The 72,089-nt window shown below is 39.0% G+C and overlaps 1 pseudogene across 1 annotated transcript; it reads right to left on the bottom strand.

Moving 5' to 3' along the window:
- Nucleotides 1-25,265: 25,265 nt before the first annotated feature.
- Nucleotides 25,266-55,267, bottom strand: LOC308515463 (large ribosomal subunit protein uL16-like; annotated as a pseudogene). Its single transcript has 5 exons — nucleotides 55,237-55,267; nucleotides 50,020-50,606; nucleotides 46,956-47,032; nucleotides 45,758-45,871; nucleotides 25,266-25,327 (listed from the first exon to the last, which is right to left on the bottom strand). The product of its transcript is annotated as a large ribosomal subunit protein uL16-like (transcript).
- Between the last annotated feature and the right edge of the window lie 16,822 nt (nucleotides 55,268-72,089).

The raw sequence follows: 72,089 nt of genomic DNA, 5'->3' as shown, positions 1-72,089 counted from the left end.
ATATGTCTGATCTTGTGTGAGTACCAGTCTATCTTGAGTACAATGGCTTTGTAGTATAACTAGATATCTGGTATTTTGATTCCTCTAACATTGTTCTTCTTTCTCAAGATTGCTGCTACTATTTGGGGGTCTTTTAAGATTCCATATAAATTTATGTGTGTTTATTCTACATCTGTGAAATATGCCATTGGTATATTAATAGGAATGGCATTGAATCTATAGATTGCTTTAAGTAGTATGGACATTTTAATGATGTTGATTCTACCAATCCATGAACACAGTATATTCTTCCACTTGTTTATATCTTCCTCTGTCTCTTTTATCAATGTACTGTGGTTTTCCGAATAAAGGTCTGTTACCTCCTTGGTTAAGTTTATTTCTTGGTTAAGTACCTTAATATTGTTTTGTTGCAATGGTAAATTGGATTGTTTTTTGTTTGTTTGTTTCTCTTTCTGAGAGTTCATTATTTGTGTATTAAAAACCATCGATTTCTGGGTTTTAATTTTGTACCATGCTATGTTGCTGAATTCCATTATTTAATCTAGTAGTTTGTTGTTGTTGTTTTTTGGTAGTATTTTTGTTTATTTGTTTTTACAGAGTCTTTTGGGTTTTCTATGCATAATATCATGTCATCAGTAAATAATGACAGTTTTACTTCCTTCTTACGATTTGGATGCCTTTTATTTTTTCTTTTTGTCTGATCATTATAGGTAGGACTTCCAGTATTATATTGAATAACACTGGTGAAAGGGGACATCCCTGCCTTGCTCTATGCCGGTCTGGGGTCTCTTCTCCAAGTCCCGCAAGAGAGAGAGACGTGAACCGGTTAGTTTAAGTAGGAGGCGCTTTTGGGATTAAAGAAAAAATGAAAAGACAGACACAAAATAGAATAACAGCTTGGGCTGGGTGTGGCGTCTGCCCTCTGACTTGAGGGACAGATGCAGAGAGCCTCAGCACCACAAGCAGATTTATTTATACTTGAATAATAGGAAGTTACATCACATCTGGGAGGGACTTGAGTTCCTGGTGACATCATGAGATCCATCCCCTTAACACTGGGCAGGAAAGTCAAACTGAGTGCCAGCCGTGGGCAAACTACTGCCCACGGGCCAGATCCGGCCCATTCGGCTGTTCGATCCGGCCTGCGGAGCCCAAAGAGAGGAGGGTTCTCTTGCTCTCCCCTCCGCTCCTTCACCAGCAGCAGTGTTAACATGGCAACCTCGGGAAACACGGCCGCAGCTCCTCCTTCTGAGTCCAGTTTAAGAACCCACTGTGGCCCTGACTCAAAAAGTTTGCCCACCCCTGGGAGTCCCAGTCTGTTGACCAGGTCGCCCTCAGGGCGTGGCTCTGCCTTCGCTCTGAGTTTCAGCCAACATAAGTAAACCAAGTGTTTTTTTCCAGCGGCCCTTAAGATTGCTCATGTTCTTAGGGAAAATGGTTTTAATTTTTGCCCATTGAGAATGGTGTTTGCTGTAACTATGTCAATAATCACCTATATTATGTTGATATACGATCCCTCTATTCCAATTTTATTGAGAGTTTTAATAAAAAATGGGTGTTGGATTTTGTTGAATGCTTTTTCTGCATCAATTGCTATGATCATATAACTTTTGACTTCCCAATCTATTTATGTGTTACAGCACATTTATTGATTTGCAAATATTATACCAGCCTTGATCCTGGAATAAATCCCACTTGTCATGGTGTGTGCTCTTTTTAATATATTGTTGGATCTGATTTGCTAATATTTTGATGAGGATTTTAGCACCTATGTTCATTAGGAATATTGGCCTGTAATTCTCTTTCTTTGGAATGTCTTTATCTAGTTTTGGAATTCGGGTAATGCTGGCCTCATACAGAGAGATTGGAAGTGTTGCTTCCTCTTGGATTTTTTGAAATAGTTTGAAAAGAATACGTATTAGTTCTTCTTTGAATGTTCGGTAAAACTCCCCTGTGAATCCATCTGGACCAAGGCTTTTGTTTGCTGGGAGTTTATTATTATTATTATTATTATTATTATCATCATCATTATTATTGTCTCAATTTCATGAGTAGTTATTAGCCTATTTAAGTTTTCTGATACTTCCTGATTGAGTTTTGGAAGATTGTCTTTTTCTAGGAATATGTCCATTTTCTACAGGTTTCCACTTTGTTGAAATATAGTCATCCATAGTATGTTATTTTATGATCCTTTTTATTTTTTGTGGAGTTAGTTGTTATTTCCCCTCTTTTATTTCTGATTTTGGTTATTTGGGTCCTCTCTCTTTGTTTCTTGATGAGCCTGGCTAGAGGTTCATCAATCTTTGTTTACATTTTCAAAGAGCCACCTTTTGGTTTTATTGATCTTTTTATTGTTGGTTTGGTTGTTTTTTTGTTTGTTTGTTTTTGTTTGTTTGTTTGTTTAGTCTCTATAAGATCATTTATTTTCACTTTGATCTTTATGATTTCCTTCAATCTACTTACTCTGGGCTTTTCTTGTTATGCTCTTTCTAATTATTTAAATTGTAGAGTTATATAGTTTATTAATTGTTTTCTTGTCTTTTGAGGTAGGCCTATAATGCTATGAACTTCCTTCTCAGGACTGCTTTCACTGTGTTCAATAGATTTGGGGTTTTTGTGAGTTTATTTTCTTTTCTTTTGGGATGTTTTTTATTTCTTTCTTGAACTCTTTGGTAACCCTTTTGGTCTTTAATAACATGCTATTTAGGCTCCATGTGCTTGAATTCTGTTGAGTGTAGTGTAATTGATTTCTAATTTCATGCTATTGTGATCTGAGATGCTTGACATGATTTCAATCATCTTAAACTTGTAGAGACTTAGCTTGTGTCTTAATATGTGGTCTATCTTTGAAAATGTCACATGTGCACTTGAGAATATAGTATCTTCTGTAGCTTTAGAGTGGAATGTTCTGAAAATGTCTATTAATTCTATCTGATCTAATGTGTCATTTAGGATGGCTGTTTCCTTGTTGATTTTTTGTCTAGAAGATCTATCCAGTTATGTCAGTGGGGTATTAACATGCCCTACTATGACTGTATAGCTGTCAAAATCTCCCTTAAAATCCTCCAAAAGTTTATATATGTTTTGGGAGCATATATTTTTGCCAGAGTTATATCCTCGTGCTATATCAATCCCATTAGTATTATGAAGTGGCCTTCATTTTTCCTTGTTATGGCCTTCACTTTGAAGTCTATTTTGTCAGATATGAGTTCTGCTACCCCAGCTTTTTTATCATTTCCACTTTCCTGGAAACATTTTTTCCATCTCTTCACTTTCATTCTGTGTGAGTCTTTTATTCTGAAGTGGGTCTCTTGTAGACAGCATATTTACTTATTCCTATGTCTATTTATTGTAGCATTTTAGCTATTTACATATAAGCTTATTATTGATAGGTGCTTGGTTATTGCCATTCTTATTCTTTATGCCTGTGTTCTTCTTTTCTCTCTACTTCTTTTAACAACAGTCCTTTTTTATCATTTCTTGGGGTGCTGATTTGGTGGTAATAAACTCTTTTAGTCTGTGAAGCTCTTTATTTCACCTTCAATTTTGAATGATGGCCTTGCTGGATAGAGTAGTTTTGGGTTCAGACCCTTTGTTTTTATTACTTTGTTTTTTCATGCCATTTCCTTCTGGCCTGAAGTATTTCTATTGAGAAATTAGTTGAGTTCCCTTGTAGGTAACTTTCTACTTCTCTCTTACAGCCTTTAAGATTTTTTTATTTGTCTTTAATGTTTGCCATTTTAATTATTATGTGCCTAGGTGTGGGTCTTTTGGAGTTCATCTTATAGGTAGTCTCTGTGTTTCCTAAATATGTGTGACTTTTTTTTTCACTGGGCTAGGGAAAGTTTCTGCTATTGTCTTTAAAAAAGTTCTCTATCCATTTATCAGATTCTGCTCCTTCTGGTACTCCTATAATGTGAATGTTGTTTTGTTTCATGTTGTCCCAGCTCACTTATTCCAACAAATATATCTGTTTCTCAAAGACAAGATTACTCTGGAAAATTCTGTCAGGGAAAAGTCCTACATTATTCCCACCTGGCTTTAATGGCCAACTCCTACTGAAAAAGTATAGGGACAGACAACTTCTGCCTCATTCATAATAATTCTCAGGGAAAAGCCTTTATTATGTCCTTTCTTCATCTTACTCTGAGCTTTTCCTGTTGCTTTCTTTCTACTTCTTTTAGTTGTAGTGTTGAGTAGTTTGTCAGAGCTTTTTCTTATTTCTTGAAGTAGGCTGTAATGGTATGAACTTCCCTCTCAGGACTGCTTTTGCTGTATCCTGTAGATTTTGGATTATTGCCTGTTCATTTTCATTTGCTTCCAGGAAGTTTTTTTTTTTGTTTGTTTCTTCCTTGATTCCATTGGTAACCCATTCATTGTTTAATAACATACTATTTAGCTTCCATGTGTTTGAATGCTTTTGAGTGTTTTTATTGTGGTTGATTTCTAGTTTCATGCCATTATGATTCAAAAAGATGCTTGATATGATTTCAACCTTCTTGAACTTGTAGACTTATTGTGTGTCTTAACATGTGGTCTATATTTGAGAATGTCCCATGTGCACTTGAGAAGAATGTATATTCCGTAGCTTTTGGGTGGAAGGCAGGTGAATTTGAAAGACTGAAGTGTGGGCCTCAGTGCTTCAGAGGCAGCTTGTGCACACTGTGCCCACTCACCCTCTTCTCAATCCAGAGTGAGAAGATCAGAAGGTGAAAGATTCCAGATGCTGCAGGCTGAATTGGGTCTCCCAGATCCACCCCCACAAAATTCATATGTAGAAGTCCTAACTTCCAATGTGATGGTATTAAGAGGTGGGGCCTTCAGGAGATATTTACATTTAGATGAGGTTATGAGCATCATGTCCCCATGATGGGGTTGGAGTTTTTATGAGGAGATACCCTAGAAAGAGAGTACATTCTCTCTCTCTCTCTCTCTCTCTCCCTCTCCCTCTCCCTCTCCCTCTCCCTCTCCCTCTCCCTCTCCCTCTCCCTCTCCCTCTCCCACTCCCTCTCCCTCTCCCTCTCCCTCTCCCTCTCCCTCTCTCCTTTCTCTGCCAAGTGAGGACACAGAAAAAAGGTCGCCATCTGCAAACCAGGAAGAGAGCACTCACAGAACAAAATCGGCTGACAACTTGATCTTGGATATTCTACCCTCCAGAACTGTAAAAAATAAATGTCTCTAGTTTAAGATGGCCATTCAATGGTATTTTGCTATGGCAGTCCAAGCTGACTAAGATACCAGATGGGGAAAAGCTGGCCATAATTCTCGACAGATGCAAATTATCAGTATATGGAAGAATTACATCAAATAGTGAATACTATTTTCTTTTTTATTCTCAGAACACATATTAAGTATATATATATATATATATATATATATATATATATATATATATATAATTGATTTCTAAAGTTGGGCCATCCATTTAGTAAAACCTCATAACTCCCAGGCAACTTGTCTGAAAAAATCTCACTAAATACAGCAACAGTACGTGGCAGCCATAGTAACACAAATTCAAAAGTAGAGCATCTTAAAACAGCACACTGCACATGGGCTTGCAATCTGGACAGTTCAACTTATAAAGGAAGAGCTCTTCCGTGCTGAAAACAGCTGTTAGCCTCTGTTGTCCCAAAGCACGTGGGAATTTGTAGTCATAGGACCTTAAGTATCCTTCTGCACTTCCAATTGCTATTGGCCCAGCAGGTTTCATGGAGAGCAGTTGTTTGCAAGTGCAGATATCCACTGATAAGAGGATCCATTACTTCTTATCCTTGTGAGTGCACAGCTGCTATGGTAGCATCTGTGCCAACCTTTACTGTAATCCTTAGCCTAAAATAAGATGGGGAAATGTCAGTGGATGACATCACCCTCCCGTGTCAATGTCACCTGGGAGGGCTACATTTATCTTTTCAATGGTACAACCTATGTAAAGCCTAATCAAGAGCTGGAGTTTTATTAACTTAAAATCCTTTTTTAAATATAAAAATAAAATATGTTGATTTTTAAAAGCTTGGAACTGGTAATAAGAAAAGACATAAAGTTATCCTGTCACCTCAATCAAGGGAGATAAGCACTATTAAAATTTACGTTTAAAAACTACTTGTTTCTAGCATTGATTTTTTTTTAAGTTCAAATTTCACTGAAGTCACACATAAATCTGCTTGTATCAAAGTCAATTCATTCAGATCAATTATATGACATTAAATCATTAGTCTATGCTCTCAAATTCCTCTTTAACACTGAAGAGATCCAGGGCCATTATTTTCTCTACTACAGGATTAGCATCTTCCTGGTCAGAATTATCAGCCCTCCTGAAAACACCTAAGGGGAGTCGGCACTGAGAATGAGCAGCAGCTCTGACCTAAATGCTCAATACCTGTGGGACAGGCATCACATTCATTCATTCTCTACATTTTCTAAGATGGCTTCAGATCTGAAGCCAGAGCCCAGTGACTATATAAGGCAAAGAGAATAAGTTCAACAAAGACAAGTAATATTTTAAACATGATGTTCACAATGTGTAAAATTGGACTGCTGATATTTCACATGGCCCCTGAAATCTAGTCTCTGGTTCAGTGTTTCCTGTCTCAGTGAATGTCAAACAGCCGAGCAGGATAAAAACCTGGAAAGCTTCTTGGAAACCTCCCTGCCACTCATTCTATCATGTCTAAACACCCACCTATATCCTGGAAATCTCCCTAACATCACTCAATCTATCCACTCTTCTATATTACCACCAGCTTAGTCCAAACCATATCATTTTTCAACCACAGTGTTCCCCTGACTGGGTGTTTTGCACCAACTCAACACACTGCCTTCCACCCATTTATTGTTTTTTATTGTTTTTGTTTTGCCCACCAATCCATTTTTAATACTACAGCCAGAATGCCCTGCATCCTGCACAAAATACACATCTGATCATGTCACATCCCAGCCTCTCCCTGTCCACACTTTTCATTCACTTCTCACAGTTAACCCAAGTCACATTTGGCACTTTCTCAGTTTCTTGTGCCTTCCTGCTCTCCCTTTCTTCACAGACTTGAAACCTGCTGTTCCTTCTGTAATGCCTTTACCTCCCATCTGGTCTTGATCAAGCAATCTGGGAAACCCACCTTCCAGTCTGCATTAATTATGCTACTTGGTAAGCTTTCAAAAAGGAAAAATAAAAAAATCTTTCCAAGTGGTTTATATAGATGTCATTATTTATCTTGTTTGTTTGACAAACTAATTAATGTCTGATGTCCCACCCCCATGATTTATATACCTTTCCAAAGATCAAGGATAATTTCTGTTTTTATTTTTTTCTACAATTCCACAATCCTAGCACAGTGCTTAGAACATAGTAACTGCTTAATAATATTGGTTGAATTATCATACGCAGACTTCGGTAAATAATGAGTTTATAAGTAATTATGATGGATTTTTTTGTACATTGCTGAAATATATCATTGATTTGGCTTAAATAATTGATCATAGGTGATATTATATTTTAGATTAACATTTTAATTCATGAAATTATCCATTGAGTAACTTGTTTGAAAAATACGTATTTGCCAAAACAAGAACAACAAAAAATCCAAAAAACCTCAGTGATGAATGCCCTCAATAAACCTGCAGTTGAATAGGGAGGAGAAGAAATGTCCTATACCTATAAGAACATCTGCAGTAAGAGGCAACTTGTGATGAGTTCCTAAAGATTTAAAGACAGGGTGCTTAAGGAGTATAGGTGAGAAAAACAGCTTCTTCTTGCTTGTTTGATCTAGGAAGACTCTGTGGAGAAAGTAGCATATGAAATGGGCCATGGAAAATGAGTAGGGATTCAACCAGTAACTGGCTGAGGAATACATCATGCTTTTTCAGAAGAAAAGGGGCGATTCAAGGCATTTTAAAATGTTCGACTTATGGTGTAAGGACTGATTTTTGAATATAGTTTTAATTCTCAAACATTGTAATTCTAAGAGATTTATTTATTTTTTAAAATTATCTTTATTTTTGAAAGTATGACAGATGCTCCCCTCCTTTTTCCCCATTGACTCCCTTCTACCCCACCCTGATCCCCCTTTCTAGTCCTTCACTGCACTATCTGTTTTATTTAATGACAATAAAGAAGCAGAAAGGTGGTGATAAGAAGAAAAGTAGAAAATCTGGGGAGGTGATAGAGTTTTTTCAGTTGTAAATATATATATTTAAAATTTATCTTTATTGCTGAAAGTATTACAGATGTCACTATTTTTTCTTATCTTGGCAGACCATAGCTCACCTGCTTATTTCTGAAGCAGGTTGATAGGCAGGGATAAGGTGTATAGCATCCTGCTCCAAAGAATCTAGTCACAACCAGAAAGAAGCCATAGCACCTGGCTTCTGTAGGACTGCAAGCCTGGTCTGCCCCAGGCAGCACAGTTGGCTGAGGCTGGTGGTGCAGGAGACCCTGTTAGCAGGGACGCAGCAGGAGGGTGTTCACCATGGCACCACTGAGTGAAGTCTGCCAGGACATGTATCACAACGCCCTTCCCTAATACAAAGCAAAATGTGTGGGAAGAAAATGTACACTCTGTAATTAAAATGATTTCCCACTTACCAAAAAAAAAATCAATGGAGGATCTTTAAAAAAACATTTATGCCTGGACCCCACACCCAGAGATTACAGTTCAGTTGACCTGAGATGGGACCTAGAAATGAGCTTTTGTAGTCAGTGACCTATGAAAAGGTCTGAGTTAGACAAAGAAGGGACTTTCACAGAACTATTGGGAGATAAACTGCATGTTTTCTCCAGGGAAGAGCTGAGCAGTCAGATAAAGACTCAGTGATGCAACAGAGAGCTGCCCACACACTCGATCATTGCCTTGTTTATGTTTCCCAATTAGAATCTTACAGTTGTAATTAAATATTTATCTCTTTGTTTATTGTCTGCCTATCCTATTGCACTATCTACATGACAGCTGGGATCTTGGTGTTTCATTAACCACTGGGCACTTAGTAACTAGCCCAGTGTCTTGAATATAAATGATACTCAACAAATGTCTGTGACAATGAATAGACAAAGACAATTAATTACCTGGCAATAGAGCAACAAGGTAACTCTGCACACCTTTAAAAGGAACACTACTCAGGGAAGTAAAAACAATTCCTTAAAATTCCAGTCTCTGAAGTGAATAGCTGCAGATTTTATTTATAATATGGACCACCTGCCCAGGGCAGGAAGGACTGGCCATGCGTTGGTGTAAGCCAGCGGTTCTCAACCTGTGGGCCAAGACCCCTTTGGGGGTCGAACGACCCTTTCACAGGGGTCGTCTAAGACCATCGAAAAACACATATATAATTACATGTTGTTTTTGTGATTAATCACTATGCTCTAATTATGTTAAATTTGTAACAACGAAATTACATCCTGCATATCAGATATTTACATTACGATTCATAACAGTAGCAAAATTACAGTTATGAAGTAGCAACGAAAATAATTTTATGGTTGGGGGTCACCACAACATGAGGAACTGTATTAAAGAGTCGCAGCAATATGAAGGTTGAGAACCACTGGTCTAAGCTAAACAGTCCCAAAATTGATTCAGGTGCACAATCCCTGGATACCATATTGCTTTTTAGTGTGAAAAGCAATTTATTCCTTTTTATGTTCTAGGAAGATAGTTTTCTAACAAAAATATATAGCTCCCTGAAATGGGGAGAGAGAAAGGAGAGAAAGAGAGAGAGAGAGAGAGAGAGAGAGAGAGAGAGAGAGAGAGAGAGAGACTCATCAAGAATCAAACCCACAACCTTTTGGTGTACAGGATGACTCTCAAAACAACCGGGCCACCTGGCCAGGGTGATACATCACATATTTTTAAGAAATAAAATTTAAAGGAAAGAGAAATTTCCATTTAATTTTGTGTGTGTGTGTGTGTGTGTGTGTGTGTGTGTGTGTGTGTGTGTGTTGTTTTAGTAGCTACTGCTGGAAAGCAGATCCAGAGAGTTTTTAAAGTCATGAGAAAATAAAAGCTTAAAATTGAAAAATGTTGATCTAATTTTTCATTTCCTTACAAAAAAAATTAGTCTTGGATTTAACAGCCTAACTCACTCCTGGGTGCACAGCTTGTTGGAAAAGGGTGTTGCTCAGGACTACAGAAGGGGAACTGCCCACGTTGATGCTGACCATATCCTGCAGCTATTATGTCACCCTACAAGTGGAGTCCATTTTGACATTCTTGTTTTGAGCTTATGCCAGGTAACAGGCCTACCTAGATCAAGAGAAAAAAAAAGAGAAAAAGAAACAAACAAACCCTAAGGCTTGGTTAAATCAACACTGATGTTAGAATTACATTTCCCAAAGTTGGGATTTTAACTGGAATGCTCTTTATTCTTTCTGCTCCTTAAACTTCCAGAACTTAAATTTGTAACTGGTTTCATGTAAATGAATTATAAATTATAGGTGCTTCCAAAACATATTATCAATAAATTTTGATTTGGTTGTTTTCATTAAAAAATAACCCGTGGATAAGTTATAAAAACTACTAACATGACTAAAATTTGATGCATTTTCTCATCTAAAGGCATTTGGAAGTCACTAAACACCTTTATTTTTGGAAAACCAATTAAAAGTAATTTGTGTATGTTAGAAAAATGCTTCCCAAGCTATATGTGCCAAAATAATATTTTTAATTTCCACTTTTAAAATATATATAAATAAAATTACCTAATTTTTTAAAAAAAATAGGTAATAAAAACTTCAATTTAAAATTAGATTCAACAGATATAAAATTACTCAAATGACTATAAAAATTTCAAAGGCTTTATTTTTTTTTTCTTGCCTCAGAGTAGCAACAACTGTTTGCAGACCAGCTTCAGTCCATGGGCCACACTGTAAGCAGTGCTGTGTGAAAACTGTTAGAATCAAATGAACACACTCTTGTGGAGAAATGATTTACGCTTTTTTTAAAAAAAAATATGTTCATGGCATTGGTTATCTCTCAAAAAAAGCTGTTTACATATTTAACCTCTTTCTTGGTTGAGTTTAAATCTTGTATCCAGATTTAGCTCTACAGAATGCTCAGTGGCTCATCATGAACAAAGAGCTGGAGAGTTTTATGTGGCCAATAGATGTAACACTCATGGCAGAAAATGTTCTAAATTTTCTAATAGCTTTTAGGGCATTCCTTTTTCATTTTTTTCTATGCTTTGAGAGTTGAGCAGAACATCAAATATTCTTAGAGTAATAAAGGGTAAGGACATTTTGATGCAAATTTACTTTACATTACTTAAAAAATTGGTTACAATCATCTTTCAAGTTTGCTGGTTCTGGCTTGGGTAATTCCTTTCCAATTAAGATTGATTTCACTTTTTAAACTTTGTGGCTCTATATAGCTAATGGAAAAAGGAAGATTTTGAAATAGGCAGCTAAATTTCAGACAATCTAAATTAGCAAGCCAAATCCTTTCAACAAATTCTTTTTAAAAATGAATAAAACTTATTAACTCTTGGAATTAAAAAAAAATGCTCAAATTTTAATTTCCACATTTTTTAGATGTTTAGACCTATCCAAACAAGAAGTCAGGGACCATATTTGTATTGGTGACAGATTCCTGGTGAACACATGAAAGAAGGTTATAGTGAACACTGCCACATCAGATAATAAGGTGACAATGAACTTTCCACTTTCTCCTGGCATTTCTGCCAAGTCTATGTAAGTGACAGATGCAGGTATATCTCATACTCTTTATGGTGGTTACTAAATTTTTAGTAAACACCAGTCTCTATAGCAGCACATAGAGTTTGCTATTGCTACTCATGGGTAAGTAGAAGGTTTAACATAGAAAATAAATGTGTACATATATACACACACACAAATTCTTAAAAGCACAGAAAATAATTATTGCCAGACATTAAGCTCTCCAGATGTTTTACTTTCTCACTCTCAGCTTTCACTGAGAGGCATCTAAGAAAGTTGAATGTTAAGATGAGGGTTTAAAACTTAGCATCTTTGTATAATGCTAAAGATAATCTTTGTTTCACCTTACAACATTCTCATGTTTGATAATGATTATTGAGAGCAATCTTTGACCTACAAGAATTTACCAAATATGACTTACAACATGTAGATTATGACCACAACATCTCACTTTTCTTGAACCCTGAAGACTGGATTTCTAAAAATTCATTTTCTTAACATTCTTCCTCCTGACCCATAAAATACTTTTGTAAAAATAAAAGTTACATATATTTCTTTTATGGTAATAACTATCATATAAAACCAAACTAGAGGCATACATCATCCATACTGGTATCATTCTAGACTTTTGCATTTCTCTAACTTCAACCATTCCTAGATCTCAGCACTCTTGCATTATTGGATTTCTCTTTACCCTGCTCCTTTCCACATTTTGGGTTCATTTGATTAACAGTGAAGACTGATAGTCTATTTTCATGTATTGGAAATCTCACCTGAAGTTTCCTGATGCAGAGATAGGTTTCTCCATATTTATCAAACTGGTGACGAAGAAGTGCACACTCACTACCCATTACCTTATTGTGCTACTTTTCATCCAGGTCCTTTTTACCAGACACTCTAATTTTTCTTATACACAGATCCCCTCCCTCCTCAAAGGTTGCTCAGTAGCCATCCTGGTCTGTCAGCTCAGCATGTGAAGGCCATTAATGCATAATGCATAACACGTTGACAGCCATAGTTGACAGACAGTTTCTGCTATTGCTGTTTAAGCAGCCTTCAGCCATAATTAGATCCCTAAAATCCTTTTTACCCTAAAAATCTGAAGGTGAATCATGATCCCAAGACCCACACATCTAAAATAACTTTCTTATATGTATGTATAAACATTTTGCTAATATATTGTATGAACATATAAGTTATTGTCCAAACCAGGACACTTCAATAGTAAAAGGGCCACTATTAATAATACACCGGGTCAGCAGGTGCAAGCCAGAATCCTTCTGCATGAAGTAGGGCAGATGCTCAGCTTGTGAATCTATGGCATAAAATAAACTGCAACACTGTTCCCATAAAATGTAATTATCTACATCATTTGCACATTGGGAAGTTTTATTGCTTGCAAATCTCATTTCTTATAGTATTTAAATAGCCAGATTAAGACTGCATTGCACACATTAACAGCCCTGGAAGATTTCCCTGAACTGTTGTTAGACTTACTCAAAACAGCTTTTCCTATGTACACACATAATTTGCAGTTTGCTAGTTTTATTCTGAGTTTGGCATTTTATCATTTACCTGTGTTGAACACTTGCCCTTCATAATTACCATCTTATGTTTTCAAACATTTTGGCATCCATTTAACCTAGGTTAGCCCTTTGCAGAAATCTCTTCAAAAGAATAAGGAATATTGGAAGGAAGGAAGGAAGGAAGGAAGGAAGGAAGGAAGGAAGGAAGGAAGGAAGGAAGGGGAAAGATATTGTGTTTTACATAAAAATCATCTGTGAAGAGCTCTCAGTGAAATGTAGAACATAGTGAAATAAAGATACATCATAAATAAAAGCCTCCCTTTTTCATAAAGAGAGTACCTCTTTAGAAAACATTTGAGAAGTTGTATTTAGTATCTTTTTTTTTAACAGACACCATCAATCTTTGACAATTTTTTCTCAAATTTGGAAGGTAGTTTTTAGATTTAATAAAAGGTAAGGTATTTTTAGTTATTTCTTTATATTTTTAAAGAAAAGTGTATATAGTTTTGGTGTACACATAATACTTTAATATACAAATGGTAAAATAATGAGTCAAACTAATTAATATCTCCTAACATGGTTACCATTATTTTGTGTGTGATGTACACCTGAAATCTACCCTCTTAGCATAGGTCCAGTGTTCAGTACAGTATTATTAAATGTAGTCATTATGCTTGTACATTAGATTTCCATAACTTCAACTTTATTCCCTTTGACTGACATCTCTTCATTTCCCCCACTCTTCCGGCTCCTGGTAACCAGAACTCTCCCACTCTTCCAGTCCTGGCTCTATCAACAAATACCTGCTTCTGATTTCTACTCTTTTTTTATGTGATATCATATACCATTTGCCTCTTTCTGTATTATTTAATGTAGCATGATGTCCTCTAGGTTCACACACATTGTCACAAAAGGCAGGATTTTCATCTTTCTTGTGGCTGAATGATATTCCATTATATATACCTATACCTTTCCTTTCTTCCTTGTATAACACTTCTTATCCATTTATCTGTTGATGTATACTTGGGTTGTTTCCACGTTACAATGGAAATTTTCCCCGTACCAGTGAATAGAAAGACAGAGATAACAAGACAGGGTCCACAAGACACACAGGAAGACTGATGGCAGCACAGTGGAAGAAGGCACTGGGATCTCTAAGAAATGCAAGGACCCGACCACAGGTAAGGGATACAGGTGAGCATGAACAGGGAACCTCTTCCAATCACCTGGTTTTGGCTTGAAATATGCAATAAAATATCAATTTGTCTTTATTTCCTATCTTCAGAACAACTGAAACAAAGCAATTGAGATAGGATCTTGCAAACTAGACAAGTTCCTTGTGTGTAAGTAAGTTATATAATAAACTTTATGGGAGCAGTGTTTGGTTTATCTCATGCCATATGTTGGTAGCTTGAATTGCCATTGGGTGAAAGCATTATGGTTTGGGATAAGCTAAGAAACTGGATGTTCTGACAAAGTGGTCAAAAGAAAGGAATCACAAAACCCACTGACTCATTGAGAAGGAAGGTATAGAAGAAGTTGTTTTACTTTATTGAAAAATGTTCCCAAAACATAAATAATTCTAGGTGGCTTGATTTTACTTGAGATACTGCAGTTGGTGTAGGATGTTCTTATATCTATATAATAAAAGTCCAGTGACTAACCGTTACGGTGGAATGACCAGAACGACTGGTCGCTATGACGCGCTGGCCACAGGGGCTGCCACCAGTGCTGCTACTGAGCCCAAGGGCCCCGGGGCCAGTTGCACAGCCACTGCTAAGGCACCGGTAAAGAACACGAAGGTGACCAGTCTGAGTTTGCAGCTTGAGATGAAGGCTCTGTGGGACGAATTCAATCAGCTGGGCATCAAAATGATTATCACCAAGGCTGGAAGGACAGGGCACCCCTCTCCCTGCTGCAACCCTCCCCAATCTCAGGCAGTGGGCTTTGGCCCAATCCACACGAGCAAGACTGAGAAGCAGGGTGGGGGTATGGCCTGGCCATCTGCGGGTCCCTCTCGGCACGGGCCAGCTCCTTCACTCTCCGAGTCCCAGCTCTGTCGACAGCCACCTGGCATGCTGGGCCAGAGAGGACTGCTCAGGAGGCCAGGAAGGTGGTGGAGAGAAACCCTGTGGACCTGCTGCCCAACCAGCAGCCAAAGACCCAGCACCACCAGAAACGGACTGTCTCAGAGCACACCGAGCTTGGAGGGAAGGCAGCTGCCTGTGAGGTGCCTTGCCACCAGCCAGCTCCCAGTGGATCCCACCTGAAAGGAAACTCAGTCTTTGGTTCCTTAGTTCAGTATCAAAGAGGAGCAGCTGGGCACATTTTAGGGGAGAATTAAGACTCTAAAACAGTGTCTTCTGTTCTGTGGAGATTGCTACCCAGTTGTCTTAGTCCTAAACTATGGGTGATTGTGGGGCCTGGCTCTGCCACTGGGGCCCGCGTCTTCAAATTGGCTTGTATTTGTTGTAATGCCCCAAAGAGAAGAAGGGGAACACGTTTTTTCGATGCAATGGATTTGACCAATAGACAAAGGCAAGTTCCCGGCTGTGTCTAATGTACTCACAGAGACACCAGCTCTGTGTTTACCTGGCCAAAGGGAGCTCAGGGCCGGTTTGCAGAGCCTTTTGGTGGTTTCTGTTTCCTTGCTGAGGCCGTCCTCCCTGGGAAGCCTGGGGCCCATGCTCAGCTCCAACTCAGTGGGTCTTCTCCAGGCCCCTCCCTGATGCTGGCCCTACCCCTGATTACCCCCCACAATCCCGATCAGGGGTGGGGCAGCCAGCCAACCTCCTATGCCCCCCACCCACCAGCCCACCATGATAGGCCCAATCAGGGCAGGCTGGCTAGACCCCACCCCTGCGCGAATGTGTGCACTGGGCCTCTAGTTTGATAAATGTGAGTGTGAAAGTAGTAAAGTGAGTCAGAAAAACTAAAAAAGTAATGTGAGAAAATATTTTTAAGTTTTTGTTGGATTTTTTTTTTTTTTTTTTACAAGTAATGCAGTACTCTGCAATTTAATCCTTCACTATACTATTGCAGCCAAAAGTGATTAAGATAGAGTAGCAAGATAATTGGATGATTGGATTTATTTACTGGGATACAGGTCCTGAGTCAAATAAGCTCCTTTTCATATTATTATTTTTGGGATGTTCAAAATAGATAGTAATTGATATGCTTCTCCCAAGGCAAGCACAAGAGTGATAAATTGTCACCCTAATCAGTTTGGCTCAGTGGATAGAGCATCGGCCTGTGGACTGAAGGGTCCCAGGTTCCATTCTGGTCAAGAGCATGTACCTTGGTTGCGGGCACATCCCCAGTAGGGGGTGTGCAAGAGGCAGCTGATCAATGTTTCTCTCTCATCGATGTTTCTAACTCTCTATCCCTCCCCCTTCCTCTCTGTAAAAAATCAATAAAATATATTTAAAAAAGAGTGATGAATTGCAAATAATGGACACTAGGATGTTTCTCAATCTTTAGTGAGCGTAACAAATCACACTGAAAATGTTTTATTTTATATTAAAGAAATATGGATTCACAAGTCACTTATATAGGGATTCTGATTATTCAAGCCTTAGATGTGGTCATGGCAACTATGTCATGAACATTTTCATCTTAGGTGAATCTTTTTGAATCTGTGTCAAGCTGACATTCCCAGGTTACAACCTTTTAGCCCATCTGAACCAGCGATAGCTCCATACAGGTTGTTAGCACCCTCCTCCAACTCAAAGCCCTGGTGCCCTTCCACACAGCCTGGTGGTACAGGGAGCCCTCAACCAATGCAGAAGAGACTCAGTGGTAAAGTTCCCAGACTCCAGTTCTTTAAGGTAGAATCCTGATGCACATTCTACACAGCCCCTCAGCAGCTCCAGTAGGACAAAGCCCCAGGTGCTCACCATAGTAATCAGCTTCTTCATGCTGCTCTGGGCTGCTGTTTCAACAGTTCATTAATTCTCTCTTCAGCTATGTGTAATCTGGTTAAACTACTCAGTGATTTTGTTTGACTTTTATTTTTTGAAAGTTCTTTTGCAAATCTGTGTGGTTATTTTTAAGTCTTTTCCTGCTTTCTAACTGATGTGAACCCATCCTTTCCATGTATCTCAGACACAGTCATGTTAAGTTATATTTCTTATTATACCAATTATCCGAAACTTGAGGCCCAGTGCACGAAAATTCATGCAAGAGTAGACTTTCCTTCCTTCCACTGCCAGCACCAGCTTCCCTCCAGCCACTGGCAGGCATCCTAGACCCAGGCTGCTTCTCTCCAGCCACTGGCAGGCACCAGGCCTTTGCTCCGGCCCCAGCCTCATCTGGAAGGACGTCTGGAATTACGCTAGGAAGGATGTCCAGTATAATTAGCATATTACCCTTTTACTATTATAGACTAGAGGCCCGGTGCACAAAAATTTGTGCACTCGGGGGGAAGGGGGGTCCCTCAGCCCGGCCTGTGCCCTCTCACAGTCTGGGACCCCTCAGGAGGTAACGACCTGCTGGCTTAGGCTTGCTCCCGGGTGGCAGAGGGCAGGCCCAATCCCTAGGTGCAGCCCCTGGTCGGGCTCAGAGCAGGGCCAATTGGGGAGTTGGGGCGCCGCCCTCTGTCATGCACAGAGCAGGGCGGATCAGGAGGTTGTGATGCCACCCTCAGTCACGCTCAGGGTAGGGCCAATTGGGGGGTTGGGGCACCATCCCCTGTCACACTCAAGGCAGGGTCGATGGAGAGGTTGCGGCGCCACCCCGTGTCACACACAGAGCAGGGCCCATCAGGGGGTTGGGGCACTGCCCCCTCTAACTCAAAGAGCAGGGCCCATCAGGGGGTTGGGGTGCTGCCCCCTGTCATGCACAGAGCAGGGCCCATCAGGGGGTTGGGGCGCCGCCACTCTCACACTCAGGGTAGGGCCGATGGGGAGGATATGGCTCTACCCTGTCACACACAGAGCAGGGCCTGTGTGTGTGTGTGTGTGTGTGGGGGGGGGGGGGGTTGGGGCATCACACCCTGTCACACACAGAGCAGGGCCAATCAGGAGGTTGGGGTGCCGCACCCTGTCACACACAGAGCTGCAGGGCAATCAGGAGGTTGGGGAGCTCCCCCCTATCAGGCACAGAGCAGGGCTGATCAGGGGGTTGGGGCGCCTTCCCCTGTCACGAACAGAGCAGGGTGAATAGGGAGGTTGTGGCCCCGCCCCCTGTCACACAAAGAGCCGCAGGGCGATCAGGGGGTTTGGGCGCTGCCCCCTGTCACACTGATCCCGGTGCCGGGAGGCCTCGCGACTCCGCTGATCCCAGTGCTGGGAGGCATATTACCCTTTTACTATATAGGGTAGAGGCCTGGTGCACGGGTGGGTGCCGGCTGGTTTGCCCTGAAGGGTGTCCTGGATCAGGGTGGGGGTCCCCACTGGGGTGCCTGGCCACCCTGGGTGATGGGATGATGGCTGTTTGCAGCTGGTCACACACCCTTCAGGGTGGGGGTTCCCACTGGGGTGCCTGGCCAATCTGGGTGAGGGACTGAGGGCTATTTTCAGGCTGGCGGGTGACTGAAGCTCCCAACCGATCCTTTTTTTCTTTTTTCTTTTTTTATTCTGGGCCAGCTTTAGCTTTGAGGCTTGGCTCCAGCTCTTTGGCCTCCGCTGCTGAAAGTAGGTTTCTGGCCTTTGCTTACAATGTTGCAATCCTGCTGGCTGAAGCCTGGCGGACTAAAGCAGGTTTCTGGGGTTTTGTTTAGCTTGTATATTTGTTACATAGTTGCTTAGAGTTGCAGCTCACAGAGTAGGGCCGATAGGGGAGTTGGGGCACCGCCACCTGTCACACACAGAGCAGGGCTGACCAGGGGTTTGGGGCGCCGCACCCCATCACACACAGAGCAGGGCCCGTGGGGGGTGGGGTTGGGGCACCACACCCTGTCACACACAGAGCCGCAGGGCAATCAGGGGGTTCGGGAGCTCCCCCCTATCAGGCACAGAGCAGGGCTGATCAGGGGGTTGGGGCGCCTTCCCCTGTCACGAACAGAGCAGGGTGGATAGGGAGGTTGTGGCCCCGCCCCCTGTCACACACAGAGCCACAGGGCGATCAGGGGATTTGGGCTCTGCCCCCTGTCACGCTGATCCTGGTGCTGGGAGGCATATTACCCTTTTACTATATAAAGGCCTGGTGCACAGGTGGTTGCCAGCTGGTTTGCCCTGAAGGGTGTCCTGGATTAGGGTGGGGGTCCCCACTGGGGTGCCTGGCCAGCCTGAGTGAGGGTATGATGGCTGTTTGCAGCTGGTCACACACCCTTCAGGGTGGGGGTCCCCACTGGGGTGCCTGGCCAGTCTGGGTGAGGGGCTGAGGGCTGTTTTCAGGCTGGCGGGTGACTGAAGCTCCCAACCGCTCCTTTTTTTCTTTTTTGTTTTTAATTCTGGGCCAGCTTTAGCTCTGAGACTCCAGCTCTTAGGCCTCCGCTGCTGAAAGCAGGTTTCTGGCCTTTGTTTACCTTCTGTATTTGAAACAATGTTGCGATCCTGCTGGCTGAAGCCGGAAGGACTATAGCAGGTTTCTGGGGTTTTGTTTAGCTTCTATATTTGTAACATAGTTGCTCAGAGTTGCAGCTCAGATGCCAGCAGAGGCAGGCAGGGAACATTGGAGTCCTCCGTCACTGAAGCAATCAAGCCTCATGTTAGTTTCCAGCTTCCTGGCTGCCGGCCACCATCTTGGCTGGCAGTTAGTTTGCATATCGCCCTGATTAGCCAATGGAAGGGTAGCGGTCTTACACTAATTACCATGTTTCTCTTTTATTAGATAGGATATTAAAATCAATAATGGACAAAACAACAGGATAGTTGTGATTGTAATTGTCCTCTGAAACAGCACAAGACTAAAGTAATATCAAATAATAACATTCAAATATATAAACTAAATGAATACCTATGAAATATAAGTTTGAAATGAGGTCAGTATTAAAAATTCAGGCCAGATTTCTTGTATAAAATTGTATAGTTGTAAAATCTCTAATTAACTGAATAAAATAATTCTGGTTAAATGTATAGCTCTAGAGAAATTATGTAAATTAATAGGGGGGTTTGGGAAAAATATTGCACGTAAGGATTATTTAATTGCCAGTCGGAATACAACCCATCTTTGGGCTCTGTAATCACCATCCACTTCAACTCTTTTTTGTGCTATCTGCAGAAGACAGCTGCAAGCTACAGTTCCCTGAATTCCACAAAGTTTGGTCCACTAAGTAGAAGCATCCATTCATTCAAGAGTTGGAAGATTTTTGGTACTTGTGGTTAGCAGGAGTAGTTTTGGAGACACTAAGATCTTATGGGCATTGTCCCCTTAAGTATTTGGCAGATTTCAGGATTGAAAAAAATCTGTTCCTTTTTCCCTTTCTGTATGTCAAAGAGCAGTTACTTCCTGTTCCTTGCTTCCCAATGATGACAAAGTGCTCTTTTAATCAGGGGTCACAGTGGTTGCTTCTCACTGCTCTCCTTTTTGTTACAGTTGTCAGTGCATGGTGTCAACCAATGTTGAGGTACAGTTCTGTGCACCATTCCTGGAGCAGCCTAGAGCAAATGTCTCCAGCCCATTTTATTAATTTTCATGCTTTATATTAGACCATTCTCCTTACCCCAGAGATTTGTGTTTCTTGCAAATGAACCCTAACTGATACACAAAAATAACACAATACCAAATATAAAACAAGTTTTTAAGAGAAACACACAATCACATACTACACAAAGATGTTCAATGAATCACATGATAGAAAACAAAGGAAGAAAAACATAGACAATATATCAAATTGTATGATTAATATAAATATTTTATTAATAAAAGTAAAGGAGATAAAATTATTTCTTTAAGAAAAAGATACATGTTTGGACAAAACTATACAAAAATAATATAGAATTGACTCAAAGGTAAAAGAAAAAAGGTATAAAAATATGCTAAATGATAATAAATAAAGGTAACAAAAGGTAATAAATGAAGTATTATAAAGAAAGAGCTTGATATCAGGGGAGAAATAACTCAAGTGAACAAAAAGAATCACTAATTAACGATAAAGGGTATAGACAGTGGATAAAAGAGAGATACATTTTTATGAATAAAAATTATAGGTTATAAGTATCTAGTGAATGCTATTTATTCAATTAAATTTTTTTCACATTCTAAGTAACTGAAAAACTTTATGATAGTTGGGTTTTGAATTTTATGACTGTCTTTACTGTACCAGTTAGATTAATGATATGAGTTTTTTCTTAATTACATAGTGTGATGAATTATATTGATTGATTTCTAAATGTTGAGCCAATTTTGCTTTCCTAATGTAAGCAACCTTTGGTCATAATGAATTATCCATCTATTTATGTTTGAATTTAATGTGCTAATATTTTATTGAGATATTTGTATTACATATGGACCAGCTTCATAACGTGCATTGGTAAATATTCTTTTCTTCTCAAGTCACAGTTAGAGTTGTAAAGGGTGTCCCAAAATTCACACAAGAAGTTATTTTGATAGTAAACACAGGTTTATAGTTAAAAATTGTAAATTTTTTATTGATTCATTAAGTACACAGTATAAGGTTATGTATGGAATAGCATATCAGGTAAATGGCCTCCACGACTTTGCTGACACATATGCACTCTTTTGTTGAAATTTTCCATGACCATTTTGCATAAATGTGGCTGAATTTCGATGAGGCTCATTTTCATCTTGATGGCTTGGTTAATCGACAAAATTGTCGCATTTGGGGTTCATAAAATCCATGAGTGATTGTTGAGAAACAAATTCATCCACAATGTGTCACTGTTTGGTGCGGATTTTGGGCTGGAGGCATCATCGGACCATTCTGCTTTGAAAATGTGGCTGCTCAGGCAATAACAAAAGAGTGCATATGTGCCACCAAAGCTGTGGAGGTCATTTACCTGATATCTATTTCATACATAACCCTATATTATATACTTAATGAATCAATAAAAAAATTTACAATTTTTAACTATAAACCTGTGTTTTGTATCAAAATTACTTCTTGCGTGAATTTTGGGACACATTTTATAAGACTAGTATTATATCCCCTTAAATATTTGGTAGATTTCAGCATTGAAAAATATCTGCTCCTGGAATTGTGTTTCTCAGTGGTTGGAGCACCTGCCTATTCACTAAAGGCTCAGGGCACGTACAGGTGACAGCCAGTGGGTGTGTCTCTCTCAGCTCTCTCTCTCTCCCTCTCCTTCTCTCTCTTTTCCACTATTTCTAAAAAATCAATGGGAAAAAATATCCTCAGGTGAGGATTAACCAAAAAACAAACTAAATTTCTCTTACAGATAAAGGGACATTCAGATATTTTTTGTCGATTTTATAAAATTACTTTTTATAGTTTTTCTTAGTTTGGCAAAGTTATTAACAATATTTCTTTATTGTCATTTTATTATCTATAGTGATGTCACTTCTTTTTTCATCTTTAGCTGAAGACATGCTTAGAGAGAGTAAGGGGGAGAGAGAGAGAGAGAAACATTGATATGAGAGAGAAACATTGATATATTGGTTGCCTTGATCAGGATTCGAACTGGCAACCTTTCCATGCACAGGATGGTGCTCAAGCAAGATACTCAGTCTGGGCATAATGTCACCTTTTAAATTTCTGATATTTATTTTATTTTTTTAATCCAACTTTGTTAGAGATTATTTTAATTAATCTTTTCAAAGAAAATCCTTAGTTTTGTTTCCTACTGGTTTCAGTTTTAGTGTATATTATGTCCTGTATTCTACTTATTTTGTATTTAATTTGCTCTTCTTTTTATAGCTTTTATGAGGAAAAACTCAGAATCTTTAATTTTAATCCTTCATTTATTACTAATGTGGGCATTTAAATAATATTTTCCCTACCATATTTAACACTTTGCTAATGTCCCACAGTTTTTTTAAAATATGTTTTTATTGATTTCAGAAAGAGGAAAGGAGAGGGAGAGAGAGATAGAAGCATCAAGGATGAGAGAGAATTCATTGATCGACTGCCTCCTGCATGCCCTCCCACTGGTGTTTCAAAAATGTTTATATGTTGCATTTTTGCCCTGACTGGTTTGGCTCAGTGGATAAAGCGTCCGCCTGCAGACTGAAGGGTCCCAGGTTCGATTCTGGTCAAGGGCATGTACCTTGGTTGCAGGCACATCCCCAGTGCGGGGTGTGCAGGAGGCAGTTGATCGATGTTTCTCTCTCATTGATGTTTCTAGCTCTCTATCCCTCTCCCTTCCTCTCTGTAAAAAATAAATTAAAAATATATTTTAAAAAAATTGTATATGTTGCATTTTTATTATCGTTTTGGGGTGATTTTCTTATTTGACCAATAGGTTAGCTAGAAAATTCTGATTTTTCAAATTTTTGGATGCTTGCTAGATATATAATTGTTTTTCTTTTTTCTGTGTTGGCAATATATTTTGTAAAATTTTGGTAAATCAAATATTTTATATCAATTTTATACCCAGTATATTTTCTGTCATGATGAATCATCCATGTATATTTGAAATAAATGTCATTGTTGGTTTCAGTGTTCTGCAGAGGTTGATTAGATCAAGGTTTATTGTAAAAATTGTTCAGATCTTCTGCTTCCTTATAGATTTATTTTTGGGGGTGCGTCTAGTTGCTCTACATGTAACAGAAAAATATCCAACTATTTTTGTGGATTCATCTGTGTGTGTTTTTTTTTTCCCTTTAGCTGTTTTTACTTTGTATATTTTGAGAATCTGTTATTAGGTACACACAAAGTTAATATTGTTATGTGATCCTGTTGAACTAATATTTTAATCATTGTTAAATAGCACAATTTATCTTTGGTAATACTGGTCTAATTGATGACATCAGTAATGTCAATATCAGTATTGTCTGATATAAATACAGCCATACTAGCATGTTTTTACCACCATATTAATGATTTGTTGTCTTCCAGACTTTACTTTTATTCTATCTGTATCTTCACATTTATTATACTTCTCTTATAGATAGTGAAATATTTCTTTTTTTATTCAGTGAGATAAATCTATATTTAATTGGAATATTTAGTCCATTTATATTTCATGTAATGGTTGATATGGTTTAGTCTATTAATGTGCTGTTTGTTTTCTATTTGTCTTAGGTTTTCTTTTCTCTCTTTTTTATTTGTTTGTTTTTTCTGTTCCTCTTTTCTGGCTTTCCTTATAGGTAATTAATTTTTGTCTTCTCTTGGGTTTTTAGCTATATTCTTATTCATTAATTATTAGAGATTTTTCTATGAAATAATTCATTTTAAATATCACTATTTACTTAAAAGTAATACTGTTCACATCCAAGTTGACAAATAATAATTAATTATATTTTCCTATAGTTTATGATTATGTTGTTATATTGCAATTCTGCGTAAACTATAGATTTCATCTTACTATAATAATTGTATTTTAATTTCTGTTTGTGATTTTTCAGAAAATTAACTTTAATTTTTAACTAAATATTGATGATTCCTAAGGAAACTTGGTTTATGTTCTAAATATTCCTGGAAAAAGTGGCATATGGAATTGTATCCACATTGAGTCATAAAAACAGGGCAGATTCTGCCTTGAAAGAAATCTTTATAAAGGAGGTTCCTAGAAACAGGTGGGAGGAGTGACCATCCACCGGGAGAGAGAATGAAGACTGTGCAACTCCCACTTTCTTCATAGTGTTTCCAGGACAAAGCCTACACTTGTGTTTGCTCCCTGTATTTTATGCACACGTCTTTACTATTTAATGCAGGATTCTGGGACCCACAAGAGCAATATAAGCACATGCCTTTTGTGAGAACATATATAAGGTTAGTCATTCTTTTTTTTTATTAAGAATCTCTGAAACATTTATTTTTCTTCTCATGCAAAGAGTTAATGCTAATGAATAATACTGCAATTTCCTGAAGTGGAAATAAATTTAGTGAAAAATAAACACTTAACTTTGTTCCACCTGGGTTCCCTTTGACTCACCCAACAATGATAAAAAAACAACTTCATTCCTTGAGAAACTTACCTGTCGAAAAGCTTTAAAATTCAGCACTAATTATTATACATTGTGCTATATTCAAATACAGACATTAACTCAAATTATGATTACTTGGCATCAACAGGGCCTCTGGGTGTGCAGACATCAGCACTTTTATCTAAAGCGCTATCTGGAATAAGAATATCAGATCATTTTACTACTAAACTAAGCTGAGTAGGCATATGTGGAATTGCAGGCATCCCTGAATATCAAGATGGAATCTCTTTATTTCTTTTTACAAACATCTTAGTGAGACAATGTTTTGCAAAGTAAAGAAAAGGAAATACTGCATTCAGAATCTTTAATGTGTGGATACAGGAAAAGTAGAAGCTTTCACAAGGTTTCATAACCAGGGATTTTCAAATTTTTGTGTGACCAGTATCTTCCAGGAAATGTATTTAAAATGCATAAACTAGACCTTGTGCCAAAGCTCCTGTTTTGGTAAATCTATCCCAGATGAGAGCCAGGAATCCACACGTCTAAGAAACATCTAAGGGTTTGCATTGTGTGTTGTTCTACTGTCACATTTTTTGGAAACACATCCAAGGAGATTTCTGAGTAAAGATGACAGGATAAAGCCAGCTCACAACCTTCTCTCCAGCACTTACCGAGAACACATTAATGTTTTAAAACATGTGCCCGCAGCATGCAAACAAGGAACACAGCCTCCTGCTGCAAACTTGTGAAAGTGGCAGCTAAGAAAACCCACAAAAGAATGACTGATCTCTAATCTAATAAAGTATAAAGAATTTAGAGAGCACCCTCTTAAAAAAAAAAAGATTCTTAATATGGGAAATGAAAATGCTGCCAATGAGAAATAGGTAAAAGAAAGCAAGTAATCAAAGGGTATTACTCTCTCTTACAGAAGCAAACTGTTTGGACTTATTGGATTTGAAGAATGACTCAAAGATAATAGGTATATCTATTCAAAAATTAAATACACATGTCACTTGATAAGGCAAACCTGGCACACCATCTCAGAAGTAATTATAGATTCCACTCTTCTAATCGTGTCATAATCTGATCTGGGCTCCCCACAGCCACACTCAGCTCAGGTGCCCAGCTTAGGTCTCAAAAAATGTGGATGAAATAGAAAATAGTCTGTCTGTACTCATACCTGTTAGGAGAACAATAAATTAACATGCATTAAATTAGAGAAGCATGCTTTAGTGCCTAATCAAGATGAAAAGAAAGGTCCTGGCAAATTTGTTCACATTCTAGACAGGGAAGAAGAGAAGGGAAGGGAAGGAAGAAGCGGAGGAAAACAATATACAGAGCAAAACTCTGATTTGAAAAACAGATGAGGAAAAAAACACATCTTTGAGTTGTTCATGTTCAAGAAGAATTTAATGAGGTCACATTATCATGAAACAAGCTCACAGAAGATTTGATTCAACAAGAGTTTTAAAGGTTTATACTAATATATTTATAATTCTATATAATAAAAGGGTAATATGTAAATTGACCATAACAGCAGAACGATTGGGAATGACCGGTCACTATGACACACACTGACTACCAGGGGGCAGATGCTCAATGCAGGAGCTGCCCCCTGGTGGTCAGTGCTCTCCCACATGGGGGAGCTCTGCTCAGTCACAAGCCAGGCTCATGGCTGCCAGCACAGCGGTGGTGGCGGGAGCCTCTCCCACCTCCTCAGCAGCACCAAGGATGTCCAACTGAAACTTAGGCCTGCTCCCTGCTGGCAAGTGGACATCCCTGAGGGCTCCTGGTGTGCCAGAAGGATGTCTGACTGCCAGCTTAGGCCCAATCCCCTGGAGAGGGGAACTAAGCCAGCAGGTGGACATCCCCCGAGGGATCCCAAACTGTGAGAGGGCACAGGCTGGGCTGAGGGACCCCCCAAGTGCCCAAATTTTTGGGCACTGAACCTCTAGTACTAATTATAATTTAGAGACATCAGAATTCTAATCTAATAAAAGAAAAGAAAGATAATTCTGATTTCAAAAGAAAAAAAAAGCAGGTCAAAGAAAATGAAAAAAGTAAAGAGAAATGACAGGATATAAAAGGATAATTTGTGTTGAGAAAACAACATATGAAACAGAAAATTTCAAATGTATAACAGAATAAACATGTATTAAAATATAGGAAAAATCTGAATTTGATTTAAAAAAACTCTCCATTTTATGGGGAAAATTGAAAAAATTACTTAATATTTATTCTTATTAAGATTTGAATTTTAAAAATAAAGAAAATCTTTTTAGCCACATAGGAAATAAAATTAAAGTACATGAGGAAGACAAGGCTGTTGTCAGATTTCTTCATACCATTATATGAGTGAAGAGCAATGCTAATGCTGACTCCTAGGTTTAGGTACTTTAATACCCAAATATGCTGTGTATTCCCCAGAACCGTTAGATTGAGGCCAAATGACAAGTTCTGGCTCAATTACAAGAGACAAAGAAACATGTGTGACCCTAGAGTCCAGGCAATTGAGTGATTGTCAAGTCTCTAATTTCTCTGATCCCCTGCCCTGGCGAACTTAGTGACCATGTATTAAGATGAAACAGGCACTAAATGTGGGCACTCCACAGACTTGAGCATCTCAATGACTAAACGGAGCAGAAAGAATCCTTTGCTACACTAAGGTTTTCAGGTTAGTTTGTTTCTGCAATAGAGCTTATCCCCTAATAACATGACCCACTTTCTTTGTAAGTAATCAAGGTGTCTAAGATTAAAGGCAAACATCAGAGAGTCTCCAATGTGAAAACCTCAGTCAGTAGAGTCCCAGAGTACATTTTTTTCAACAACTGCTACAGGATATTTGGGAGATGAATCAAAATAGAGAACTCAAAAATGGAAAAGGTATAATAAAATAACTAGATGGAGATATCTGAACCAACTTGAATATTGATCTAAAATTAAACAATGGCAGGTATATATTTAGAACAGATAAAAATGTTATAAACCTTGACACACTAAAATATATATATTATATCTAATAAAAAACAAACAAGAAAAACAAAAAGCAAAGGGGAGTAAGAAAAAAGTATGAGAGTGTTAATTTTCTCATCATTACAAGTGATAAACTCTTTCTAAAATGACTCTAACATTTATTTATTATTTTTAACATTACCTCTAATTTTAAAAATAACTTATAAAATTAACTTTTCAACTGATCAAGAAATATTTTGTCAGTTTCGTATCAGTTTATTTTTTCCTCCACTACAAGTAAAAAAATAAATGTGACTTTTAAAATTTAATATACTACATGAATAAAAATATTCTGTTTTAATTAAAATATTTTATCTGGAAAGTGATTCTTTTTGTCTCTTTTGGTTTACATTTTCTGCATTAATTAATTATTTTATATTGAATGTATGCTAATTTTAATGCAAAAATTATAAGGTCATTGAAGAGGAGAGGGAGACATAGATAAAGTAAAAGACAATAAGTTAATTCATAAATTTATACAAAAATACCAGGAAAAAATACTATAAGATTTTTTTTATTCTGAAGTTAAATCCATTTATCTTATTACAGTTCATTTGGAAGAGCAAACAAGCAAGGGTAACAAAAACAAAAAACAAAAACCAAACAAACAAACAAACATTGAATGGGAAGGCTAGTACTATTAGACATAAAAATAATATGAAAATACCAATTAAAAGTGTTAATATCAAATGAATAAACAGAGAGAACAATGGAACAAAATAAAAAATCCTATTGCACATGGAAGTTTTATGATATGATATGAAAAGGCTGCATCTTAAATCAGTGAAAAAAAGATGGACTTCTGAACATAAAAATTTTTGGATAGGAAAATCTATGTGAGGGAAGAAGTAAACTGGATTCGTTCCTCACACACAAGAGAATAATTGACCACATACCTCCAAGAATTAAATAAAAAACTAATGAACAAAGAAATTATAACGTAAAAGTATTAAAAGAAACATGGATGAACCTCTTAAAAACCTGGGAATGGGAAATCTTTCTTATCTATATTAACAAGTCAGAAATTAAAAGAGAGAAAAAGATAAAATTTTCTATTAATATAAACAAACAAATACTCAAACACCTTTAACTGGGGAAAAAAGCAAAATAAACAATGTAACTAAATAAAACATGTAAAATATTTTTTAATGTATTTTATTGATTTTTTTACAGAGAGGAAGGGAGAGGGATAGAGAGTTAGAAATATTGATGAGAGAGAAACATCGATCAGCTGCCTCCTGCACACTCCCTACTGGGGATGTGCCCGCAACCAAGGTACATGCCCTTGACCAGAATTGAACCTGGGACCCTTGAGTCCACAGGCTGATGCTCCATCCACTGAGCCAAACTGGTTAGGGCTGGAAAAATATTTTTGTAAGCCATATCACAAGAGTATTTATAGTCCTAAGAAAGTTTCCAAAAGTACACCATAAAACTACAAATGTAGAAGAAAAATGTATTAAAAAGAAACAGTCAAGAGATAAAAACAGACAATTCACACAAAAAGATATGTAAATGATCTTTAAAAATTGATAGTTGTTCAATCTATCTCATTATAAAAGAAATTAATTTAAGAAATGAATTAAGAGAAATTTAAAATACACTGACCTCTTGCCATGAAGGAGCCTTCCCTACTCACAATCATTTCCTTGGCAGAATCCTGCTACTAAAATGTCCTGTTAACAAGACACCTCTAGACAAGGGCCTAACCCATGGGCCTTTGGCATAGTAATGTTTGAAATGATTAAAATACAATATTTACATTTACAAAGAAAAGCATTTTTTTAAAAAAAATATGATTTTTATTGATTTTTAGAGAGAGAGAGGAAGAGAGAGAGAGAATCCTAACTGGGGATTGAACCACAACTTAGGCATGTGCCCTGTCTAGGAATTAAACCAACCAGCAATCTGTCTGTGCGTGGACAAGACAAAACATTAAAATAAAAAAAAAGAAAACTAAACTGAAATATAATTTTTTTTCTAGTCAGGTTAAAAGCTAAAAGTGAATCATGTCTTACGCTGAGGAAAATCTTTGGGAATACAGTATGCTCATATTTTATAATATTTTGTAATGGAGATGCAAATTAATTCAACAACCATAGAGAGGAATATAACAATATCTAGTAAAATTACCTAGAGATCTAAAGATAAATAAATTGACAATGATATGTTAAATGCAACCATTAATGGATTATCCTCTATAATAAAAGCTTAATATGCAAATTGACCAAACAGTATATTGACTGGTTGGCGGGGAGCGGAGCTGGTGAGCGGGTGGTGCCAGACCAGTCAAGGCAGGTGCCAGTAGGCAGAGGGAAGGGACAGAGATCTGGGGCAGTGGCAAAGGGATGATGGGGGTTGGGGCCAGCTGGATTGCCTCCTGCAGAGGGAGGCCACTGGCAGCAGTGGTGGGGCAATGGGGTGCAGGGCTGGCCGCTCGCTGGCTGGTCTGCTGGTCAGTCAGATAACCCCTGAGGGCTCCCAGACTGAGAGAGGGCACAGGTTGGGCTGAGGGACCCTGCCGCCCCACCCCGCTGCCCAGCTGAGTATACAAATTTTTGTGCACCAAGCCTCTAGTTAAGAATAAAATTGCCGAAACCGGTTTGGCTCAGTGGATAGAGCATCAGCCTGCGGACTGAAAGGTCCCAGGTTCGATTCCGGTCAAGGGCATGTACCTGGGTTGCGGGCACATCCCCAGTAGGAGATGTGCAGGAGGCAGCTGATCGATGTTTCTCTCTCATCGATGTTTCTAACTCTCTATCTCTCTCCCTTCCTCTCTGTAAAAAATCAATAAAATATATATTAAAAAAAAGAATAAAATTATATTGCTGTTTTAAAGTATTATACATAATAGGATAAAACAAATAAATAATTATGTAAATGATATTTGGAGCCAACATTCTCAGTATAAAATAAAAAATGATATGTAAAAATACTATAATGTTACATTTGAATTGGAAATATCATTATGAACTCATTATATAATTTCTTTTAAAAATATGGATTTTATACCTCTCTCTAATAGAAAGGCCCAGCAGCAATGATTAACTCAGTTACAAGGAGAATGCTTAGTTTATAGGTTGTTGTCTCTTAATAGTGATTCCCATTAAAAGAACCAAGGCTCATTGGGACAAATTTTCCTGTCTAGGGCAGAAAATGTACAAGTTATTTTTAAATTATCTTGTAACTAAAAGTACACATCAATAAAGAATTCTGGAGTTACAAGCACACATGAGCCGACTTGAACGGGCTTTAACTAGCCTCAAGCTAGAACAATTAGAATATTCAGAATAGTGACTATGATGAATTGAAGCACATCAAGTATCTTAAAATTCATGAGATACTAATCAAAGTAAATAAACTCAAACTCTGGTTAACTCTGGAGGTCATGAGGCCATTACTTTATTCTGAAAATTGGTAAATTAAGAGAAAGAATAAAGGTTATCTTATGCCTAAAGAAGAAATTTTATTTCTAAAGAAGAAATGTCTTTATCAGATATTTTGTTACTCTGCTGTACAGTTTATAAGAAAAGCGTAAGATAACCTTTATTCTTTCTCTTTATTTACCAACATCACAGGGATGCAAATAGCAAAACCTCCTGGTGAAAAATTTCATAAGGCAAATGACAAGTGACCTGGTTTCTTCAATGAAGCAAAGGAGGAGAACCCAAAGGGCACGGAATCTTCGCTTACTGCCATGAGCTCCCTGTAGAACGCCCAGTCCTTTCCTTCTTCAGAGTCATTATGACAGCGCCTGGGTCATTATCAGAGCATTTGCATGGCGATGATGTGATCATCTTACCCAACAGTCTGTATTAAATAACAAGTATTAGCCGAGCTGTCATAGATCCAACTATATTTGGTACCTTTATGGAGGCCTCTTCACTTGAAGGTATGATCAAAATTTTGTAACTTGATTGAAGTTCTTTTGATTGCTTTAAGTTGGGGGCATATTTAAATTCACTAAAAGACATTTTAATTATTTATGCTAGTCTGTTATTATTTTTCTTATTATTAATGTTGGCAACATAGAACTGTGTTCTTGGTGAGAAAAGTGGAAGACAATGTTCATATTTTTATATATTGTAGGAAAATCTCACTCTATGTGCTACCACATCACCTCATATCTAATTGTTATAGGAATACTGTTTGTCGAAAGTGAACGGATGAGATACTGTTTTCAAAAAATGCCCCCTCCCCCATTATAAACAGATATTCTTTGGCTGACTTAAAGCCTCCCATATTTGAAACAATATTTACATTAACTTAATATTTCAATAAATAGATTGAGTAGCACATATAACTAATGCATATATCTAGCAAGTTGGTAATGGTGTCCCAAAATACTTATTCATTCTAAGGTATCCCTTAACCTAAAATTATTCTGTGCTCTTAGGCGGTCCCCAATGTCCTCCGCATGTCAAAGGCTGTCTATCCCCTCACCCTCTGAAAGGCCAGCCAACCACTGTCTGTATTCACCTGGAAGCCTTTGAAATTTTGGACAGGGCTCTGCAAAGTGCTTTCAGTGAGATCAATGTCAATTGAGTGAATGCTGAGTCTTTGAAACAGGCAGGGATTAAAACATAAATATATAGAACCTTTTAAAAATGCTAAAAGAAAAAAGCAATGCTGTCAAACAAATTGCCTCTGTGAAGAGCCTGGTCAGAACCAGAAAGTGCATTCTGCACTTGGCAGGGGTTCTTTTACCCTAAGCGGACAGAAAGCCCTGCAGCGCTGGGAGACACCACCACCTACTTACTGACACACATGGAAAATAAAATAAAATCGGAGCAATTCCTCTCCATGTCTTTGTTTAAAATAGAAGGGGCTCTGAAAACAGGATGTCGGGGAGATGAAGGCACAAGATGAGGCCCTAACAAGAGAGACAGAAACACAGAAAGTAAAAACAAGAGTCTTCACTCAAACTTTTAATGCAATGCTGCTTCTGTTTATAGAGATTTTAAACATTTCATCCTTCCCAGAAATATTGACAAATAATGGTAGTTTCACTCATCACTGGATGGAGATTATGTTGGTTGTGGTCTGCCTCCCAAATAGGGACATGGCGAAGATTAATGAGGATCTGGGTGCCACGCTGATTCTATCTCCAAATAAGGTTATACTCTGGGATACTGAAAATTAGGACTGCAACCTATAAATGGGGGGAGAGGACAATTCAGTCCACAATAATCACCAAGACTCTAAGCAATACAGATTGTTGCCATAGAAATGCATAGACAAACAGACCACATAAATGTGTCCAATGCAATACTTCTCAGCATGTGGCTGACAATATGAGAAGACAAAACATCTCTTTTCATGAAGGATCCAGTGGATTAGCTATGGATATTAACCTTTATGTTGCTCCCCCACTCTCTGGTGTGTGTGTGTGTGTGTGTGTGTGTGTGTGTGTGTGTGTGACTTTTAGCAGAACCCTCATTCTGAATCTCAAAGGGCCCTGGCAGAATTGATACAGCCCAACAAGTCAATGGATTTTATTGACCTCGCACAACCTCATGGCTCAGCAAATGACTTGGATATAAAATATTCAACTCTATCAACACAGTGTCTTCATAAGCAACATGTTACTTATTCTGTTTCTATTTATTTTTTAATTTACAATATTGTATGAGGCCTTTTTCTGACCTTTTCTGCTGTTTCCTGGGAAATAAACCTAAACACCTGCTTTTTCATCACATAAGCATGTAAGTCCATTTTACATACTTCGCCAAATTTGACACCTCCACTGACTGGTTTTAAAATAATGGGAGTCAAACCAACCCAGGAAGAGTGGAGAACGTTCAAGAAGTAGAAAAGGGCCACTACCCTGTGTCACCCTATATCAGAACCCCGTGGCTTCTCTGCAATGTAGTCTATACCTATATTTTGGAAATAGGAATGAGTGTGATGACCCAGGAGTGTTCAGAAGTAGAGGAGAGACCCAGCAGCAAGGAATGTGTACCTGAGCCCTTTTCAGCAGGAGGACTAAGATAAGGGCAGCCTGGTGGAGCCTCAGGGTGGAATCACCAAGGAAAGCTGGTAGGGGCATGCATGATCTACTTGCAATAAAGAGGGGCAACTGCAGCACTTTGGTGTGCATGTGCATGTGGTGCATGTGTGTGTGGTTCATGTGTGTGTCAGGTGTGAGAATGTATAGCAGAAACAAAGTTAAAGCCATGAGCAGGGAGAGCAAGATGTGAATGGGAGGGTCTCCCCCTATTGGCCCATGTGTGAATGAGGGCTGTTGGCTGAAGACCACTAGAAGCCAGCAGGAAGGATGAGCGTTCAGAATTGAATTTTCCCTGTGCAAGCAAAGGAAGCAAGCCTGTGGATGGTCCGTCTGGAGATGCTGTGCAAATTCAAAGGGGCACCACTTTCTCAGGACATTTCATTCCCCATAAGCTGAAAATGTCTTGTAGTAAATATATGAATCTATGCAAGTGATGAGGTGCCTGTCACTCCCTAGAGTTGCACGGGGCACAACCTGCAAGACCTCATGTGACCAACCTGTAGTGGCAGCTGCTGCTGCTGTTCCAGGGATCTGGTTTCTGTGGGTGGGCACTTATGTGCCAGAACCAAAGTGTCAGGAAGGATTGGCCACCAGCCCCGTTGTTCACCATTAGTGGGGCCAGAGACAGGATTACCAAAATGGACCTAAGCATACCTGGTGGCCAGAATCTTCATTGGTCTCAATGAGTCTGAGAAGGACCTGACAGGTCCTCCAGGGATCCAGGTCCACCTGTGTGAGTATTTGGAGGTGACTGATCAGACTCAAGAATTAAAGAACATTTTTAGGAGAACATGGGGACTCTCTTGAATGCCTATCTTAGAAAAAGAATTTGAAAAGTAAAGCAATGAGCTAAACATTTGAATTGAGGATTTACTAAAAGAATAGTCAAATATCCCCAAGGTAAGGTGAGAGAAAATAAAGAAGCTGACCCAGTTAGGAAAAGTGAGGGGTTTTTTAATCAATCAAGAGCCCAACAGAAACAATTCCTCCCCACCTCTCTCTCTTTTTCTCTCTCTTCTCCTTCCCCTTGTTCCCTCCCTCCCTCCCTCTCCCTGTCTCTCTCTGTGTCTATCTCAAGCATAGATTATTTATTTCAGAAACACACACACACTCACATTTTTGAAAACTTCTATCCTTTGCTTAAGTGAAAATGTGTAATCTCTGACTTCTTCCCAAGTCATAAATGTATAAAAATAAGAATAATCTATTAAGCATATTTTGGAGACTCTTTAAACCCATATGTTCATGTTCTAGCAGACTAAGTCTTGCCATGGCTTTTGAACTGTTGTACATGGCAAGGAGGAGAACACAGTGCATGCCTAGGACAGCCAGGACAGCACACACCCAGGGCACACTTTCAGCCCTGAGTGAAGGTTGCAGCGTTTGTCATCTGGGCAGCATGCTTTAAATTTGGTGCTTATATCTCTGTAAACAGAACTATAACCATCAGGTTAGTTGAGTATTCCTCATGTTTTGTATTAGAAAGGAAGAAAATAGATTACAGGAGACAAGGGCAATTATAAGTCAATGTATATGGGTGACTGGAATTCAACACCCTATAATAACACATTGATTTCAATGTTTCCCCTCCAAAAATAACTTCTTAAATATTATTCAGGGTAAATGTAGAATAGCCCGTCAATCCAGGCAAAAGTAAAGTCTATTAACTGGAAGAAAATCACTCAAACTGAATTGGTCTCATGTAGAAATAGTTCAAGTCAAGCGAGAAAGCACATGCTAAAATAAGGATTATGGGGAAATTGCTATCATTTAATCTCGGTCCAGATGGGTGGAAGTAAGAACATGGATCCCTGATTTGCATAACTTTTTGATCCCTGAGCCACAAGAAAGGACTGCTTGAGCATCCAGTTAAGGCCTCTGAATTTAGAAAATCATCTTGTGTCCCAGAGCCAGTCCTTCAGTCTCACACAGATGTCTCCCTTCATGTATGAAAAGAGTAATCCTTTGGCTCAAGCTCAGATGTTCACTTCGGGAAGGAACACACGTTTAAAAAGCTCCTCTAATCAGAGCCATGCAAAAGGAAAGTGGCTTATACAAACTACAGCAGTTCATGCAAGGCTCTGTGTGTGGTAGGAAAAATGCTCTTCTAGAAGGCAGGCAATCTGGATTCAAGTGCTGGTCTGAGATGTTTTAGCAACAAGGCCTTGATTGCATTATAAAAACATTCCAGTCTCAATTTGCTCATCTCTAAATCAAAACACCTGTATCTAAGGAACTTGCTGTCACTACTATCCTGTACTTCATGACCACTGAACACATATACATGTATACATGATAGATAGTAGATAGATAGAGTTGATTGCCCCAACAGGGATGTGGTAAATACATAACTCAGCTCTCTCACCCATAGGACAGGCTAACTCTGAGCTGTGTCTGGAACTCTGGCTGCCCACTTGCTTGACAACATACCCTTTCTTGTTTTCCCTCACTTCCCCCCTCCCCTACATGGGCTTTCTGGGACCAAATAAAACTACTCGCCCTCTATTTCCTCTCCCAGTGTTGCCTTCTGCAAAGTGCAGGAAGGAGGGCCTCTTTGATGAAAGCCTAGAGTGAGTGAGAGAGCAAACCATGAAGATATCTCAGTGTTTACAGGCAGAGAGGAATATAGGAAAAGGCCTCCAGGTGGGTGGTGATCATGACAGCCATAACAGAACCTATGGAAATAATAAGTGGACATTGAATTTATAGAGGAGGAGGCAAACCAGAGAGGAGCCTGAGGTATTATTTACAAGTTGGAAGAGCAGTAGCAGGGAAAGAAGTGCTGAGTTGGGTGTTGCTTGTCAACACGTTCCCGTGTACTGGCACCTTCATGTGTTCAGGTTTTCATTCCAAGGTCAGGACACCTGGGTAGGAGCCCTGCTCTGCTCTTCCTGGCCTCAGCAGGATCCAGTCTCTGTCTCATGCCCTCCTCTGCACATGGAGAAGGTCACTGTAATGCAAGCACAGTGTCAACCCCCCAGGAGACACCCAAACAATGTGAGTGATCATTTGTCCTGCCCTTCCTCTTCTTTTCTTCCTCCCTCATTACTATTCCCAGAACGCCTTTTCTTCCCAGAAGACATCTCCTTCCATATTTTGGCACCATTGACCTCCTCTGCCAGTAGCTCTTCAACAAACGTGCAACCACATCGTTGGGATTACAATTGACTTCTTGGGCATGTACCTTCAACTATTTGCTTCTCTATACAACCTACTTTCTGCTAACTTCTGTAGCAAACACAAACACACACACACACACACACACACACACACACACACACACTCCCTTGCTGAATATTCTAAAACACCCATAAGCCCAGAAAAATTATTAAAGAAATGTAAGTGATCTTTTCATCTGTAAAATGTAGATAATAATAGTGTGTATCTCAGATAGCTGTTGTATTAAATGAACTCACATAGGTAAAGTATTTCAAATATGCCTGTATTATTCACTCCTTTTATACTGGAAGTAGATTTTATCCCATAAGTGACTACTAATATTTACCTCTAACATCAAAATTATTAAGTGTTTCTGTTTACTTAAAAGTTGCTACCATAATTATAGGGAACATATAGCAACAAAATATCCAAGTAGACTATTAAATTCATAAGCTCTAGACTGACAGAACAATTATCTTGTCCCTAAATGAATATTTTGTACCAGTTATGAAATCATCCCATTCATGTCCCATTGTTTCTATTCAATAGTTTTCATATTTCATCAATCATCTTTGTGTTTCATGTGTCATTGAACCATATGCCTTTGTCAGTTAAAATAGACAACTAAATAACAACCACAATGTTATTGTCATTAGTTGAGAAATCCAATTTAATAAATTTTTAGAAAGATTGCTCACTTTTAATATTTGCAGCATTTTAACATTTATGCCTTTGGTAATTAGTAATATTTTAAAGTTCACTGATGGTTCAAATTTTTTAAAGTTTTGATCTATATGCCAAAGCCTATAATTGGAAAAATAAGTTTGAAGTTTTTACATTCTTTGGAGAACCTCTTGCTATTTCTTTTTAATCCACAGCAGGAGAAGTATTGCTGTCCATCTAATTAGAAAGCATATAATTAGGAACCAAAGAAAAAAAAATGTGTGTAGAAAATCTAGGTTATCCATGGGAGTTTCTAAACCAAGACAACTTCTCACCACTGCTTAGAGCATTTCAGCCAATTCCTCCTGGAGCTAAGCTGAGCTTAACTAAGTATATTCTTGATTTACTACTCAAACTAACAACTACATTTAAGAAGTCATATCTGCTCTAAAATATAATAAACTAGAGGCCTGGTGGTCCCTCAGCCTGGCCTGTGCCCTCTGGCAGTCCGGGAGCCCTCGGGTAATGTCCAACTGCAGGGAGGCAGGAGAGGCTCCCGCCACCGCTCCTGTGCTCACCAGCGGTGAGCCCAGCTCAGGGCTTCTGGTTGAGTGGCACTCCCCCTGTGGGAGTGCACTGACCACCAGGGGGCAGCTCCTGCATTGAGCATCTGCCCCCTGGTGGTCAGTGGACGTCATAGTGACCGGTCATTCTGCCAGGCGGTTGATTTGCATATTAGCATTTTATTATATAGGATAGAATAAAAAGAGCAATCTGCTCTATTAAAAAGCTCTAGAGATATTACTTTGAGATTAGTTGTCTTGTTAGATAATTAATTTCATTGTTTTCTCTTGGCAATAAAATCATAAATATGACTAAAAGAATGAAATATCTATGAAGGATGCAGATACCCAAAAATAGGTTAATTTTTTAAAAAAAGATTTATAACAGCAAATCTGGTGAAAACTTTTTGTCCTAGTTTTGTGTGCATGTGCCTATAAAAATCATAAATGGAGTATCTACCCATTTTTAATACAAGTGATAGGAAAGTATCAAAAAAAAAAAAAAGAGAGAGAGAAGTTATCTGGTAAAAGCAATGGCTAAGTGACTGTGCTGTGTTCTTTGTCTGCCCTACTTTTAGTACCAGAACACCCCTGTTGGAATAGGGTGCATTGAAGCCAGGCTTGGGATAATCTTCCCTAGGAACTCTTGTAGCTAGGTGAGGGTATCCAACTAAAAGTGATATATACTATATCACATGTTTATGAGGAAACTACTGAGCCTATTCTCCTTCATACTTACTATGGGCTAGACCACAGATTGACAAAAATGGACAAGGAGCACACCTTAGGCAGGGGTGGGCAAACTTTTTGACTCGAGGGCCACAATGGGTTCTTAAACTGGACTGGAGGGTTGGAACAAAAGCATGGATGGAGTGTTTGTGTGAACTAATATAAATTCAAAGTAAACATCATTACATAAAAGGGTACGGTCTTTTTTTTTTTTTTTTTAGTTTTATTAATTTCAAAGGGGCCGGATCCAGCCCGCAGGCCGTAGTTTGCCCACGGCTGCCTTAGGGTGTGGTAGAGAAAAACAAAGGTCCCTGAAGGAGCTCTAAGAACACAGCCTCCTATCAGCTCTTAACCACTTGTCTGCCTCCAGAATATTATATGATAAATAAATATTCTTCTGTTTTGTTTAAACAACTATATTTTTGGCTTCTTTGTTACAGCAGTTTAGCTTAATCCCTAACTTGCACATGACCCTATATTCCACTATCCTAAAATAATGATCAGCCTTATGATTTTTGGAATATTGCAATCCAACTGATTTTATATTATATATTATTATTATTATTATTATTATTATTATTATTATTATTATTATAGATGTAACCCATTTCTCACCCCATTTCCCACATCCACCCAGCCCCTGGGTCCCCTCCCCTGGCATTCACCATACTGTTGTCCATGGGCTATGCATATATGTACTTTGGATAATCTCTTCACCCTCTTTTATCCACTCGCCCCTGCCCCGCTTCCCTCTGACATTTGTCAGTCTGTTCCACGCATCCATGCCTCTGGTTCTATTTTGTTCATCAGTTTATTTTGTTCATTAGATTCCACATATTAGTGAGATCATATGATATTTGGATTTTTAAAGACTTAAAAATAAATATGATTGAGATCTGAGTCTGTATATAAATTTGCATTTTTTCTGTTAATTCGCTATTTTGCTTAATATACTTTCTGTGTCATTAAGAAATCCTTCATCAATAATGTAGATAATAATTATAACAGCATTGTTTATTGTCATTATAAGGGCATTACTTGTTGTCATCTTAAGGATACTTCCTAATGATGTATGATAATACCAATAAAACATAAATTTGATACTATTTTATAAAATATATTCCAAGAATCAAAGAAGAAAGCATTGATATTCTTTCATAGCTCAATTTTCCCATTTGTCAGTAATTATTGGTACTCAACTCTCTTGGACAGGGTAAGTGTTCAATCAATTTTTCAAGAATGAGGTGTGAATAATATGAATCTATGTCTAGCTGGAAAAGATTTTCTTTTGCCTTTACAGATAAAAGGCCACCTCACCTAAGTATAAATTACTGTAGCATCCCTTTTTTTACCTCAAAATTCCAAGGTGTTTTCTTTTACAAAAATAAAATTTAGTTTTTAATGAAAGTGAATATATGCTTATTTTCAACATTTTTCAAATACACATATAAAAATAGTTTTTTAAAAATTGAAAATTTTGTAAGCCAGATAAAACTCTTAATATGTTGGTACATTTTCATTCAGTCTTTTATTTCCATTCTAGAGGCTCAGTGCATGAAATCTGTGTATGGGGGTCCCCTCAGCCCAGCCTGCACCCTCTCCAAACCAGGATTCCTTGGGGGATGTCCCACTGCCAGGATCAGGCCTAAACCGGCAGTGGGACATCCCTCTCACAATCCTGGACCACTGGCTCCTAATCGCTCACCTGCCTGCCTGCCTTGTCGCCCCTAACTGCCCCCTGCTACTGCCTAGGTCACCCCCAACTGCCCCCTCCCTCATAGCCTAGTCACTCCTTACTGTCCCCCTGTCAGCCTTGTCACCCCCAACTGCTCCCCCCATGCCAGCCTGGTTGCCCCATGCAGACTGCTGTTTAGTCATTTGGTCGTCCCTCACTAATGGCCCCTGTTGGCCTGGTCACCCCACGCAGCCTGCTTGTTCAGTCTTTTGGTCATCCCTCACTAAAGCCCCTGCCAGCCTGGTAGTAGGCAGCCATCCTGTGAGGGCATTAGGGTTAATTTGCATATTACCTCTTTATTATATAGGATATGTGTAAATATGTGCATGTACATTTTCTTGTTAAATTTTTTTCCAAATTTATGGAGATGTAATTGATATATAATGTGTAATTTTAAGGCATACAAAGTTAACTTTGTATAAATATAACTTTATACATATATATAGTGAAATGATGAACACAATAAGGTTAGGTAACACATCCATCATCTCACATGATCTAATTTTTTGTGGGTGTGGTAAAAACATTTAATATTTACTGTCTTTGCCACATTCTAGTATATAATACAATATTATTTATTATAGTCACCAATACTGAATATTAGAGCTCCAAAACTTATTCATCTTATAATTGGAAATTTATAGGCTTTGACCAATATCTACTCATTTTCCATTTTTCCCAGCCACTGGCAACCACCACTCTACTATTCATATGAGTTTATTTTTTTTTTTTTTTTAGATCTCACACATAAGTAATACTATACATTATTTATTTTTCTCTGTCTGACTTATTTCATGTAGCATAATGCCCTCAACCTGCATCCATGTTGTTGCAAAAGTCAGGATTTCCTTCTTTCTTTCTTTTTTTTTTTTCTTTTTGGGAGGTGGGTATTTTATGTATTTTATTTTATTTTTAATTCTTTAATGTTTAAAGTATTACATAAGTCTCCTTTTCCCCCTATTGACCTCTTCCCAGCAATTCCCACCCCTAGCACATGCCCTTACCCATTCCCCCCGTAATTGTCTGTGTCCATTTGGTTATGCTCATATGTATGCATACAAATACTTTGGTTCATCTCTTACCCTTCCTTCCTCTCCCCTGCCTTCCCTCTTAGGCTGGACAGTCTTTTTGATGATTCTATGACTCTGGCACTATTTTTGTTTAACAGTTTATGTTGTTCATTGTATTCCACAAAAAAGTGAGATCATGTGAAATTTATCTTTCTCTGACTGACTTATTTCACTTAGCATAATGCTCTCCAGGTCCATCCATGCTCTTGCAAATAGTGAGAGCTCCTTCTTTTTTACAGTAGCATAATATTTCATTGTGTAGATGTACCACTGTTTTTTAATCCACTCATCTGCTGATGGGCACTTAGGCTGTTTCCAAATCTTAGCTATTGTAAATTGTGCTGCTATGAACATAGGGGTGCATATGTCTTTATGATTGGTGTTTCTGTTTTCTTGGGATATATTCCTAGAAGTGGGATCACAGGGTCAAATGGCAGTTCCAATTTTATTTTTTTGAGGAAATTCCATGCTGTTTTTCACAGTGGCTGCACCAGTCTGCATTCTCATTAGCAGTGCATGAGGGTTCCTTTTTCTTCACATCCTTGCCAGCACGCCTCATTTGTTGATTTGTTGGTGATTGTCATTCTGGCAGGTGTGAGATGGTACCTCATTATCGTTTTGATTTGCATCTCTCGGATGATTAGTGACTTTGAGCATGTTTTCATATGTCTCTTGGCCTTTTGTATGTCCTCTTTTCAAAAGTGTCTATTTAGGTCCTTTGCCCACTTTTATTGGATTGTTCATCTTCCTTTTGTTAAGTTGTATGAGTTCCCTGTAAATTTTGGAAATTAGACTCTTAGGGGAGATAATATTGGTGAATATGTTCTCCCATATGGTGGGCTTTCTTGTTGGTTTGTTGATGGTTTCTTTTGCTGTGCAGAAGCTTTTAATTTTGATGTAGTCCTATTTGTTTATTTTCTCCTTAGTTTCTGGATTTTCTTCTTTCTTATGGTTGAATAATATTCCATTGTATATATGTATATGCATTATATCATCTTTATTTATTCATCCATTGATGGACACAAAGATTGTTTCCATGTCTTGTCTGTTGTGACTAATGCTGCAATAAACATGGCATGCAGATATTTTTTTCAAGAGGGTGAATTCATTTATTTTGAATATATATTGAGAAGTATGTTTGATTAATCATATGGTAACTCTTTTTATAATTTTTTGTGGAACTTCATGCTGTTTTTTATTGTTTGTATTAATTTATATTCCCATTCTCATAAGAAAAACAACCTTTTAATCCTTTTTGTGTGTGCCTATATGAAATGATGGATATTAACTAAACTTATTCTGATAATTATTTCATAATATATATAAGTCAAATCATTATGTTGCATATTTTATTTTATTTTTTTATATATTTTTATATTTTTTTATATTTTATTGATTTTTTACAGAGAGGAAGGGAGAGAGATAGAGAGTTAGAAACATCGATGAGAGAGAAACATTGATCAGCTGCCTCCTGCACATCTCTTACTGGGGATGTGCCCACAACCCAGGTACATGTCCTTGACCGGAATAGAACCCGGGACCTCTCAGTCCGCAGGCCGACGCTCTATCCACTGAGCCAAACCGGTTTCGTCAATGTTGCATATTTTAAACTTATACAGTACTCTGTCAATTATATATCTCAATAAAACTGGGGGGGATAAAAAATACTTAGGTATTCCATTGTTGGTTTCATATGTTTACAATTATTATATCCTGTTGATGAATAGCCCCTTTTATCTATGTAGTGAGTGACCTTATCTGTCTTTTGTGATATTTTTTCATGACTGTCTACTTATCTCATATAAGTATAGCCACTCTGCTCTCTTTAGTTTACCATTTGAATGGAACATCTTTTTCCATCCCTTCACTTTCAACTTGTGTGTCCTTAAAGATAAAGTAAGTCTCTTGTAGGAAGCAAGAGACTTATTGGATCTTGTTCTTTTATCTATTCAACCACTTTGTGACTTTTGATTAGAGAATTTTGCCCAACTGTGTAAAGTAATTATTTATACATAACAACTTATGATTGGCATTTCATTAATTGTTTTCTGACTGGTTTTTATTTCTTTTGTTTCTTTCTTCTTTTCTTCCTGTCTTCCTCTTATTTTATTAGTTTGTAGTATTATGCTTTAATTCCTTTCTTTTTTTTCATAACTACTATGGGTTATATCTTTGTAGTACTGTGAAAGTTACATAAAACATGTTATAGATATAACAGTCTATTTTAAGCTGATAACTACTTACCTTAAATAGCATTTTATATCTTTTTACATTGTGAAGTCTTTAACAAATTACTGTAGCTATGGTTACTTTTAACAATATCTTTTTTAACTTTTATTATAGAGATGAGCAATTTACCTATCACAATTAGAGCATTAAGGTATTCTGAATTTGAGTATATTTTTACCTTTAACAGTGAGCTTTGTATACTTACATATATTTGTGTACTTACATATATTTTCCTGTTGTTATTTAGAATCCTTTTATTTCAACTTGAAGAACTTTTGTTATAATTTTTGTAATGCAGGTCTAGTGGTGATGAACTCCCTTAGTTTTTGTCTGTCTGGAAATGTCTTTATCTCTCCTTCATTTAAATTTTGCTGGAAATGTCTTTATCTCTTCTTTATTTCAATTTTGCTGGGTACTGTATTCTTGGCAATGTGTTTTGTTTTTTTTTTCAGAACTTTGAATATGTTATTTCACTCCCTCCTGTTCTTCAAGCCTTCCACAAAAAAAAAAATCTGCTGATAACTGTATAAGGAGTCCTTTGTATAAAACAAATGTTTAAATAATTTTTATTTTTATTTCTTTCTGCTCTTTCTGGGGCACCTTGATGCAAATATCTTTTTGATTGATGGTGCCCCATAATTCATGTAGGCTTTTTTCATTTATTTTTCTTTTTATGCCTCCATCAGGTTTCTTTCAATTGATTTGTCTTCAAGTTTGTTGAAGACAAATTATTATCAAGTCTGTTACTGGAGGTCTCTATGTAATTTTCTAGTTCTCTGATTTTATTCCTTAGCTATAGGATTCCTGTTTTTTAAATTAAAATTCTCACTTTCTTCATACATTGTTTTTCTGATTTTGTTTAGTTGTTTATCTGTATTCTCTTGAATTTTATTCAGATTCTTTAAACCGATTCTCCATTTATTTGGGGTCAGCTATTAGAGCTTTTAAAATTTTCTTTGCTAGTGTTATATTTGCCTGATTCTTATGATCTGGGTAGCCTTGCATTGGCATCGGTGCATTTGAAGGAAAAAAAAAACATTTCTTCCAGTCTCCAATCTTTACGAACTGGTTTCAGAAGACAAATACCTTCTCCTGTCTGTTCACCTGGCTGATGGAATTACCACTGTAATCCCAGATCAGTCATTGGCAGGCTAATTACCATGGGCCAGATGGGCATGGATCCTGTCTGGTCAATGGGGAAACAGAACTGCTTCCAGTACTGGTTCAGTAGGATGACAGTGGGACAACAGCTCACTTCTAGGTCCAAGTTGGGTCCTCAGGCAGTGAGCTTATTACAAGGTGCCTAGCTGGTGTGGTTTCTGCCAAGTCCCTAGGAGGGCTGATGTCTGATTACTGGATGGGACTCCGGGTGGGCAGGAATGGCCCTGGCCACAATTGAAAGGGCATGAAACTGGGCTGTTTTAGGTTCAGCAGCCAAGACTGACCTCTATACCTGCCTCTGAAGTCACAGATAGGCATGTCTCCTGTCTGGTACCTGGATGGGTAGGACTGGTCACTGACTGTAGCTGGTAGAGCTGGAACTGAATAAGAGGCTCCTTCAGGATCTCTGAAACATAGATGAGGGTGTCTAACTGTAACTCTGGGCTGGCAGATCTGTTGGGGGAACACAGCTGTGATGGTGTTGGAGCCAAGTAGAATGCCTTCACAAAATGTTCAGGTTTGCTGATAATAGTCTCCCAGTGCGTCTCTGTGCCAGCTCATGGCCTGCAGCTGGGAGGGCGCTGATGTTTAGTATAAGATTCTTTCAGGAACTCTGAAGGCACAGATAGAGTGTCTCCTACAGGGTCTCTGTTCCAGAAAGACTGTTTGCAGGCTGCAACTGTAAGGGGTTGAAGCTTAGTGATAAGCCCTTTCAGAATCTGACTGATTTGGGCAGGTTTGCTTACCTTCATGGGCTCCTAAACTACAGGTGGAAGGGACTGGGGTTGGTTGCTGGCCACTTCAGGGTCCACAGCAGGGCCAAGGTCTGAAGGCTTGTTACCAGAAACACATGTAGACATGACTCCCCCTGAGTCCCTGAAATGTTACTGGTTACAGACCCAAAGCCAAGTGAAGCTGTAGCTGAGTTCCCAGGGGTAAAGAATTGTTTCTGTGTGTGTAGCCAGGACTACAGTCAGTCACTAAGCCAATAGTTCTGAGCCTGCTTTCTCATCAAGGCTATTCTCTGTTTTGGACTGCACCAGGATTTCAAAATCTCCTACCCAGATCATAAAAATCTCACTCTAGCACTTTTGCTCATCTAAATATGCCAAATTACTGTTGTTGAGGGGATAATAAATGCAAGAAATCTCTTATCTGGCCATTTTTCTGACATCACTCATTTTTATAGAGTTTCCTTCATTTTTTGCTGTAACTTAGTATGGCAAATAAAATGCCTGAGGTCATGCAGATTTTTTAGAAGAAATCTGTCTCTTATTCTGTGTGTGTGTGTGTGTTCTTGCTGCTAGGATACTTCCATTACTCTTTCTCTTTTGGGTTAAACTTTGGATTCTTTGAGGAGAGGTTGTGGTTGGAATATAGCCAATTCTTTAAATCAACATATTCAAATACTTTTAAAGATCAAGAAAGTTTCTACTTACATACCTGGCTATTACTTCTTTTTTCATTTTAAATTGGAATTATTCTCTTACCTCCATGTCTATCAACTTCTTCCTCAATAGTTTTTATTTCTTTCCGCCCCTCTTGACCTCTCTTCTTTATTTTTAAGCTACAAAATACAACATTTATTAACTCAAAATTTCTGTTAGACAAAAATTTTAGAGTGCCCTTGGCTGGTGTTGCTCAGTGATTACAGTGTCAGTCCATGCACCAAAGGGTCACAGGTTCAATTCCAGGTTAAGGTCATGTACCTGGGTTGCAGGTCTGTTCTTGCTATCCCCTCCTTCCCCTTCCCTTCCTCTATCTTTAAAAACCAATGGAAAAATATCTTAGGGTGAGGATTAACAAAAATAAAAAATAAAAAAATGAACTTAAGGAGAGCTTAGCTGTGTGTTTCTGACCTACCAGGTTGGTTGAAGTTGTTGTCATCTTAACCCATAACCAAAGCTTGAGGTTCCATTTTCAAAATAACTACTGTCAGAAGGTCACAGTTCCATCTTCATCAGGCTGCTTTAGTATTCTTATGATACAGGCAACCACTTTTTCCCAGAGAACGTGATTCAAGAGACAGCAAGTAGGAAGCAGCAAGTCTCAAGCCACAAACCTTCATCTCTGCTCCATTTTTTTTCATTAGAAGTGAGTCACTATACCTACACTCTAGGGAAGTGCCATTTCTTAAGGGAGAAATATCAAAGAATTTGGGGATACACTTTAAAACCAGCACAATGAATTGTCAAACTTCTTTTGTCCATCTGATAGGAGGAAACGGTATCTCCTCTGTGTGGCGGTTTTTTAATGAAACATCAGTTTATTATAAGGAAGCTATTGTGTCTATAACCACACATTTCTTGTTTTGTTTTGTTTTTTTTCACAGTGATGGGTCTAGAGCAGTGGTTCTCAACCTTCCTAATGCTGCGACACTTTAATACAGTTTCTCATGTTGTGGTGACCCCCAATTTCATTGTTACAAATTGAACATAATTAAAGCATAGTTATTAATCACAAAAACAATATGTAATTATATATGTGTTTTCCGATGCTCTTAGGCAACTCCTGTGAAAGGGTCATTCGATCCCCAAAGGGGTCGCAGCCCACAGGTTGAGAACCGCTGGTCTAGAGGCTATTATCCTAAGTGAAATAAGTCAGATAGAAAAAGACAAATACCATATCATTTCACTTATAGGTGGAATCTAAAGGTCAATATAAGTGAACAAACAAAATAGAAACAAACTCACAGATACAGAAAATGGACTGATGGTTGCCAGAGGGGAGAGGGACTGGGAAACTAAGAGATAAAGGTGAAGGGATTAAACACTACAAATTGTTAGTCACAAAATAATCATGGGATATAAAGTATAGCTTAGGGAATATTGTCAATAATATTGTAATAATTGCACAGGACCAGGTGGGTACTTGAAATATGAGGGTGAGGGGGGTAAACACTTTGAAATTATATGCTCGTCCCATAGTTTTAATATGCATTTCCTTGTTATGAGTGAGGGTGAATATCTTTTAAAAAAATAACTATTTGTATTTCTTTTCTGTAAACTTTCTGTCTATGATATTTATTGGTGCTTTGGTCTTTAAGAATATGCAGTAGATATCTTTTTAAATAAACTGTATTTTTAAAACAGTTTTAGTTAGATTAATGGAAAACATTGAGATCATATAGTTTCCATATATTCCCTCACCCATTATCCCTATTGTACATATCTAATATTAGTATTGTACATTTATTATAATTAATGATCTGATATTGATACATTATTATTAACTAAAGTTCCTTCTCTATTCACATTTTCTTACCTTTTATTTGATGTCTTTTCTCTTACAGGATTCTACCTTAGGGTACCACATTACATTTACCTGTCATCTCTCCCTTAGTCTCCTTTGGCTTGAACAGTTTCTCATAGTCCTAGTTTCTTATGGTCTTGATAGTATTGAGGAGTTCTGGCCAAGAAGTCTATAAGATACCATCTCTGTTGGAATCTGTCTTAAATTTTTCTCATGAGTAGAGTGGGACTATAGATTTTTAGGAAAAATGTCATTTTTATTATATCATATCAAAATACATGCAATCAGCATGACTTACCACTGTTTACATTGACCTCAACAACCTGTCTGAGATGGCGTTTGTCAAGATTTCCTGGCAAATTACATTGTTAAGTTACTCCTCCCGACAGTTTACTCTTTGGAAAGAAGTTTCTATTTGCAACCCACCCTTAAGGAGTGGGGATTTATGCTTTCCTTCTTTAAGAGTGAAGTATTTTCATAAATAATTTGGAGTTTTAGTATAAGGGAAAATTTTCTCTACTCCCTTATTTATTTATTTAACAATTTATGTCTGTATAGACTCGGGTATTATTTAATACTTTGGATTATATTTTAATACTACTTTATTTTGCACTCCACTTACTCTAGCTTTGACCATTTGGAGCTCCTTAAGTTGGCTCCTGTGTCTCTTTGACACAGACTATCCAATAATGGAGGATTTAGGGGGGGGAAGGTGAAGCACTCAGTTACTTTCTGACACTACAAGATGCCCGTGGCCCATCCTATTCGTTTCACACCAGTTCTAGAATCAGCCATTTAACCAAAGAGTCATGATTCTTTTTATTGGGCAATGGTATTAAAAACAAGATCTTGGCACTTAGTTGTGCTAATTGCTACTGGAATATAATGTATTTTAGGCCTTTACAGATGACACATTAAATAAATATATCTATATATATTAACCCATGTACATACACATATCCACAAATATAGTTGACCCTTAAAAAACAGGGGTTGCATTTTAAAGGTCCACTTGTAGGAAGTACTTTTTTCTAAAAATGTATTTTTTCTTTCTTACGATTTTCTTAATAACATTTTCTTTACTTTGTCTAACTTTATTATAAGAAGACAGTAGATAATATACATACCATGCAAAATATGTGTTAATTATGTATGTTATCGCTAAGGTTTCCAGTCAACAGTAAGCTATTAAGTTTTTAGGGAATCAAAAGCTATATGCAGATTTTTTTTTACAGGAAGTAGGATTTATTGGTGAGTGTAAGGTGAGAGCAGCACAGAGACTCTCATGAGTGAAGGACCCACCATTTGCCCTGGGGACCACAATTAGGGATGTATTTGATCTCACAGCCATCTGGGATGAGCCACTTTTCAGCCACCGTATCTTCAAACTCATCCACATTAAACTTAGTACAGGCCCACTTCTTGGAGTTGTGGACCTTCTGGTGGCCAGGAAACTTGAATTTAGCTCTGTGTAGGGCCTCAATAACATGCTCCTTGTTTTGCAGCTTGTTGTGGATGGACATGATGACTTGGCCAATGTGGACCCTGGTCACTGTGCCCTGGGGCTTTGAGAGGCACCTGGCATACCTATCTTGAGCCTGTCAGCACCAGCACAGGACAACATCTTGTTGATGTGGCTGATGTGGAAGGGTGTAGCCTCACTCAGGTGTGAAAGCCATCTTTGCCACAGCTTTTCACCATGTAGTTAGCACAAATATGGGCAAATCTAGGACTTTGGAGGAGAGCTGCTCATATTCATCTGACAACATATGGAAACTCATCCACTTTTGTCTTCTTCTGCCCCTGGTCAAAGATGAGAATTTTAGCATCAGGGACACCTCGGCAGAAGAGAGACTTTGGTACAGATGTTCTTACAATACCAGTCACGCCTGTGGGGCAGCACCAGGATCTTCAATGGCATGCAGAAGGGAAAGAGCTATACGCAGACTTTTAACTGGGGGGCTGGTACCCCTAACTTCTTTGTTGTTCAAGGGTTAACTGTATTTATATATGCAACCACCTGTACTGTATCTTCTTAAGCTAAACATGTTTTCATACTGTTGCCTTCAATTCTAATTTACTACCACACGGTTCATTCTGATCCCCTGTCTTTATCCATAAACTCCCAGTCCAAAAGTGCAAAACCTGTCTTCTAACACCTGATATCCATTTGCTGAACTGTCTAATTCTGGTATACACACAGAGCAGTGTCAGGATTGTTAACACATACCCAGAGGAAACAATTTTATCAAATGGAATCCAGTGCTTTGTGAAGTTCCCTTTGCCTTTACTCTTATAGGCTTCACTTAGTTCCAAAGTTACTCAGGTCCATAGCATTCCTCCCATCTCTTTCAGTGAGGGTATTCACACATTTAAAAATGCAGTTAGATTATTTAGTCACTGTCTCAATTCCTTCCTGAAAATGTGTTTTGTTTTTTACTCTGTAGGCATTAAACTTATCTTTGTTCTATAAGTATATTAGTTTATAAACATGTATAATGTCATATACCCACCATTAAAGTATCATATAGAACAGTACATTTCCCTAAAAATGCTCTGTGCTTTATTTATTCAACCTTCAGTTGCTCCCCTCAAACCCTTGGCATCCACTGGTCTTTTCTTTATCTCTATAGTTTTGTTGATGTTATTGTTTTCAGAAAATCATATAGTTGGAATTCTACAGTATAGGATGTTTTCAGACTGGTTTCTTTTACTAATATGCATTTAATATTCACTCATATCTTTATTAAAATATATATATTTATTGATTTCAGAGAGGAAGGGAGAGGGAGAGAGAAATAGAAACATCAATGATGAGAGAGAATCATTGACCGGCTGCCACCTGCATGCCCCCTACTGGAGATCGAGCCTGCAACCCAGGCATGTACCATTGACTGGAATCAAACCCGGGACCCTTCAGTCTGCAGGCGGACGCTAAATCCACTGAGCCAAACCAGCCAGGGTTTCACTCATATCTTCTTGTGGCTTGATAGCTTATTTCTTTTTATTGTTGAATAATATTCTGTTGTATGGAATAACCACAAAGGTTATCTATTGAATGATATCATGGTTGCATTCATCTCTAGTGGTTTTGAATAAAACTTCTACAAACATTTTTATGCAGGTTTTCGTGTGACCATAAAATTTCAACTGAATTTGGTAAATCCTGGGTGCACCATTGCTGGCTTCTGTGGCTAACTCTGCTTAGCTTTGTGAGAAGCTGACAATCTGTCTTCCAAAATGGATGTCCACACAGATCCTTTTTTGCACCTGTACTTTGAGAAGTTTCTTAACACTGTTCACCATATTAGTGATTAAATTTTCCATGGCATCATTTGTGCTGATTGCTGTAACCAATGTAAAATAATTTATTGTACTTTTCAGTTACACTCAATTATTCAAAAAACTCTTCTTTATATATATTTTCCTAATTTATATAATCTCTCAATAACATTTTGTTCTTATTTTAGTAAGACATTTCTCTTTTTTTCCTTTTATATTGAAGGTACTAAATTGCTAAATAACTTTCCAAAGTTGTCTTCTATATGCCATAATATGGCATTTTCAGATGCCCGATCTTCATTTGAGTCTTCAAGATAATAATTTTTCTATTTTTTTTTTCTGGTGAATGAGAAATTTGTGCTACTAATTTGCACTGCTAAGAATGCTTTGATTATTCTTAGCCTCACTCTCTAGATCTTTAGCTGGATAACAGAATATATATCTAATGTCCAAACTCTAATGTTAGGCCTGCAATTTTTAACCATGCATTAGTTGGGATTAAAGTATCTCCCTGAAGCCCTCTACTGGTTCTGTCACATCTTGTGCAGTAAGTTCTTCAAAATACAGATTACTACCAGGGTTCTTTTCTTTGTCTCCACTTCTCCATATTATGTTTCTCATATTGAAATTATACCTCTCCAAAATCAGAATCCTACCACAGCTCTAACCCAGTTGTTTTCCTGGATTGTGTCCTCTGAATACAGAAAGTATTTAGCATGGGGAGCAGCAAAGGTGGGGGCCATGAAGGTTAGTTTTCTGCAAGGAGAGCAAGAAAAACATTTTGACACCAACATCCACTCATAAAGAAGCAACTGACTTCAGTTTGTATAAAAGCTATGATTTCTTAACTGGAAGGCAGAAAAGACTTAAAAGACTTGCCATAAACTGTGTACTTAGGGAATATAGCGTATATTCTATATGCTATTTAACATGTGAAGTAAGATTTTGGTTTTTCTTATTTATCTTATTTAAATATCCAAGTATTTTCATGGGATTTGGGAAAGACTGCATCCAGGCTTCTGCTCAGATTCCATTTGAAAGTAGATGTCTATAAAATTAATTTTTGTCTTCCTTTTGTTTAAAAAAAATTACAATATCCAACTTAGAAAAGAAATTTTAAAAAAATTCTCTAAATATTTACCTGAGTTAGTTATACAATATACATTTTTAAATATGTTAAAAAGTTTCCTCTTAACTATGTGCTTGCCTAAATATTTTTCACAGCCTCTGAAAGTGTGTGTTTTGATATTACTAAGTGGAGATGCATGTGTTTATCATCTCTTTCCTTCCAGTTTGCTTCCCTGTCACTTTGGAGAGACCATGCCCATTTTCAAACTAGAAGAGGCATGTAGTAATGAGAAAGTATATATATATATAAATATATATATATAAAATATATATATATATATATATATATATATATATATATATACCAAGATGCAGAAAGGATTCAAAATCTAGAAAGTAAGAAATATTTGTGTGTCAGTGGTCAGCATGAACAGCAGTGAGATTTTTAGGCAGGCGAAGTTGAAGTTTAAGGGAAAGTAACTGACTCACAGTGGGTTAGGAATTGAAAATAATTAGCATATGATTAATAACAAAGGGACACAAGTCATCCCATAAGTGAAAGGTGAATTTGGCCCTAGCCAGGTTGGCTCAGTGGATAGAGCATCAGCCTGCAGACCAAAGGGTCGCGGGTTCAATTCCAATCAAGGGCACATGCCTGGGTTGAGAGCTTGGTCCAATGTTCAGGAGGCAGCCAATCAATGATTCTCTTTCATCATTGATGTTTCTATCTCTCTCTTCCTCTCTGAAATCAATAAAAATATTTTTTTAAAAAAAGGTAAAGGTGAATCTGCTGTTAAGGCAGGGTTTTCTCCAGCCAGAGCTCTCCTGAGTCCTTGCTTCTCTAAGTACTAACTTGGGAGGGCAGAACCTTAACCAATACAGGCCAAATAGTACAGCAGGTCAAGGAAGAAGAAGCAAGGAAACCATGGCTATACAACTTTATTTCAATTCATATATTTTCTGTGTTTACACCAGACCCCATGATAGCACAGGAAGGAATATAAATAGTAAACCCAGAGCCTACCTTGAAAAACAAACATTTAAAGAACTACCCACAATACAAACATTTGAAGAATTATCCACAATACACAAGGAAAATTACATTCATGTAAGCAGAGGTACAAAGCAGAGAAAAAGGCATTGGATTCTGCTTGAAGTGTTCAGAAAAATCTCCACAGATAAGGTGGCATTTCAATGATAGTTTAAAGGTCCCTTTTTGGGGCTGTAGAAAAGTGGGTTGTTGGCAGAAGGCATTTCAGATGGCTAAATGATAGACCTTGCAAAGGATCGGTGTAGTCAAAATCAGTGAAAGAGAGATGATTAAAAGACAGACGCTGCAGTTGGGAGACACTTCAGAAAGGAGGCAGGAAAGGGAGTGAGCATCAGATCCTACATAGGAGTTTAGATTTATTTTTAAAGTAGACAACTGTGAATTTCCTGAAGGTAGTAACACCATCTGATCCATTTAGAAAAAAACTGTAAAAACAACAAAATAGTCTTTCTTGATATAGTTGCACATAATTCAAATAAGAATAGTTTTTGGCCCGCCATATAGGTTCATCGGTTGAGAAACAACCCATGAACCAGGAGGTGGAAGCTTGATTCCCTGTCAGGGCACATGCTAGGATTGGGGGCTAGATCCCCAATGGGGGTGGTGCGAGGGAGGTCAATCAATGATTCTCTCTCATCACTAATGTTTGTATCTCTCTCCCTCTTCCTTCCTCTCTGAAATCAATAAAAAATATATTTAAAAAAAAAGAATAGTCTTTGTAGAGTTCCAGTTCAGGATGGTGCCACAGGAAGATCCTGCACTCACTCAACACTCAGTTCCTTCCAGGATACACTTAGTCCACAGGTATAGGAACATTTGCGCTGAAAAAATAAAAAACACACACACAAAAAAACTCAGGATGGCAGAGTGACAACTACACATTGGACAAACAAGAAGGAAACAACATCAAAGGTGGTAGAAAAGACTGGGCCACAATCTTGCCATAAACACTACCCCTGGTGTAGTGCCCCCAAATCGAGAAGGAACTCAAAACCTGACCTGACCCTGAGGAGCAGAGGGTTGGAACCCCACATCGGGCACACACTTGAGAGAAGAGCCCTGAGAAGCCTCTCCTGACCTGAGAAACTGCCTTTAAAGTGCCTGCAACTCAGGCTCACCTGGCCCAGGGTGCTTCTCAGAGACAGCCATAGGCCCAGACTTAAAGCGAAGGAGGCTCACCTGCTCATTAGGAAGGCAGAGCCTCCAGGATGGGCACCTAGTTTAGCATCCGCATCTGGGAGCCTGCTGGAACCACTCTGGAGATGGAGGCTTATGGGCACTGTCTCTGCTGCTCCCCTTGCCACGCCTAGGAGCACTGGAATCTCTGGAAGAGAGCTTTGCACCAGCTGGTGCCATGATCTTTGGGACTGCACCTGGGCGTGGTGGGAGGGGAGGCTCTTGATCCCGCTCCTGGCTCTGGAGGTCAGGGAGGCTTGAGTTCCTGGTCCCAGAAAAGAGCCCTTACCCGTCTGGCACCCTAATTTTTGCAACTGCTGTCAGGGGACACTACATGGCCTGGCTATGCAGCCAGTGGGATTTGGGCTCAAGGGTCTCACAGGACTGTAAATAATGGAGAGAGTTCTTAAAGGGCTGCTACCCCCAGGGCACAGCCAGAGGCAACAGACCCAAGAGCCCTATGTTTCTGTGAAGGAAGCCTTTTAATTAATCACCAGGGTGTGGCCTGAGGGGTGCCATTCTAATTCAACAGCCATGTAGGGGCTGACTCACCCAGACCTGAGACCTCAGGGGGCAGGCACTGCCTTCCCACTCTCTCTGGTTCTTTGAAAAGATTAAAAATAACCAATCTTTACCTAGGCCAGGGGTGGGCAACCCCTGGCATGCATGCCAAATGTGGCACACCAGTAACTTTTGCTGGCACTCAAAACCTTCTCTTATAATCTTCCATTTATAATTGTGAATCTTTGTTCTCATTGATGAATTTTGTTAAGTCTCATAATAGTAATAGCCTGACGGATGAAAGTAGTAGCTCGTGCATATCTCTGAAGGTCACAAAATATAAACCTGATGTAAAATCTCTGTCATCAGTGATGCAGCAGCAACAGTCCCACTGATAATATCAAGCAGAGTCATAAAGTTTTCTGTCTGACTATCAGTGTACATGTATACATTAAAAAATAAATGTATTTTTCATCATCATACACTGTGTTTTTGTCGCGCGAATGAATTTTATTATTTCTTCAAGGTTCTTTGTATATGTACACCTTAAGAGATATCAAGTAGGCGCAACATGTTCTCAAAAAATTAGGGGAGAACCAAGATGGCGGCATAGGTAAACACCGGAGAATGCTGCCTCGCACAACCACTTCAAAAATACAACTAAAAGACGGAATGGACATCACCCAGAACCACAGGAAAGCTGGCTGAGTGGAAATTCCACAACTAGAAGGAAAGAGAACAGCATACCAAGACTCAGAGGAGCCGCAGTGCGGAAAATACAAAGGTGCGGAGGTGTGCGGGGAGAGGGCTGGCGGCTAAGGGCGCGGTTGTCATTTTCAATTGGAAGGAAGGCTCAGGCCCTGAGCTCCAGTTCTGGGTGAGTCTCTAGGGACCCAGACTCAAACAGGAGAAGCGGGACTGTCTGGCATCGGTTGGAACGTGAGGGCAACTTTCTCTCCGAGGTTTGCAGCGGTTGCTGGGACTTTGAGAGGCAGAGCCTCTGGGGAAGGGACTGAGAGCAGCCATAACTGCTCGCTCTGCCCACCCTATTGATCCCGTGCGACCTGCCCTGCCCAAGCCCTGCACAGAGCCATTTGCTGGATAGCCTCAGGCAAAGGCTAGATTAGCACCTCCCCAGAGGACAGAAGTTCTCCCACTGCAGACACAGCTGACTCTCACAGCCAGTTGGCCTGGAGGTCAAATCCCCCCAGTATTAACTACAACAATCAAGGCTTAACTACAACAAGACTGCGCACAAAGACCACTAGGGGTTGCACCAAGAAAGCATAAAAAAAAAATGCGGAGACAAAGATATAGGAAAAAATTGTCAATGGAAGATATAGAGTTCAGAACCACACTTTAAAGGTCTCTCAAGAACTGTCTAGAAGCCGCAGATAAACTTAATGAGATCTACAAGAAATCTAATGAGACCCTCGATGTTATGATAAAGAACCAACTAGAAATTAAGCATACACTGACTGAAATAAAGAATACTATACAGACTCCCAACAGCAGACCAGAGGATCACAAGAATCAAGTCAAAGATTTGAAATGCGAAGAAGCAAAAAACACCCAACCGGAAAAGCAAAATGAAAAAAAGAATCCGAAAATACGAAGATAGTGTAAGGAGCCTCTGGGACAGCTTCAAGCGTACCAACATCTGAATTATAGGGGTGCCAGAAGATGAGAGAGAGCAAGATATTGAAAACCTATTTGAAGAAATAATGACAGAAAACTTCCCCTACCCAGTGAAAGAAATAGACTTATAAGTCCAGGAAGCGCAGAGAACCCCAAACAAAAGGAATCCAAAGAGGACCACACCAAGACACATCATCATTAAAATGCCAAGAGCAAAAGACAAAGAGAGAATCTTAAAAGCAGCAAGAGAAAGAAACTCAGTTACCTACAAGGGAGTACCCATACGACTGTCAGCTGATTTCTCAACAGAAACTTTGCAGGCCAGAAGGGAGTGGCAAGAAATATTCAAAGTGATGAATACCAAGAACCTACAACCAAGATTACTTTATCCAGCAAAGCTATCATTCAGAATTGAAGGTCAGATAAAGAGCTTCACAGATAAGAAAAGCTAAAGGAGTTCATCACCACCAAACCAGGATTATATGAAATGCTGAAAGGTATCCTTTAAGATGAGGAAGAAGAAGAAAAAGGTAAAGATACAAATTATGAACAACAAATATGCATCTATCAACAAGTGAATCTAAGAATCAAGTGAATAAATAATCTGATGAACAGAATGAACTGGTGATTATAATAGAATCAGGGACATAGAAAGGGAATGGACTGACTATTCTTGGGGGGGAAAGTGGTGTGGGAGATGCGGGAAGAGACTGGACAAAAATCGTGCACATATGGATGAGGACAGTGGGTGGGGAGTGAGGCCGAGGGTGGGGTAGGAACTGGGAGGAGGGGAGTTATGGGGGGAAAAAAGAGGAACAAATGTAATAATCTGAACAATAAAGATTTAATTAAAAAAAAAATTAGGGTTGGCACGCAGAAGAATTTTGAGTCAGAGATTTTGCTGGTTTTGGCATGCACTCACAAAAAGGTTGCCCACCCCTGACCTAGGCTCACCAAGAGGAAAAAGATAGGACTCAAATAAAATTACAAATGAAAGGGGAGATGTTACAATTATACCACAGAAATACAAAGACTACTATAAATAATTTTACACTAACAAATTGGACAACCTGGAGGAAATGGATAAATTCCTGGAAGCATACAATCTTCCAAGACGGGTCATGTTTAATAGATAAATTGAACAGACTGAAAACTTGTTAGGAGATTAAAAATGTAATCAAAACCTCCCACAAACAAAAGTCCAGGGCTAGACTGCTTCCCTGGTCTACCAAATACTAAAAGAGAAATTAACACCAATCTTTCTCATATCTTCCAGCAAGAAAGAAGAGGGTGGAACTCTTACAAGCTCATTTTACCAGGCCAGCATTACCTCATTCCCAAAACTAGACAAAGATGCCAAAGAAAAGGAAAATGCAGGCCAATATCTCTGATGAACAGAGATGCAAACATTCTAGATTTTCTCCTATGCTATATTCTAGGAGTTTTATAGTTGTCCATTTTCCATTTAGGTCTGTGGTCTCTATTGAGTTGATTTTTCTGAAGTATGTAATCTCTGTGTCTGGACTAACTTTTTTTTTTTTTGCAGATGGATGTCCAGTTGTTCCAGGACCATTTGTTGAAAACACTTTCTTTGCTCCATTGTATTTCCTTTGTTCCCTTGTTAAAGATCAGTTGACAATATTTATGGGTGTCTATATCTGAGCTCTCCATTCTGTTCTATAGATCTTAGGGTTAGGGTTAGGTTTAGGGTTTGTATATCCTCTCACCAATACAGCTTCAATTGCTGTAGCTTTATGGTAACTCTAGGAGTTGGATTGTGTCAGTACTTCCAACTTTGTTCTCCTTCTCTTTCTCCTTCAATATTATATTGGCTCTTCTGGGTCTTTGCCTCTTCATATAAACTTTAAAATCAGTTTTTTGAGCCCTAACTGGTTTGGCTCAGTGGATAGAGCGTCAGCCTGCGGACTCAAGGGTCCCGGGTTCGATTCTGGTCATGTACCTTGGTTGCGGGCACAACCCCAGTAGGGGGTATGCAGGAGGCAGCTGCTCAATGTTTCTCTCTCATCGGTATTTCTAACTCTCTATTTCTCTCCCTTCCTCTCTGTAAAAAATCAATAAAATATATTTTATAAAAATAAAATCAGGTTTTTGATATCCATAAAATAATTTGCTGCTATTTTGATGGAGATCTCATTGAATCTATAGATGATTGGAGTCATCTTAACAATATTGAGTTTTCCTAATCATAAACATCAAATATCCATTTACTTAGTTCTTCTTTGATTTTCATCCATCATAGTGTTGTAGTCCTCCTCATATACACTGAGTGTCCAGATTATTAAGACCACCTGACGTTTGTAAGCAAATTAGCTATAATTTTGTGCTGAAATTGCTAGAGGGCCATACCATTATAAATAGGGAAGCAGGTTGTTTATCACGACAGTAAAAGTGATTTTTTTTCTAAAGATATGGGTAAACAACGCGATTTAACAGCCTTTCAACGTGGGATATATTTGAATGTGAGTGGCCAGATTGTTATGACCATCCCATCAGTACTTCGTTGGACCACCTTTTGCCTTCAATACTGCGGCGGTTCTTCTTGGCATTGACTCCACAAGATGTTGAAAGGTGATGCAAGGAATCTGACACCATGCCTGATGAATAGCACTGTCCAGTTCTGTGAGATTTGGTGGTTGTGAAACCAGCTGCCTGATGGCTCTTTTAACTTCATCCCACAAATGCTCAATTGGATTGAGATCCGGTGATTGTGGGGGCCACCTAAGCAAGGTAAAGTCTCCCTCATGTTCTTGAAACCACTCCTGCACAATACGAGCACTGTGGCATGGCACATTGTCTTGTTGGAAGAAGCCATGTCCATTGGGATACGCAATCAAAATGATAGGATGAACTTGATCAGCAAGGCTACTTAGGTACATTGTGTTATTCAGACGTTGTTCCACACGAATTAAAGGGCCCAAATTATGCCAGGAAAACATGCCACAAACTATAACACTGCCCTCGCCAGCTTGAGGGGTTGTACTCATGCATGTGGAGTGCATGCTTTCATGCTTTCCGCCAAATTCTCACTCTGCCATCTGCATGATGCAACCGAAAACGTGATTCATCAGACCACATGACTTTTTTCCAATGCTCAGCTGTCCAATTCTTGTGTTCCTGTGCAAATTGGAGACATTTTATCTTGGTAACTGCAGACAGCAAAGGTACTTGAACAGGCCTTCGGCTTCCATATCCCATACCATGCAGTGTACGGCTAATTTGCCTACAAATGTCAGGTGGTCATAATAATCTAGCCACTCACGTTCAAATATATCCCATGTTCAAAAGCTGTTAAATGGTGTTTACCCATATCTTCAGAAAAAAACAACAACACTTCTACTGTCGTGGTAAACAACCTGCTTCCCTATTTATAATGGTCTGGCCCTCTAGCAACTTCAGCGTGAAATTATAGCTAATTTGCCTACAAATGTCAGGTGGTCATAATAATCTGGTCACTCAGTGTAGATATTGCATATATTTTGTTAGATTTATACCTAAGTATTTTATTTTTTGAATGGTAATTATGTAAACATAATTTTGTATCTTTCAAATTTTGAAACATAAATGTATTCAATATTCTAAGTTTTAAATTAAAATAATAAAAGTGGAAGTAATGTGAGGAAAAGATGACAGAAATGAATATTAAGGGGCAGACCCAGCTCCCAACCTGCCTTGCCCAGCACTGCCAGTGCCATCCTCCACAGGGCTTCTTGCAGTCCAGTCTCGTCCCACCCCACCCTGTTCTTGTCACTGATATTATATTTGAGGGACCTTTTATTTTCTTTCTTGTATCACCAAATAGAGTATAATATCCTTAAAGGCAGGCACTATTTCTTCAACTTCTGTTGATGACCAGCACTGAGGACAGGGATATATATATGGTAGGAGCTCTAAAAATATTTTTGATAGTTTAAATATAAACAATATCTATAATGATCTTAAACCACTCTAAGACATCAATATTAATACTGTATAGTCACCGAGAAGTGCCGCAGAGTCTGTGGAAGTGCAGCTTCAGGCCCCTCACCATGTCCGGCTTTTATCTTCCAACATTGTCTCATATATTTGTTTCTCGTTTCTTTCATCCTTGTGGCCTCAGAGCTGCAGGAGGATGACTGACTGCTCAGGAATAGCATGAGGACCCTTTAAAGCTCCATAATATCAAAACAAACCTTATAGCTTTAAAATATGGGTTAGAAACTTAATAAAAATGTAAATGGGCATGACTTTAAAGAGCAAACACTGCAGCAGGGTACAGACCTGAGGAAACAGTGCGTCCCAGCTATAAAGATGGTTTTATAGAGGGAAGGCAAATATCTGCCAACACAATTTAAAGTTTCTCACATGTAAAACAAACTTCAAACATCAACACCAAACTTTATCTGAAAGCTTATTGCTATACTTCAAGCCATCTTCTGTAATGACTTTCCATAAAATATATACAGCATTTCCACATTTCTCCTCTCTTTTTCAGTAGGACAAATTCTCAGTTGACATATTTTAGTTTTTCCAGAGTCATCTATCTGTATACTTTGCAAGAAATGGAAAGAGGAATACACAGAAACAAAGGAAAATAAATTATTTTTATATACAAACATTAGGAAATTACATCTTTTCAACTTTCCAAGTTACTTTGAAATTGAGCAAATACCTCCATCCAAACTGAGGCCCCTTTCTCACATTTTGTTTAACGTGTAAATACATTGGCTCTGAAAACAGATCTACAGATATTTACATTTTCAATTTGGAAATAGCAAGTTTTAAACACTGTCTGAGGCTACAGTGAATAGAGAATGTCTTTCCTGCAGCTCATATTTCAGAAAAGAAGCCTAGTGACCAGGGGCAAAGTCAATGATTCCTCCCTGCTATCTCCTGAGGAAGCTTGGTGAAAGCAGATGCCCGGGCACCTCCTCCAGGAAGTCTCAGGACCTACTGAGAAACTGGTTTATGTTGAACTCCCACACTCTAGTGGAAATGGCAGGGTATCATCACTGGTAATGCAGTAAGATAATTGGTACTTCTTTGACATTAAAATAAAGATTTAGCCCCTTTAATTTTTTCAAGTGGAAGACACATATTTCCCCAAGTCTCTCCTGGTAAGTGCTTCCAAAAGAGTTTGTACAAACAAGCTGGAAGCCAGGGGATCCCCTGCTGAGGTCCTCTTGTCTTAAACATGTAGGTCACTGGCCTGTGTGTGTGTGTAAGTCAGAGCCATAGGCATCAGCCTCACTGGGGAGGCTTCATTTAGGAAGCAGAATGTTTATCTTTACCCACCTATTTAAGAGTCTCTGGAATATGCATTTTCAATTAATCACCTTCAGTTATCTTCATGCTGGTTAAATGATGGAGACACCAACCTGTGCAAGGAGGAGAAGCCTGGGGAAGCTGGCAGCAGCCAGGGAGGTGGCTGGACGTCCTCATGCTAATCCTGAGCAGTGTCAGTTATCCTCCAGCTGCTCCTGAGCCCACAAGCATAAAATAAATGATAAATAAAATGTATGAGATGATGTTAGAAAACAAAAACAGGACATGGTGAGGGGCCTGAAGCTGCACTGCAGTACCAAACCCACAGAGTCTGTGGCACTTTCCCAGATGAAGAATGTTTAATGGGGTTTCACTGTCTGGAATTCATCACACACTTCTCAGCACAGAGCTTTCCATCACATCCCCCACCCCCCTCATACTTTCTCATGCTTTCTCCCACCCATTTCTTTATATGCCCACAAACAAACCCCACCTGGCACCCCTGTTCCTTTGCCTATGCTGTTCTCAGAAGAACCTGCTTGGTCCTGTCTGAAATGCCAGATTCTTCATTAAGGCTTTCTGATGCCCTGATGTCACTTCTTTCCAAATCCTCATTCCCTCTTATGAGGACTGTCTCCATCAGCCTCAGGTTCTGGTTATTTGCGTGCACACTAATCTATCCCTCTGCCTGGGCTGAGGTCGACCTGAGAATGTGTTCTGCATTCTCATCATCATTGAATTCCTGTCTGGAAGTTTAAAGATCAGTGCACATATTGAAGATACTCAATAAATATTCATTGAACTACACTGGACTCGGTAAATCTTAAAGTCAAATATGCTATGCATAATGATAAATAGTGTATTAAGTTCAAAACTGTCCAGCTTAATGAAAGCATGAATAAAACACCAAAAATCTCATTGAAATATGAGGAACTTGTACTGCTCACTCACCTCCACCAGTAGATTGATCCCACAGTCTATTCCTTCTCCAGGATCCTGTGTGATTTGCAAAGCAGACTCAGTCCTTTCCCATCCACCCCGTTCTGCCCTTCATCCATCAGGCACTGACAGCACAATCTAGGACTTCTCAGGGAGGCAGAAACCCCAGGCAACTTGTCTCCTTGTCCAACAAAGGGCTTTTCATGGCAACTGCATATTCAAGGAAACATTAAGTGTGAGATGAGAGAGTGAACAAAATGATTGGTGGCCCATTTCTTCATGAGAGCACTATTTGGAACAAAAAGCCTGATTATCAAACCATTGATACAAAAAAAGAAGGAGCTGATGGCATCTTCTGATTATGAAAGAAGGCTTTCTGCCGATTTCATCCTGAAGACTATGTTCTGGGGCCTCCAAGTCACATATAATTACACTTGACTAACAGGGCTTCAGATCAGGGGTTGCTGATTTATAAATTAGCCACATGGTGCCTTATGAAGGGTTTTTTGGGTTCCCCTAGGCATTTGCCTTGGGAGATAAAGGACTCTGGCCTATTGGGTTTGGAAGGACATGATTCTATCAATTCAGCTCAGTCTGAGGAAGCTTGGAAAACACCAAACTCCTTTGATTGGCTTGCCGTTTGATTGGATTCAGAGAACATCTGTTGCCTGCAGCTAGCCATTTCTAAAGTGTCTGACCACCAGAGCTCATTAAAGACATGAGCTGTGATTGGTGTGCATGGAACAAAGACAAGACATACATCTTCATTCCTCTCATGAAGAAATAGTGCATTTTCTCAACAGGCAAATATATATTTCATATATGAAATATTGCAACAGGGAGACTCTAGTGAGATTAAAAATATAGTTTTTACCTTTCCCTTTTTATTTTCCATACCCCTATGGCTGCAAACATACAAAAAGATGAAAATAATCTCTGCCAACAACAACAGAGGTCAATAGTTCTTAAATCATTTTTTCCTATTTTATTGATCTGAACATAGGAAACTAGGAGTTTTGTCTGACTCCAGGGCAGAAACACTCAGCTCTCTTTGAAAGAATTGCTCCAACAATAAAGTTAAGAGAGAAAGTAAAGAAAACTCCTAGAGTCAGAAAGTGGTTTGGATCAGAGAAGATTCCTGTTCTGGGTGAGGAAGGGGAGGGCCATCAGTCAGGTCCTCCCAGTACAGCCTACACCTGCTCACTCACCTTCACCTGTGTCCCTTGCTCAGCCTCAAGTCTGCGGCGCTCACTCTGTATAGTCCCCAAGAGTTTGTAATGGACTCTGTGTCTAGATTTGACATTATTTTTACACATTTTCACATAAAATACTCTCAACTTCAGAGATAAGGAAAGTATACAGACAGTAAGGATGTAGAAATACAAGGTTTTCTGGTTGGAGGATTAATCAGAGCAAAGTTTTTAAAAATCAGCTTTTTAACTGATACTGACTTTCAAATCAGTAAGTCTACTTTTGAGGACCCAGACTAAGGAACCAGCCAAAATGTGGACAGATGTTCAGTAACAATGTACTCATGGAAGCACCTGAGACCCCGTTGCCCCCAAAACTTATAGCTGCACAGTGGTGGTGGCCCAATCAGTAAGGGGTGGTGAAGGAGGAAATAGGTAATGCCCCATGCCAATAGACATGGGAATCCGTGGCAGTGTGCTCAGGCTCTTTGGAAGGTTTTATCTCTTAATCTGTACACCAACCCTACGGAGTACTTACAATTGCTACTGTGACTGTCACCTCTCACTGACACCAGAGAGGTGTCATCTGACAGCCCCCTGAGTCAGAGGAACAGGGCTGTCCCCAAGCTTGATCCTTGACTTATCGCATAAATGAGTTTATATGAGAGACCTTGACTGGTTGTGAAAAGCCAATTGATTAAAGCAATTAAAGCACGCACCTTTATTGAAGAAGCAAGGCAAGCAACCTATACACCTGGCTTATGAAGCGCAGAGGGGCTCTCGGCTAATCTGAAGAGCAGGTTGGGTGGGGGTCAGAGGCGTTATATACCCTCCTGTCTACAGGCTTCAAAATCCCTCTTCTGAATATCTTGGTAAAGATCAGTTCTCAAGGTCCCTTCCTTTACTTTGTTGTGGCCTTCCCAGAATTCATAAGAAGCGCCTGGCAACTTTATCTTGCCAAGCCTTGAGACTGCTGTCTTCTCTGCTTAGGGAGTAAAACTGCCCTTTCCCCCCCTCCTCTCCTACATTCTCTCCTTAGGGAGGTTTTTAACTATTTGCTCTTAGGTGTCCTTGTCTGGGGAAGATAAGAGCTTGTTAGTTACAAGCTGGCTGCAGATTGCCCACACTGTTTGGCCTTGTTTTAACTTTCTCATCTCAGTTTCCCTATGCTTCCTGCCCTGGAATTTTCCTAGCTTTTCACTGACCTGTAACATATCTGCCATTGTCCAATGGACAAACAGGCAGAGAAAGGTTAACTGAAACTATAGAAGGAGCTAGTAGAGCAGAAGTTTACTCCCAGGCATTTCAAATCAAGATGTTGGACATTTAACCATTTTCTTTTACTGAAAGAGACCCCCCTGCACACATGCAAACACACCTCATTGTTCACTGAGACCCATTACCACAATGAGCCATGAGTTTTCCCCAGAGGGAGATATCATCCTTGGTGCTGAGGGTAGAAAATGCCTGAGAGCTGTTGATCTAAAGAGGGAAGATCCCAGAGAAGTCAGGCCCCACTGACCCCTGGAAATCCCCCATCAATATAGTTATGTTCCTTACAATTTCCCCTATAATGATGTTTCTACCTACCTTAATTAACATGGTACTACCAGAATTGACTTTTTTTTTAATGAATGAGAATCAGATGTGACTTCTAGGTCATCATTTTACCATCAATTCTTCCTAAAACCTACTTGGAGCCAGGCACTGTGCTGCCGGCTGACTCAGTGTGGACTTGACACATGCCCCAATCTGTAAGGAGCTCAGCTCCAGTCAAGAAATCAATAAAAATAAAAATAAATAAATAAATAAATAAATAAAAAGAAAACAGACAAGTAAGTAAATGACTATCCATCATCAGTGATCTTAGAATGGGCAGGAGGATGCAAATATCCAGGGGCTTCGAGTATTAGTTCATATCACATCCTGAATTCCCTTTTCTTAATGCCAACCTCTCAGTGAAGCGGGGGAGGGGAACCTAATAGAAATAGGACCATAGATGTTTAATGATTATTCACCTTATTAACTATAGATAAGAAATTTTCTCATAGACTCTGGGAAATGAGGATGTGCTGCAAGAAGAAAAACAGAGCTATAAAAAGATAAGAGATACCTTGGGGCTCTGATGGGTCCATTGCTCAGAAAAGAAAATGAATTTTGAGAACAAAGGACAGGACTCATTTTGATTTGGTTGCTGTGCCTGGACCCTGACCTCCTCCAGGAGAATGCCTCAGGAATGTTGACCATTCTCTGGTCCTAGGAGAGGGCTGATAGGTTTGTAACATCATAGAAAATTAACTACCTTGTTATCAAACTTCAAGATCCTGGAAGGAGGCACACAGACCATGGACTCTGCAGCCTTTATCCTGCCCCGCCCCCCACTTTCCACCTAGCCTTTCTTCCCTATCCCTATATATTCAGTCAGCTCGTAGGAGGTGGCAGAGCAGAATTTTCAGGATGAGGGCTGCTCTCCCATACTGCCAACATTAGTGGAATATGTGCATACATGATTCAACCCTGTCTCTGATTAATTTGACTCAACTAATGACATGCATCCTCAGACCCACTGTGTCCAGTTTCATCTGCATTTCTTACAAAATATCATTTTATTCAAAGAAGCAGAATGCCATATACGTTAAAGTCTCATTAATGGAAGATTCTGGTTAATTGACCTTGATATAATTGACTTTTTCAGTACATGTTCATTGTATGTGAGTATTCAAATCAATTTCTTCTACACTGCCCTAACCGGTTTGGCTCAGTGGATGGAGCATCGGCCTGCGGACTGAAGGGTCCCAGGTTCGATTCTGGTCAAGGGCATGTGCTTTGGTTGCGGGCATATCCCCAGTGGAGGGCATGCAGGAGGCAGCTAATCAATGTTTCTCTCTCATCGATGTTTCTAACTCTTTATCCTTCTCCCTTCCTCTCTGTAAAAAATCAATAAAATATATATTTTTTTTAAAAAAAATTTCTTCTACACTAAACATTCCTCAATGAAGCCTTAGAGAAAAAGAAAAAAAAAAAACAAAAAAAACCACACTGGATTTATTTATTTATTTATTTTTGTGGGGGTGAGGGTCACAGGTAAAGTACAAGATGAAATTCCAGACAGATGGAATACATTTGTAGAAGTCACACTAACTAGCTGAAGGTATCTGAAAAGTTATTTTACCACAGAAAAATATTACATGTGATATACTTCAGAATTTCAGGTCTGCCGGAGACCAGTTCCAGCATGACATTAGGGCTGCATCTGGGAATGGCTGAATGGCATTTCCCCAAACCTAAGTAGGATACATTAAATTGATTTCTTGGCTGCCAGACAGCTAAAGGCATCTTAATCTACATGTTATTGCCTCCCACTGGCCAAACACCTGAACAGCCGTATGCTAATTCCCCCATACTGACAATGGACTCTGTAGAAACCCTGACCCTCAGAAGTATATATCTCTGCCTTGCCTCAGGACAACTTGTGTTAATAAAAAGCATGGGGTCTGGGACGAGGAGACCTGAGAACTTAGATCTTGGATCTTAGCTCCTTTAGCTAAGCTCCTCTGACCCCCAAATGCCTTTCAAAATTAGGCTTCATCTCTGGACTCCTATTTAATCTATGCACAGCCTTCTCCAGAATCATGAACCCTTCTTGATGCTGGGACAAGAACCCCGGCACAGGTCCCTTGTGGGGGCATACAATGTCAAAATATTTACTTTGTTACATCTGAATACATTATTCATAAAACATCATTTTGGTCAATTTCCAAGAGTAGTCTCATAATAGCAATTTTTAAAGTAAGTCTCCACTGAAACAAAGATGATCACATCAGCCTGTTGTCCTCTTGGAGATGAGGTAGTTTCTTATATGGGTAGTTTCCCCATATATCTACCTTTCCACAACCTTCCACCTTTAGGAGCACAAATACCTAAAGTAAATACTGGTTACCTTTGCCTTGTCACTTCATACGTATTACCCATTGTTAGAATGTATATAAGCTTCAAATTCTAACCCTTCCTGCGAGCCACACATCACTGAGCTCCTTTGGGTGTCTGTGAGTTGTATGTATAAATAAGCATGTTTTTTCTTGTATTTTCTCAGTTTGATTCACTGGGCTCAGGCACTAGCCCTAAGAGGGTAGAGGAAGAGTATTTTCCTTCCCCTACATTAGCAATAATTTTTTTTTTCCAGTCAGCCCAGGTACAAAAACACTTGGCTAAGGGCATTGGTGACAGAATAGGGAAAGAGAAGTTGTCAATTAGCACTCCAGAGAAACATCTGTATACGTATGTGCACACACCTCTATAATGAGGAATCATAGAAGCAGCACTATCAGGATCTTAGGAAAGCACTGCACAGAATTAGTGGGAGCTGCGAGGAATTACTCTCTTGCACATTCTGCCACTTCCCGGCTCTCCAACTTTGGCCTCCCCATCCTGAATGCTAGTATCCTCATCAGAAAAGGTAATCATATTCACATTATAAGATTGTGAGGAGGACTGGACAGCACCTGGCTTAACATGAGGTAGCTGCTCCCACCTTTCCTTCTCTTTCCAACATTCTTGATGAGGCCAATTTCCAAAGGCATTGGATGAGAGTGAGCTGAGAATTCCTCATTGTGTTTGAAGTTATAAAGTAACAATACAAATGCAACCTTCCCATATGGGTTGTTTGTCACTTTCAAAGCAGTGTCATGTCTATCCCAACATCTGATCTTCAAAGCCATCCTACTACATGATCCTAAAAGGTGAATGATTCATAGATGGAGTGCATTTAAAGATAAAGTATAAAAAGACGTGGGCATGGTAAGGCAGGAAGATGATCATGAAGAATTTAAGCTGTGGATGGAGTGGAAGACCCTTTTAAATGTTTTATTTCCAGGGCGGTGATGGTGCTCTCATGGATGGTGTGTGTGAATTCTGAGCAGCATGCAGAATGAATGAGCGTGTCGGAGGGGAGGCACCGGTCCACTGAGGCACAGGCACAGGAATAGAGCTTAAAGGAAAAGAGGATAATTACACAGTATCTCTGCCACTTCAATATGTATGACCTCTCTGGTAAGAAACTCATCACAGACACTTGCCTTTCCTCCAGCCTCTGCCCCACCCCACCACATGCAAAAGCCTGGTATGGATCAGGAATGCAAAAGCAGGCGAGATGGACTGACGAGGGGAAACTGAAGGGAAGGGAAAACAAGGTAGCCAAGGACATCCCAAGGCTACTTGTGTCTGACAGAAAATAAAGGAACTGAAATTTATTCATACTCTACAGCTGCAGGAATGTGAGGCCCTGAATAGACTGTCAAAAGGAAAATCACTCCGTCTTATTTCAAAGGCATAGGAGACACTGGAGTAGGGCGAAGGATAATGAGCCAAGCTCCCGCCCCTCTGTTCAATCACAGTGGAACTTAATACTTCACCTGTACTGCACCCAACAATGAGATCCTTCCAGAAACCTATTAATGATGACAAGGACTGAATTTTCATAACAGCTTGCAAGACTATGACAAAACAGAGTACATTTAAATATCCAAAACAGAAAATACCCGAAGTCTGATTAAAGACTGCGCTGGTTGCTTCCCTGCCCCACATGGTGGGTGCACGGCATAACCTGCTGGGCCATGGGAGCACTGGGCTGGACTTGCTTGTAGAAGGACTGCATTTACTTGCTCTTGATTAGGTCCCCTAAGTGAGTGCCTAGTCCAGGGGTGGGCAAACTTTTTGACTCGAGGGCCACAATGGGTTCTTAAACTGGACCAGAGGGCCGGAACAAAAGCATGGATGGAGTGCTTGTGTGAACTAATATAAATTCAAAGTAAACATCATTACATAAAAGGGTACGGTCTTTTTTTTTTTTTTAGTTTTATTCATTTCAAATGGGCCGGATCCTGCCCGCGGGCCGTAGTTTGCCCACGGCTGGCCTAGTCAGACATTCTTTTAATTACAGATTGTTATGCTTTATCCATGCTTCAAGGTTATTTCTGTTTATTTGAGACAGTTTTCAGAAAAGTTGCAAAAGACAGGTATGCATGTGAGAAGGGCCATACGTCATTGCAGAGATTGCTGTCTTTTCTGAAAAAGTGATGACTATGTTGCTGGGATGGGCAGCTGCCGTGATGAAGCTAGCACACCCTCTCTCAGCAGGGGAAGTAGAAACAAAAAGATTAACATGACTAAAGATTTATCCGATCCTGGCCAGTGGTTGAGCATGGACCTATGAACCCAGAGTACACTGGTTTGATTCCTGGTTTGATTCCTGGTCAGGGCACATGGCTGAGTTGCCAGCTGGACCCCCAGTAGTGGGCGTGCAGGAGGCAACCAATCAATGTTTCTCTCTCATTGATGTTTCTAACTCTCTATTCCTCTCCCTTCCTCTCTGTAAAAAAATCAATAAAATATGTTTAAAAAAATGCTTTAAAACTTAAATAGCTATGCAAAGGACTTAAAGTAGCTGAAACAACTTTGACCAAAAAAAAAAAAAATAAGGTGGGACAACAATGAACATGACCTGATTTCAAGGCTTATTATAGAACTCAAATAATCAAAACTGATGGCATTGACATAAAGTAGACAAACTGATAAATGGAACTGATAAGTGAAATAGGCCAGTGAGAGAAAGACAAATATCACATGATCTCACTCATACGTGGAATATAAAGAATAAAATAAACTGATGAACAAAATAGATCCAGAGACATCGAAGCATGGAACAGACTGTCAAATCTCAGAGGGAAGGCACAGGTGGGTGGCTGCGTAGGTGGGAAGAGATCAATCAATGAATTTATAAGCATATATGTATAACCCATGGACACAGATAATGAAGGCCTGGGGTGGAGGGCAGGTGCAGGCTAGAAGGGGTCAATGGGGAAAAAATGGGACAGCTACAATCCTATATAATAAAAGCCTAATATGATGAGTATCCAGTCAACTGGTCAGCCGTTCAACCAATTAAACCCTAATGTGCTAATGATATGCTAAGATCACTCAACCTCTCGCTATGATGTGCACTGACCAGAGCTCCAGGAGATAAGTGGGGCCCAAGAAACTGCTTTTACCAAGCGTCTCAACTGCTATTGACCTTCCAGGTTTAATTCCAACTAACAAGGTGATACAATAATGCTGTGCACATTACTATAAAATCAGGAATACTGAAATAGGTTTAGTAATATATGTTTCAATATCTGTTAAACTTAGGGACATCTCAGCATCTGCTAAAGGTTATTACCACATTGTTGAAAGAAATTCATAGATAAAGAACAGGAAGTCATCTATGT

Source organism: Myotis nattereri (genome assembly GCF_964212035.1).
Source record: "Myotis nattereri genome assembly, chromosome: 3".
Lineage (NCBI taxonomy): Eukaryota > Metazoa > Chordata > Mammalia > Chiroptera > Vespertilionidae > Myotis > Myotis nattereri.
This window is presented reverse-complemented; position numbering and strand designations above follow the sequence as displayed.